This window comes from Miscanthus floridulus, chromosome 10 (assembly GCF_019320115.1).
Source record: "Miscanthus floridulus cultivar M001 chromosome 10, ASM1932011v1, whole genome shotgun sequence".
Lineage (NCBI taxonomy): Eukaryota > Viridiplantae > Streptophyta > Magnoliopsida > Poales > Poaceae > Miscanthus > Miscanthus floridulus.
This window is the reverse complement of record NC_089589.1, coordinates 14,806,710-14,878,798: the sequence shown is the minus strand read 5'-3', so window position 1 is coordinate 14,878,798 and position 72,089 is coordinate 14,806,710. Positions and strand designations below refer to the sequence as shown.

Below are 72,089 nucleotides of genomic sequence, written 5' to 3'. Positions count from 1 at the left end.
GCCATGTAGAGTGATTCAAGTTTGACCAAATTTCTAGTGAATATAAGATTCATATTTATGGCTCTATATTAATTTATTATGAAAATATATTTCATAATTAATCTAATGGTATTTATTTGATATCATAAATCTTGATACTTTTTTTTATAATTGGTCAAATTTAATAAGATACTAAAACGTGACACTAGAATTCACCGTTGTCCAACGTGAAACATTTTTCTTTTATTTTAGGTTAAAAAAAGGATCTGTCTATATGAAACTTGAGTGATTTGACCTTTTTTTATCACTCAAGCAATTTGATGATACAGATCACACAAATGTAAGACAAATAAAAAACTGTGTGATTCATGGCCTTTGCTCACACGAGTAATTGAAAGGGCCAAATCACACAAAAAACAAAACAAACAAAATTCGAGTGAAACAGAGATTCATATCACACGAATTCTGGATTCCCTTATAAACCTTGCTACATGCACGATTTAAAAAAAAAACTAGAATGGAAATGAGACCAATACAGTAAGCAAAAAATCAAATAAACAAAAGCCAAAAAATTCTATTCATTGCAAAAAACAAAAACTGTTTGAGACCATTTCAAGAAGCAAACAGATCTAATAAAAAAATTCCAAAAAAAGGCAAATGAACAAAAAGACAAAAAATTCTACGCATTGCAAAAACCAAAAACTGTTTGAGACCATTTCAAGAAGCAAACAGATCTAATCAATTTATTCCAAAAAGAAAAGCAAATAAACAAAAACCCAAAAATTTCTTTGCATTGAAAAAAACAAAAATTGTTTGACACCATTGCAAATAATAAAAAAAATCTATGCATTGAAACAAACAAAAAAGGTTCTTAGAATATTTCATGAAGCAAACAAAAAAAAAAGATACCCAAAAATTTTCTATGCATTGCAAAACACAAAAAAAAATTGAAACTATTTCAGGAACCAAACATATCAAATCAAAAACAAAAAAGGCTGTTAGAACATTTCATGAAGCAAACAGACCAAAAAAACAAATACCCAAAAATTTTCTATGCATTGCCAAAGACAAAAAAATTATAAAACCATTTCAGGAACCAAACATACCAACACAAAAAAATGCAAAAAAAAAACAAAATCTACTATCATGATAATTAACTTGGTACTACTTACTGCCCCCAATCAAAGAAAAAAAACCAAAATTTGCAATATACATAGCTAAACCAAAATAATTATGACGTCATTATTTTAAAGAATCAACTTAGTAATAGACAAGTAATGATTTTTTAACACTTAGTACTACTTACAAAAATAGTACATATAAATTACACATGAACAACGGTAAATGAAGTTGAACTACACTATAACTAGGATAGCTATAGCTATAACCAGCGAACAATTATTTAGAGCTATAGCAGTAGCTGAAGAAAAATGATGCAGCAAGCTAAACATTACAAAGCCTAGAGCCAGAATGAAATAAGAATGCTGAACAAACCAATAGCTTACCGGCAAGATTTGACCAAACTACAAAGTTCGCAATTGTGAAGCCATGACCAACAACAAAGGTCCAGGAGGCCAAGAATCCATCAACAAATGAGTAGGCATTTTCAAATTCAGAGCCTGAAAAGAAAGTGTGGGCATATTCAAGCCATTCAATAACCTACAAGTTTATTAACAGCAGCCATTTAGAATATAGAAAATTAGAAATAGTCAGGTAAATAAGAAATAGTTACATTAAAAATGCATACCAATTACAACTAATGAACAACTATAAGTGACGTTGAAGTCTACAGTAACTACAAAATTATGAAAAAATTCTAAAAATCAAATGATTTCTAGGAATTGGAACCTAATGGTTGGGGACAAAAATGCAGATCAGTTACATCTGATTGATTGGTTGCACTGGGACTGAATTCATTTAATCATTTAATAAAATTCAAATGGACCAACTACAGAAATGAACTAGGCAACCTAACTAAGTTACCTAGAAGCACAACATCAGATGAATTATGGCAAGTCGCATTTCATGCAAACAAAAGTATCAATGGAAAAGGACAACTGGATGAAAAATCTTACAAATAAAATAGTAAAAAATTGTCACACCCAATTTTAAGGATAAAATTGAATGCAATAACTCATGTCTGCCCAGGGATCAGTCACACACATAAGTTGACAAATTACAAAATGTATCATCACGGTGTATCTTACATCACGATTAATACCATCACATAGTCATACACATCACAGCGGAAAAAAAGGTAGCTCTCTCGTGGTAGCTCCAACACAGGGACGGTCAACTGGTTGACCATAAGCCTAAAAGTCCTCTAGATACTCCTCATATCCGTTGATATCTGTTACCCATCTAGGATTTTTATCCAAATATTGAAAATAAACAAGCGTAAGTACTTCCCGTACTTAACAAGATAACATGGGGTTATGAAAGCTCAAAAAGGACGACTCTGGTTTACTGCGGTTAACACTTTTATTAAGTCAAGATTTTATCATCAACTATCATCAAGTTATGCTTAAGCCCCAATTAATCCCACATGATCAGATATCAGAATCAATTGTATCATATTATCATTGTAGAACATCATAAATGAACAACAATAAATGACCAGTTATTCTGTGAGTTTTCCAGGCCGCTCGTGACCATGAGCACGGCTGTTATAACAGTTTGTAACACTCTGCAGAGGTTGTGCACATTCACCGTGAGTCATGATTCCCATATGCCCGGGTTAATTACTCACATATCACTGCCAAGGTGAGCGGGCGGGGTACACTATGAAGCCATTTCATAGGTTTCGTTAACAAGTTAGGGACGCTAGGTTTCCTCGGCAGGCAGATGTAGGAACCCCCCTTTTCTATGGCACAAATCCTTCGTGGCTATACACATAAGAACAACGGCAGTCCTATACCCAACATGGCAAGCCCCTTTTGCGCCATAAAGGTAACCTCTAACAAGCTAGAAAAGGTCCTATTACTGAGCTAAAGTCAGAGCCATGTGACCCTCATGGTTGCACTGTCAGTCCCAGCTTTTGCCGACAGATAAGTCCTTATGGAGGGCCGAGAGCACCATGATCAAAAGTCATTTGCTCCTTCGCCCTATAATTCAGTTGTTTAAAAGCAATCTTTTACCTTTTCTTTCCATAGAATCATTGTTCAATATGTAGATCATGTACAGTTATGTTGAGCGCTAGCAACTACCCATATGCATATAACCCGTAGGAGACAAGGAAAACAGGATATTCAACCACTAGGATGTCCTTACGGGTATCAAAATTAGACACATGCAAATGAGTAATTAATAAATGGTGAATAGGACATCAAGGTAGATCCCATGCTATACTTGCCTTGGTTAACAAACTCCTACTGATCATCAAAGAACTCTTGGTCTCCAACGTTCTCCTCACCGTCTGAACTCGACCAACACGGCAACATACACCATTACAGGAACAATCATGCAAAGCAAACAAACCTATAGTTAGAACAGTACACCAGCAGTTTAGAAAACAAGATAAAATGTTTATGAAAAGAATCTATGTCTTTCTACGATCACATAGACGCGAAGTTCATGAAAAACAGAGCTAAAATGCGAAAGTTATGAATTAAACAGGTTTCCTATAGCAATTTATATAATTAAATATAACCTCAAAATTTAAATGTTGCAAACATGTTTAACGGTGACATTAACATGTAGAGAACTTAATTACGAACCTAACACAATTTGAACGGGTCGATTCGGAGCTAAAACGATGATTTTATAAGCAAAACAATACAGTGGCATTTTTGTAAAATAGAATGAACTATTTTCGAATTTAAATAAAATCAAATCTGGAATATTTAAACCGGCCGAGGACTGCGGGTTCAATTAGGCAAAACTTGGGGGTCTCTTTAGCAAAAAGACCCGCGAAGGGGTATCGGCCATCCGTAGCCGTTGATCAAGCAATGGACGGCTCAGATTAGAGTTGGGGGGAGAGAGAGAAGGCCGGCGGCCGGAACAGTGTTGGCACGGCGGCGCTGCCATGGCCGATGGCGAGGAGGTCGCCGGCATGATCGATACGGGCCCTACAGGCCGCGGTTTGCCCATCCGAGAGCACCGGGGAAGAGGGAAGGTGAAGGTGACCTCACCCAGGCCGAGAACGCAGTCGGAGGACGCGGCCGACGCGGTGGTGGCCATGGCCGACGACGTGAAGCTCCCAGGGGCACGCGGATAGGGCCCTAGAGGCCATGATTTATGAAAGTAAAGGCACGGGGAGAAGGAGGGGGACAAGGGGGTCTCACCGCGGATGAAAACGAGGACAAAGGCGGCTCGGGGACGACGGACCGCGCGGAGGAACGGACGTCGACGGATTTCGACGTGTCTGTGCGGCTTCCGCGCGCTCGGGCGAGTTCAAGAGTGGAGCAGGGGAGGCAACAGGGAGGGCGGCGACGGGCTCGGCTCCTTTATAGAGGCCGGGGCACGGGGGAAGACGCTCCCACGACGCGAGGTGGGCGCGGCGGCGGTTCCGCCTTGACCGGGCGCGGGACGCGGGAGGTGGGCGACGGCTCTGACGAGCGGGCCCAGGCGGTCAGCGGCAGAGCAGGAGGGAGGGCGCGACGGCAACGGTTGCCTGCCCCGATTGGGCCGGCCCAAGAAGAAAACGGGAGAAGAGGAAAGGAGAAGGGGAAGGGGGCGAGCAGGCCGGCGGGGAGTTGGGCCAGCAGGCCGAAAATGAAGAAGGGAGGGGAGAGAAATTAATTTCCTTTTCTTTTTCCAAATCAAACTTCCAAATTCATTTCCAAATGATTTTTGAATCCTTTTGAGTTTAAATCAAAACCACTCAACATATTAAATACAATGCTACAGCATGAGTGCATCAACGTGTAGATATACTGACGATTGATTTTAATTTCACAAAAAAATATTATTTTTCTATATTTGAATGCACACATAATAACATAAATAAATCAAATTTAACTATTTTAAAAGAATGCAAATTTTAGGGTGTTACAAAAATAGAGGAAAATTGTTCAATGAAAAACAAATTATTGAAAAAGAAAAAAAAGGTGCAGCAGCACGCCTAATGTGCCTACCCTTTGAAGAACCGGAAAACAAGCAGCCGCCTGCCCGTCGGCAGCAGGCAGCAGTACAACGAACATCAATGCTGAGAACACTACCATTTTACAGAGATATTTCAAAGTTCATACATCTACAACGACCACAAATAATAAAAATACAGTTTACAACAACCACTATATGCCTACCCTTTGAAGAAAAAAGACAACAAGCAACCACCTGCCCCTCGGCAGCAGGCAGCAGCACAACGAACATCAATGGGCAGATAGCAGAAACTGACATGAGCAAAAGAAAAAGCACAAGACATGACTAAACAAAGGGAATGTGTGCACAGAAATGAAGCAAAAAACAAACCTCATGCGTTATTATACTAATGAAGAAACCAAAACAAAATCCTTGCCAAGCCAAGGTAACTTTTTAAACAAAGAACTAGTTACAGTAGTGATACCTATAAATTACACCTAATCAACAACAATAAGTGCAAATGAAATGTACCATAAATACAAAAATAATCAGTAGTAAAAAGATACTAAAACATAAGTTACCTACAAGCAGTAAGCCAGTATTTAGAAAATAGAGCAGTAAGACAGATCCTAGAAAAACTGGCAACTGGATTAACAAACATCTAACCTAAAATTGAAATAGTTTCAAGAGTACAAAACACACAAATGACATAAATTTTGGAGTAGAGAAGTACATCAGATTCTAAAAAGTCTCGCTTTGCAAAAACTTCGTTCAGTGTCTCACCGTATTATGAAGCTACGCTGTTCAATAGGCAGACAAGATTTTGGTATTTCTATGATTTCCTTAGACTATGCCACCATAGACAAAATCCTGAAGGGAAATGATGCAGCAAGCTAAACATTACAATGCCTAGAGCAAGAGTGGAAGAAGAATGGTGAACAAACCCACAGTTTACCAGTAAGAATTGGGCTAACTACAGAAGTCAGCAATTGGGAAGCCATTACAAAAAACAAAGCTCCAGGAGGCCAAGAATCCATCAACAAATGAGCAGGCATTTCCCAATTCAGAGCCTGAAAAGGTGGGGGCATATACAAGCCATTGAACAACCTACAAGTTTATTAACAGCAGCCATTTAAAATATATAAAACTAGAAATAAACATGAAAATAAGTAACTTATAGAAAAAAAGTTGATGGCAACATACATGCCCAAACAGTTGACACCATGGACTGATTCAATGTAGCCACCATCTCACCCAATGACTGAAAGATCTGTACAACTCAAATATCAACAAAGAAAATATCAGAAAATCAGAAAACAAAAACTTGTAGGTTGTTACAAATACCAAAAATCTTCTATGAAAGGCAAATAAAATAAAGAACTGAGAGAACTACAAAGAATAATAATAAAAAACATAGAAACAAGAAATGAACTTACATGAATCATACCAAGAAATTACACTTGATGAACACCTGTAAGTGAAGTTAAACTATACTGTAACTAGGATACCTATAACAAGGAAGCCATTATTTAGAGCTAGAACAGTAGCACATATACTCTAATATAACATAATACAAAGTAGAAATTGAAACATATGCATGGATATAGACACTGAAAAATGCCTGGCCATTGTTAAAAAATCATAGCTTAATACTATTAAAAAATCCGCACTAATGGTTCAAACTTGATATATCATAGCTTAATATAACATAATACAAAGTAGCTCCCAAGAATAAATGACACACAGTACAAACTTGATATATCATAGCTTAATACTATTAAAAAATCACAACAGCCACAAGCAGTCTCAGGCAACCACACAGGCAGCTGCCTAATGGTTCAACAGAGACCTGGAAAAACAAACATGAAACAAGCTCACAGCAGCCACGACAGGTCCACACAGGAACAAACAAAAAGACGACGGAGAAGCTAGTTATGCAAAAGCTACACCGCCACCGGCGGGATAGCAGGCACTATGCAAACGACACAAATGAAACAGGTGGCCATGCACACCAAGCTGCTGCTTGGTCAATCCAAACTTGCAAATCACACACACATTCTATCGACTCAAGCACCAGGCACTGGCCAGGCCTAAAACAACACAAGCGTAGGCACAAAAAATCAGGAGGGAATTTATTGGACACACCAACTAATAAAATCAAACTAGGGCATCTAACTACGTTACCTGAAACAACTTTAACAACTATCTAGACGATCAAGTAAATCCGCACTAAAAATTACAAAAGATGCAGCTACAACAGATACAACTACAACTTTGCCTCCTAGTACACATGCAGCTAGACCTCATCATTGCAGCAAAAAGCTAACAATTTAGCAAAATTACATCAAAGATAACTATGAATTAAACTAAATCAACAACTGTAAGTACAGTTGAACTCTACTGTAAACTACGAGCAATCACAACTGAGCATGATAGCTACGAGCTACTACAGATAAAGTATGGAAGGACCGAAAATCAATTCAGATAAACAGAGAAGACAAAACAATATTGACACCGATTATAACTCGTATATACGGAAAAATATAGCTACTGTTAAACCAATTAAATTAAATAGATCACAAAAAAACATCATCAGAGACATTGAAACTGTAGGAACCAAGCTCAATTTGGCATAAAGCGAATTGCCTACTGCGTCTTAACTAAAAATAACTAAAAATCAATTGAGATTTACAGTTAAGCAAAACCATGATAACAATGGCACACCTGAGCAAGCCTCCACTAACAAAAATTAACTAAAATACAAATACATAGAAGATAGAAAATGTTCGAAGTATGCCACAATATCGAACAGAGTTCATCAGCTACAAACACCCAAAAAACTTATCCATCATTCAAAAAGACTAACTACTACAATCACTCATGATCCATCTATATAGATTCAAAGACAACTATACAAAGAGGACATGGTTTTAGCAACCAATGACTAAACATAAACTGGATCTACGAAAATTGGAAAACAAATACTACAATCATTCAGGATCCATCTATATAAATTCAAAAACAACTACAGAAAGATCACATGGTTTTAGCAACCAATGACTAAATATAAACCAAATCTGCAAAAAAATAGAAAACAGACTGAATAAACAACTCACCGCACAAACTAATGAGCAATGCAGAAGAACTACGACTCCAACTCAGGCCTGGACTCCGCCTCCGCCTCCACCTCCGAATCAGGCACGGGCAACTCAGGATTAGCCATGGGGTCGACCTCCCTACTACACTTTGACTTCAGCCAGTGCCTCTGCCTATATGCAAATAACAGGGAAAATCGAAAAATTAAGAACAAATAACGGGGGAAAACTAATCGAACATGTCAACATCTAAATCATTAACAAAGTGCAAAAAAGTAGTCACCAATGATGGCGAAACAATGACGGCAAGCAAATCCGACGTGGGTCTTCACGGAAAAAGCGAATCGTCAAAACACCGATGAAAATCCAGTCAGAAACAAGTAGAGAACGAGGAGATCTACAACCTCAGATCAAAAACTACAACCAAAACTCACAAAAGATGACGAATCGCCGGCGAAGAGCCACTACTGGAAACCGGCACTTTACCGAGTGCCTGCGGCACTCGGCAAAGCCTGAAATACACTCGGCAAAGGCTTTGCCGAGTGCCGCACTCGGCAAAGGGCACTCGGCAAAAAATTAATCGGCAAAGAAGCCTTTGCCGAGTGCCGGAAAAGCACTCGGCAAAGATTTACACTTGGCAAAATGAAAATGCGAAAAACCCAAAAATAATAGCAAATTTTTTTTCGGGGGAGGCCTCCATTGGCCAGCGCCCGTCCGTCCAGCGCCACCGGCCATCGAAGTCGCTGCATTTTTTGCGCAAAATTCATGGCTAACGCGACTGGCGGGATTCAAACTCACGACCTCTCCCTCGTGTGTCTGCTGCTCTACCACTGCACTACACTGTCACTTGTGTCTATATTCCATTATCTATCCTCATATATTATACTAAATCGAGAGTAAATTGCTTGTTTGAGGCCCTAAACAAATTCAAATTAAAAAGTGGTCAACTACAAAGTTTCATAACTTTTCGAGATCTACAATTTTCATTTAGGAAGTTTTTCCATCCGAGGTCATTTGAAAAATTCAAATTTCAAATTTGAGAGATTCAAATGTAGTTTTGCATGATAAGATGATTTCAAATCAAAAAGTTGTCAACTACATAGTTTCATAACTTTTGGAGATCTACAATTTTCATTTAGGAAGTTTTTCCATCCGAGGTCGTTTGAAAAATTCGAATTTCAAATTTGAGAGATTCAAACGTAGTTTTGCATGATAAGATGATTTCAAATCAAAAAGTTGTCAACTACATACTTTCATAACTTTTGGAGATCTACAATTTTCATTTAGGAAGTTTTTCCATCCGAGGTCTTTTGAAAAATTCAAAATTTAAAATTTTCAAATTCAAACGTCGTTTTTGCATGACAAGATGATTTCAAATCAAAATGTTGCCAACTACAAAATTTCATAACTTATCAAGATCTACAAAGTTTATTTTGGTCATTTGTTCATCCGACATAGTAGTAGTAACATTATTCACAAATCTTATATATCTCTCTTCTACTTTAATGAAACTAATATGAGAGATATGAGACAGATGTAGATTTTATGAACAACGTTATTGTCGCTTTGTCAAATGAAGAAATGACCAAAATAAACTTTGTAGATCTTGAGAAGTTATACAACTTTATAGTTGAAAAGTTTTTCATTTGAATTCATTTAGGGCCTCAAAAATCGCTTTGAAAAAATAATTTGCCGAGGGCCAAAAAAAAATGCACACGGCAAAATGCCTCTTTGCCAAGTGCAAAAAAAAAGGCACTCCGCAAAGACGCATTTTGCCGAGTGCCAAAAAAATGGCACTCAGCAAAATACATCTTTGCCGAGTGCTAGGAAAAAGGCACTCGACAAAGACGCATTTTGCCGAGTGCCGAAAAATGGCACTCGGCAAAATACATCTTTGCCGAGTGCCGAAAAAAAACATTCGGCAAAGCCATCTTTGCCGAGTGCAAAAAAAAACACTCGGCAAAGACGTCTTTACCGAGTGCCTGATAAAATACACTCGGTAAAGCTTCCGGCACTCGGCAAAGTGCCGATTTCTAGTAGTGAGCCCCTCCGCGTAGGGCTCCGCCTCAGCCATCGCCACCGAACGAGAGAGACGAAATAGGATGGGAAAGGGGTGAACAGTTCAAAAGAGATAAATGAGTGCGTTTTCCCAAAATGAGCTGACATGTGGGCCAGGCTGAGCAAAGAGCAATAGAGCAAACGACAAAGGATAAACGCGGCGCGCGGGAGAAGAAGGGGCTAGATCGATATAGGGTCAAATCCGACGGCCAAAAAATTCGTGTGAGGCAAACCAATAAATCACACGGGCATGATATAGCTTTTCTGTAAAAAAAAACAACCTTCCAGTCTTTGGGTGGCAGGCAATCGGCATGCCCCTCGCCTTTCTCTCCGTCCATGTGGGCCCAACTGCCATCAACTATTAGCAAAACGAGAAGGACCTGAGCTGCGAGCGTGAAAAAGGCTGTTTCGGTCTTGGATTATTTGTTCAGCTTATTCTCCCTCACATAACACTATTTAAACATCCACAACCATCCGAGCTACAGTGTCCGAAGGTACCAGCCGAACGCACTGAAAAACGTCAATACCAACGTTGCTTAATACAAAAACGCACGTGCCCCATGTGCGCATTCCCGGTCTGCCCACGTTATATATATACAGGCAAGCCGCCTCACTCATCTGCCGCACAACACAAACCACCACCACACACATTTCCCCACCTTCTCCCTCTTCTTCCACGACCTAATTCGATCGATCTAGACGTAACAGAACAGAAGCGCCCGCCATCGCCATGGAAGCAGCAGCAGAAGACTCGTCGCTGCCATGGGCGGCGCAGTGCCTGGGCGCGGCCCTGTTCGCCGCCGCCATCTGCGTGGCGGCGCTGGGCGTGGTGCTGACGCTCCTCCGTCGGTGGCCCTGGTGCAGCTGCCACGTGTGCCGGGCATACCTGACGGGGTCGTGGGCGCGGGACTTCACCAACCTCGGCGACTGGTACGCGCACCTGCTCCGGGAGTCGCCCACGGGCACCGTCCACGTCCATGTCCTCGGCTGCACCGTCACCGCCAACCCGGCCAACGTCGAGTACATGCTCCGGACCAACTTCGACAACTTCCCCAAGGGGAAGGCCTTCGCGGCGGTGCTCAGGGACCTCCTCGGCCGCGGCATCTTCAACGTAGACGGCCACGCCTGGCGCCACCAGCGCAAGATGGCCAGCCTCGAGCTCGGCAGCGTCGCCGTCCGGTCCTACGCGTTCGGGATCGTCGCGCAGGAGGTGGAGACCCGCCTCGTCCCGGTCCTCGCCGCCGCCGCCGAAGCCTTCGCGGTCGTCGACTTGCAGGACGTGTTCCGCGGCTTCGCGTTCGACACCATCTGCAAGATCTCCTTCGGCCTCGACCCCGGTTGCCTGGACCGCGGGGAGATGCCCGTGTCGAGGCTCGCCGACGCGTTCGACGCCGCCACGTGGCTCTGCGCCATGCGCGGGGCCGCGGCGTCGCCGCTGCTGTGGAAGGCCAAGCGCCTGCTCAACGTCGGCTCCGAGAGGGAGCTAAGGGAGTCCATCGCGCTCGTCGACGAGCTCGCGGCCGCCATGATCCGGGAGCGCCGCAAGCTGGGCGTCGCCGGCAGCCACGACCTCCTGTCCCGCTTCATGGCCTCGGCCGGCGACGACGCGCACGAGGTCGACGACAAATACCTCCGCGACATCGTGGTCAGCTTCCTCCTGGCCTGGCGCGACACCGTGTCGTCCGCGCTCACCACGCTCTTCATGCTCCTGTCCAGCAACCCAACCGTGGCGGCCGCCATGCGCGCGGAGGCCAGCGACGAGTCGGCTCCGCTCACGTACGAGCGCCTCAAGCGCCTGCACTACACCCACGCGGTGCTGTACGAGAACATGCGGCTGTTCCCGCCGGTGCAGTTCGACTCCAAGTTCTGCGCGGGGCCCGACGTGCTCCCCGACGGCACCTACGTGGCCGGCGGCACGCGCGTGACGTACCACCCCTACGCCATGGGCCGGATGCCGCGCATCTGGGGCGCCGACCACGGCGAGTTCCGCCCCGACCGCTGGCTCACTGGCCCCGGCGGGGCGTTCGTCCCCGAGAGCCTGTACAGGTACCCCGTGTTCCAGGCGGGCCTCCGCGTCTGCCTCGGCAAGGAGCTCGCCGTCACCGAGATGAAGGCGGTCGCCGTGGCCGTGGTCAGGGCGTTCGACGTCGAGGTCGTCGGGGACAGTGGCGCCGCCGCCTGCGCGCCAAAGTTCGTGTCCGGGCTCACCGCCTCCATCAGCGGCGGGCTTCCAGTGAGGATCAGGAGAGTTGTTCGTTAGAGATTCTTGGGCTGTTTTTTTTAAGAGAGAGATGTTGTTTAGGGAACACTGTACTGTGCATAGTTGAATCAAAAGCTCCATTGAGAAGTTCTACATCCATGACCATGGTCTGTTTGATGCATGTGCCCTTGGTTCCGTTTCTGACGCTGCAACAGAAAGCAAACTGTGAAATTTACACTGTTATAACCACCGTTTGATGAGTCCACTCTCGACTGGCGTGTTAGCTACCAGTTGTTTTCATTCATCTTCACAATGTTGCATGTGAACCTTGCAGCTTGCATTGCATATACCGTTCTGCGATCCAGTTCCCTTTTTTCTTTCTGAACCTGTCTTTTTTTCCCCATGTTTCAAAAGAAACCATCATCAGCTTCATGCAGGGGTTTTTAGTCTCTTGCCAACTTGCCAAGGAGTTTCCATCAGATTCAGAGTTTCTGGCCGTCCTGAATTCCTGGTGAGAAATCAATGAAAGAGCCAGAACTGGCCCAGCAAGATGAGTTGTGTAACAAAGGAAACTATACATAAACAGTGACAAGATGGTCCCTCTGCAAATTTCATTTCCTGAATCTTCAACGTAGGATCCACTCTACAGTTTGTGTTTGCACAGAATAGAAGCAAGCAACTGCGAACCTGCATGGTGCTGACTGTGTCTATCTGTATACCGATACAGGTTTTCCTTCAGAGCGCTGACAAGCATAGACTGTGTTGATGAACTGTGCTGCTCGTGCTGGCTGTTCAAGGGAGGATTTGGGGAAAACTGTGGCCTCCTGCATTTGTCTCATCACTGAGATGCTGAATCTTGATCCAAACAAGAGAGGGAGCCCCCCTACTGACTTTATTAAAAGAAACAAAACAGGTCCAGCAAGAAGTAAATGTCTTAGAAAGGAAGAAAAAAAGATAAGCAGGATCACAACAATGCTTGTAGCCATGAATCAATCAAAAGGAAATGTCTTTTGTTCGCCGTAAGGAATGCTGAGATGCTGAATTGCTGATGAACTTTTAGCTGATGTGAAAGTGGACTCATACATCTTCTCTTTGCCATCGTCAGATTGAAGAATAGTCGTCGTAACGCTAGAATAAGAACTCAGTTGTTGCTCTACTGGATAAGCAAAAGCAAAGGCCTTAAATGTGCTGCAAAAATTGACACCAACTTCCCAAGATGAGATAGGCAACATGCTATCCTCTAGAAAGTCTCCCTTTTTCTTGCCCAGTTTTTCTCCAGGTGTCCTTTTTTCTCTGAATTGTTTTTGGAAGAGATCCTTATCCTTTTTTCTTTGAATCTTCCCAACACCTTTTCCAACTCATATTTCAGACAATACGGCTTGAAGTACAGTGGCCAGTGTCCTTTTGTCCATAGTTTTGTTAGATAATTAGGCATTTTCATGGTCAATTTAATCTAGAAATAAAACATCAGCAAATTTATGACGACATATATTTGCATGTGCAGCATGCAAGTATGACATACAGATCAATACAGTAAGTACGCAAAGTGCGGTAATCACAGAGTTAAGTTTGTACCCAGCAGAGGGTCCCATGTTGAAGGCATCGGAAGCTCCATTCACACTAGTCGACATAGTGCGTTGCTCGAAGTCGTGGACCACAGTCGATGCAGGAAGGTGTTCGCAGTGCAGTCCCACGAACGGTCACCAGGAAGAAGACGGGTTCCGCGATCGATCACCAGAAAGAAGACAGGTTCGCAGTGCAGTCCCACGAACGGTCACCAGGAAGAAGACCGGTTCCGCGATCGATCACCAGAAAGAAGATAGGTTCCTCGAGCGATCACCAGGAAGAAGATGTCGGACGAGCAGTCGCAGAATCGCTCCCCAAAAATCTAATCGCCGCACACCTCGTGCAAGGTTCGCAGGCAGACGAGGGTTTCGGAGGCACCTGCTCTCCCGCTGCTCCATGCGCACAGAGGTACGGGACGGGAAAAGCCAAAGGGCGGCTGAGATGTGGTCTCTCGGAAGCGAAGCGGAAGTATTAGACTGACGGAGGACTTCTCTCGCTCGCCGCCTGCCTCGCCAAGCCACAGCCACGGCCCACGGTCCGGCCCGGCCGGCGGCGCGCGCGCGTGGCACTCTTGTGTCCTTTTCTCAGCTTCTCAATTAACATGGATAATTCCCAGCAAAAATAAGTTGAGTCGATGTTCAGTCAAAATCTCGTATAGTATTAAACCATACAACGCTTAATGTTACGGATCATAGAGTTTTATTTGATTTATTAAATATTATATGGACCAAGCTCATAATATATCCAACAATCCCCACCAAATTCTAGGGTTTGTAATAAAGTAGTCTTAGAACCACATTTATTTTATATACCAGTGTTTCGATGAAGACTGTTAAGTTGAACATCCATCTAGATTAATAGTTTCACTCAGTCACAACTGAACAATGAACTAAGCCTTGAATTGACAGTTTTGTATGAGGTGAATGTCACTAAAGTCCTTTGCTGATAATAGGCTGCAAAAGGCACCCCCTATATTTGAAGCATATAAGTCATACTTTAGTGCCTTTCATGAGTATTTAGAGATCACCCAAATCCCATAGATTATGACCAGCAATCTGACTCATATAGGTGTGTTCCTCAAAAGATGTTCTGTAGAACAACATCTTTGCTTTAGCAAGCCACTTGGAACATATTAAGGTAAAAACCAACCTGCCTTACAGAAAGAAAAGATATGCATCAGAAATGAGTCTTACTAAAGATCTTTCCTCATAATTTACTACTAGCTTGTTTCACTATCCTACTTCATGGGATCTCCGATCATATAGACCAGGTTACCACTGTAGTAAATTTCATGTGGGTCTCAAACCCATCTCTCTCGATGCACTATCTATCACATTGCGTGACAGACCCTTAGTGAATTGATCTGCTAGATTGTTAGACGTGTGAACATAGTCCAACGATATTACTCCGGAGTTTCTCAATTTTCTGACAGATTTTAGTCGTCTCTTAACATGCCTTGTGGACTTCATGTTGTCCTTAGAACTGTTAACCTTCGTAAGTTAAGTCGACAAGTTCATGTCGTCTCTTAACATGCCTTGACAGATTATAGTCTGGTTATCGCAGTTCATAGAAATAGCCGGTATGGGTTTTTCAACAACCGGTAAATCCATAAGAAGATCACGAAGCCACTCGGCCTCAGAGCCAGCAGTGTCTAATGTTGTGAGTTCTGCTTCCATTGTAGACTTTGTTAAGATAGTCTACTTGCAAGACTTTTAGGAAACAGCACCACCTCCAAGCGAAAACACATATCCACTTGTGGCATAAAGCCCATCAGCATCAGAGATCCAGTTGGCATCACAATAGCCTTCCAGCACCTTCGGGTGTCTGGTATAACGAATACCATAGCTCATAGTGCCTTTTAGATAGCGCATCACTCTCTCAAGAGCACGTCAGTGATCATCTCTCGGGTTTGACAAAAACCGGCTCAGCTTGCACACAGCAAATGAGATGTCAGGCCATGTTGCACTAGCAAGATACATGAGCTAACCAATGATCTGGGAATATCTCAATTGATCCCTTGCTATTCTCTGATTTTTTTCTCAATAGCACACTAGGGTCATAAGGTGTAGGAGTAGGTTCACAGTCAGTAAACCCAAAGCGACTCAATACCATTTCCACATAGTGGGATTGTAACAGAGTTATCCCACCATCACCTTCTCTCAGAAGCTTAATATTAAGAATAACATTAGCCTCTCCCAAATCTTTCATTTCAAAATTACTAGATAAAAATTCCTTCACCTCCTCAATCACTTTGAGGCTGGATCCAAAGATTAGTATGTCATCAACATATAAGCACAAAATAACTCCTTCACCCCCACCATACCGATAGTACACACATTTGTCAGCTTCATTCACAACAAAGCCAGCAGATGTTAGAGTTCTGTCGAACTTCTCATGCCACTGCTTAGGAGATTGTTTTAGGACATATAATGACTTTAATAATTTACACACCTTGCCTACTTGACCATTTGCTACAAACCCATCCAGATGATCCATATAGATCTCCTCCTCTAACTCTCTGTTTAGGAAAGTTGTCTTAACATCCATTTGATGAACGATAAGCCCATAAGAGGCTGCCAGGGTAAGCAAAACTCGAATTGTAGTCAATCGGGCAACCGGTGAATAAGTATCAAAGAAATCCTCACCTTCCTTTCGAGTATAACCCTTGGCCACCAGTCTTGCCTTGTACCTCTCGATAGTACCATCAGGCCGAAGCTTTTTCTTGAACACCCATTTGCACCCTATAGGCTTGCACCCATAAGGACGATCAACTATTTTCCAAGTTCCATTAGACATAATAGAATCCATCTTACTCCGTAGTGCTTCCTTCCATAAGTCAGCATCAGGAGAGGAATATGCCTCTTCAATGGTCATTGGTGTGTCATCCACAAGGTACATAATATAGTCATCACCAAAAGACTTTACAGTCCTCTGTCTCTCTCTTTTTCTAGAGACTATAGTGTCATCCTCCTCAGGATTTTGCATATAGGGTTCCTCAATTTGTTCTATCGGAGTAAATATTTTATACTCATGGGGAATTATAAATTCATGACTAGTCGTGCTAGGTGCATTTTTTCATGGGAAATTCATTCTCAAAAAAATGTAGCGTCTCTAGATTCTATGATTGTATCAACAACCATCTCAGGAACACTAGAATTTATAATTAAAAATCTATAACCCACGCTGTGAATAGCATAACCAAGAAAAACACAATCAACAGTCTTTGGTCCAAGCTTTCACTTTTTGTTTATTGGCACATTCACCTTTGTCAAACAAACCTAAGTTCGCAAGTAAGAGAGATTTAATCTCTTCTTCTCCTAATCCTCGAATGGTGTAATTTCTTTATTCTTTGTGGGCACCCTATTCAGGACATGACATGCTGTCAATATAGCGTCACCCCACCATTCCTTAGATAGTCCCGCAGTCTCTAACATGGCATTGACCAAATCAGTTAGAGTGCGGTTTTTTCTCTCTGCAATCCCATTGGACTGTGGTGAGTATGGTGGCGTCCTCTCATGAATAATTCCATGCACCATGTAAAACTCAGAAAATTTATTTGAGAAATATTCTCCCCTGCGATCGGACCGCAAACGTTTGATTTTCTTCTCAAGTTGATTTTTTACATCAACTTTATATACTTTAAAATAATGCAACGCTTCATCTTTAGTTTTCAATAAATACACGTAGCAAAATTTAGTACAATCATCTATAAATTTCATGAAGTATCGTTTACCGCCTTTAGTCAATTCACCATTCATTTCGCATAAATCAGAATGGACAAGTTCTAATGGTGCCAAGTTCCTCGCCTCAGCAGCCTTGTGAGGCTTGCTCGGTTGCTTCGATTGCACACACACCTGGCACTTAGAATCTTTGACTAAGTTAAATTTTGGGATTAAATTCAGATTTGCAAGCCGCGTGAGACAACCAAAATTAATATGACAAAGTCGTGAATGCCATATATTTGACTCATCCGAAACATTAACATTGTTCACTACTTTATTACACACATCATCAAGCAAAGATAAGCGGAACAAGCCTCCGTAATCATAACCTTTCAAGAAATGTTCTATGTCTCGACACAAACACACTTATTGGACTCAAGCACAATTTTAAAGCCATCGTGATACATTTGAGAACCGTTAACAAGATTCTTCTTGATGAAGAGGACATACCGCACGTTCTTTAATAACACCGTCTTTTTTGTAGTAAACTTCAGAACGACCGTACCAACACCAAGAACACGCGCATGCGAACCATTTCCCATCAGCAAGGCTCCAGTCCCGCCGGCCTGATAGGAAGTAAACAAAGAAACATCAGCACACACATGAATATTAGCACCGCTATCCATCCACCATTTAGGTGAAAGACAAACAGAAATAACAAAAGGTAAAGAATTACCATACCCAGATGTTCCTCCTCCAGTCTCGCTAATCACCACGTTTGCTGATTTCTTTTCTTGCTTATATTTGCGGTCTAGGCACGCACTTGCCCCAATGCTCATCACTCCCGCAAACAAAGCAACCTCCACCTTTCTTGTTGTTTTTCTTCTTAAATTGAGCAGTTTGCTTAGGCTTTGTATTGTTGTTCTCTTACATGTTCTTCTTCTTTTTATTACGGGATGCAAATAAGTTTTTCTTCTGCACCATATTGGCAGCGGAAGACTCAACTCCTTTTCCACGGTTGTCTTTTGCTCCCGCCCTCTCCTCAACATCAAGAGATCCAATAAGCTCAGCCACGCTAAACTCTTATCTCTTATGTTTTAGAGAAGTAGCAAAATCTCTCTAAGAAGGTGGCAGCTTGGCGATTATACCGCCGGCCACAAACTTGTCGGGCAACAAACATGGAAAATGTTCTAGTTCCTTTGCTAGCGTCTATATCTCATGAGCCTGTTTCACTATAGAACGGTTTTCAACTATTTTGTAATCATACAGCTGCTCCATAAGGTACAACTCACTACCAGCTTCAGAAACTTCAAACTTTGCCTCAAGAGCATCCCATAGTTCTTTGCATGATGTGCAAGATATGTAGTTTTTCTCATACTTACTATAAAGTGCACTAATCACGGCGCCTCAAAACAGGTTATCGGCAGCCAATAACTTTTGCTCCTCCTCAAGAGTAAATTGTTCAGGCTTCCCCTATGTTGCGTGATAGCAGTTCATAGCAGTCAACCACAACACCATCTTGGCATGCCATATCATGAAATTCTTGCCATCAAAATTATTCGGCTTCAAAGCAGTAGCAAAACCACTGATAGAAAATTGCCTAACATTAGGTTTTTGGATTATTAGATAATTAGGCATTTTCATGGTCAATTTAATACAGAAATAAAATATCAGCAGGTTTGTGACGATATATATGTGCATGTGTATATCACTAACAAACGCTACAACATGCAAGTATGACATACAGATCAATACAGTAAGTACACAAAGTACGGTAATCATAGAGTTAAGTTTGTACCCAGCAGAGGGTCCCACGCCGAGGGCATCGGAGGCTCGATTCGCACTAGTTGACATAGTGCGTTGCTCGAAGTCGTGGGCCACAGTCGATGCAGGAAGGTGTTCACAGTGCAGTCCCACGAACGGTCAGCAGGAAGAAGACAGGTTCCGCGATCGATCACCAGAAAGAAGACAAGTTCCTCGAGCGATCACCAGGAAGAAGACGTCAGACGAGCAGTCACGGAATCGCTCCCCAAAAACCTAATCGCCACACACCCCGTGCAAGGTTTGCAGGAGGACGAGGGTTTCGGAGGCACATGCTCTCCCGTTGCTCCGTGCGCGTAGAGGTACGGGATGGGGAAAGCCAAAGGGCGGCTAAGATGTGGTCTCTCATAAACGAAGCGGAAGTATTGGACTGACGGAGGACTTCTGATTTATGCCTGCGGCGGGGAGGGAGAAAGCCAGCGGAGGAACCCAGGAGACGAAGACACAAAGAGACTGTAACAGGCGCAATCAACTCGCCTCCACCATAAAGGAGAGAAACTCCCGTAATTATGTGGAATAAGTGGCAAAAACTGGCCACGCCCGCTGCCACGGCCACGGCCCGGCCGGCGACGGCGGCGCGCGTGTGTGGCACTCTTGTGTCCTTTTCTCAACTTCTCGATTAAGATGGATAATTTTCAACCAAATAAGCTGAATCGACGTTCAGTCAAAATCCCGTATGGTATTAAATCATACAACGCTTAATGTTACGGACCATAGAATTTTATTTGATTTATTAAATATTATACGGGCCAAGCCCATAATATATCAACAAGTTTAACAGCCAGCTCACTGTCATCTGCGTCATTGACAACCAAACATCTGAATAAATCTGATACCTCATCAATTATTGATTGCGTACTTGCTTCCGACACAATTAGTCACTGATGGGATTTGGGAAACTCCAGCGATGCATCATGTCCATGAAAAAAAAATATTAGCTTACCAGATCATCCTAGTCGGTGCCGAGTGGACAGTGTCTTTTTTTTAGGGCAAGTTGACAGCTTCATCTGCAACGTGCGCAATGAAATCATCATCATAGACCGAAATCCGCAAGGAAACAACCAGTTGTTACAAAAGGTGTCCAATGAAAGCGACACACATAGGTCATGGCATGTGTAATTTCTATAGGATTACGTTGGTTAGTTGCTGAACCTTCTTAGCATTTGTGTCCAGTCATGTCGTTTGAGGAAAAAGATGAGATGGTAGCTCATGCATCCTTCACTGATGAAGTTGGAGGATATGTGGTTTTGGCATGCTGGCTACTTGTCCACAACTCTTAGAGGCAATGTAGCCATCTTGTAAATGTTTTGGATGGTTACAGAGTTGAAGCAAAGCTGGGTCTTCCCAATCCTATCCATCACCTGTTTTTGCAGTTTCTCTCACTCCCACATGCCTCCTTTTATCCTAATCGAGTAGAATGGGCCTTGTTTTCAGACGTGAGCAGTAAAATGTGCCTTGTCACCATTAGCATTGTTGTAAGTAGAACTACCATTTGCTTATCCACACGTGTGCTGACTGCAAAGCACTCCCGCCTCCTTCCAAATTGTAAGACGCTTTAGGTTTTCTGGAAACATAGCTTTTGCTATATATGCAATTACATATACACTATGTCTAGGTACATAGTAAAAGTAATATACGTTGAAAAACCAAAACGTCTTATAATTTAAAACGGAGGGAGCACTATATAATTTGCAGCAACCCAGCAACTTTTTTCTCTCAGTCTCTTTTCCCGTGGCGCTCTTCTCGGTGCGCCGATAGACTTCTTCTTTAGACCTTCCTCTGAACCAGACAATTACAATTTACAAGATAGCAGCTGCCTCGTTTAACTTCCGGCAATGACTAAACAAACAATCCAAGTTATGGATGTCCTTCTGCCACGCACACTGTACAAGTCAGTGGAATTGGAACAAGTGTTTTTTTAAAGTTCTTGGAACATGTGTTGACTTGGACACCGATTCCCTTGCGTCATGTTGTTTAGACCAAGTTGGACAGATTTGGTATGCATTTGCCTTTAATTTCTTCCTTTTTATAATAGATTCATTAATTCGGTCTCTATATCCACAAAGGATATATACAACCAAAAGGTATAAGAGCACTTAGACTCACACCTCAAAAAAAAAAAAGGCAAGCACACAACCAAAATAAATGAATAAACTACGACTAGGCACATCCCGACATCCTCTCCTGAAATGGCCAATTCGGCGAGTGGAGTCGTCAAGTTGCCGCCGCTCCTAGTGCACTATCACTGCAAACCTCCATTGCTGTCATCTTCATCCACTTCAAGTGAGGTGGCACCACATGTCGCCGGTTAGTCCACCTTCATTCGTCGTCGTTGAAAGGATCAAGATGCCCAATAGGGGGGGTGAATTGGACTAATTCTAAATTTCTTTGCAATAATTAAACCCTACGGTTAGCCCACTTCACCCCTTCTGCCTAGAAAGTGTTTCTAATGTTCTACCGCACAAAAAGTCTAGCAACCTAAGTTTCAATCCTACTCTAGCATGGCAATTCTATTAATGTAAAGACAAGAATTGAATTGCTCAAAGTAAAGAGAGAAGGAGGAACGCGACGATGTTTTGCCGAGGTATCCGAGAGTCGCCACTCTCCACTGGTCCTCGTTGGAGCACCCACGCAAGGGTGTAGCTCCCCCTTGATCCGCACAAGGATCAAATGCTCTCTACAGGTTGATTCTGTGACACTCCGTCGCGGTGAATCACCCACAACCGCTCACAACTTGAGTTGGGTCATCCACAAGCTCCGCCGGATGATCACCAAGCTCCCGATCACCACCAAGCCGTCTAGGTGATGGCGATCACCAAGAGTAACAAGCACGAACTCTCACTTGACCACGACAAGCCTAATGAGAAGGGTGGATGCACACTTTGCTACTCTTGCTTTCACTAATGAGGTCTCTCACTTGGATTCTCAAATTTCAATCACCTCACTAGGACCTTGCTCTTCTTGGCACTCTCAAGGGTGTTTCTCAGCTGTTGGAATGAGCAAAAGTGATCCCTTGAGTAAATAGAGGAAGTATTTATAACCCCTCATTCAAAATGAACCGTTATGTGCCTCTGCGGGGTGACTGGACGCTCCGGTCAGTTCACCCGCCTCTGTGTAGTTTAAGTTGTGACCGAACACAGGCCAGCGTCCGGCCAACATTGACCAGACACGTCCGGTCACGAAAACTGCCATCTAGAACCTTATTGATGTTGACCGGACTCTGGCATCCAGCGTCCGGTCACTTTGCTGCTCAGCATCCGGTCAGTAGCCGGAACCTGACCAGCGTCCGGTCAACACTGACCGGACGCGTTCGATCAGGATTCTTCCTCTCTGGAACCTTACTGGAGTTGACCAGACTTTGGCACCCAGCGTCCGGTCACTCACCTCTCAGCGTCCTGTCGCATCTAGACGACTTCACCTTGATCAAATGAACTGACCGGACTCTGTGCTAGCGTCCGGTCAACATTTGACCCTCTATTCACTTCCAACTCGCAATCATTTGTGAATAAAGTTTACTCCAATTGATCTAAGGGCTTTTTAGGAGCTATCTAGTGCTAGATTTGACAAGTGTGCACCACACCTAACCCACTAGACTCACCTAGGTCAAGCTACCCGTCCATACCCCCCTTAATAGTACGGCCAAAGAAAAAACAAAGTCCTAAACTACTCTAAGTGTATCTTCAACTCCAAACGACACTTAGAACTAGTCCATCCTTAACCTTGTCGTCCATCCTTTGAAAACCGAAATGATTTCCATCGTAGGGGCATGACAACCATGATTGCCCAATCAATTGCCATTACCATGACCTAACTTAATTGCATCTACAAAACATACGTTAGTCACAGTAATCACGTATTGTCATCAATCATCGAAACCCAACTAGGGGCCTAGATGCTTTCAGTCGTCCAGTCAGAAATAGCTGATCAGACGTGAGCCGATAGGATCCGCTTCCACTTTGCCAGATCCAAGGCCTCCATCACCCATAGGGCAGCCGCCGTCATTAATTAGGACCATGACCGTCGCTTCTGCCGGAGTCTGTGTCGCTGCTGCCGAGGATATCCTCGTATCCCTTCCTAATATTAACTTACGGTGAGTTTCTTTGTTTTATCCGGGTTTTTTTCATTTTCCTTTTTGAAATTAAACTTGTTTTTATCAGAATCTAGATCAACCAATGGGTCTAACTGAATAAACCATAAACTGCAGCCTTAAACAGTTTACTATCCAATCTCATCTATCCCTAAGTTAATTAAGTTTTTTTTCGAAAGGTGGCAAAAGCTTTGCCGGATTTTTATTAGACGGAGAAAAAGAAAAAAAATTATGGTATTACAACTCAAGCCGTGCTCTCCACCTTGACCCTTGGGTCATCCACTCTACCCTGTAAACCGCTTGAGAGAAGCCCCCATGAGAGTGAAAAAAAGAGAGGTGAGAAAAAGACCCCTATCTGTTATGGTTGACCTGCACGGGGGGTCTTATTACCACCAGGTATTGCTCCACGTCTTCCTTGCATAAGAAAGCTACTTCCTTTTGTTGTAGGCTCTTGTTATGAAAGGTTCTTCTATTCCTTTCTTTCCATATATTCCACCAAAAATAAATCATGACGCCATCAAATGTTCTTCTCTGGCTTTTGTCAATCCTAGCCTGGCATCTGCGCCTGTAGTTGTGTTTGGATCCGTTGATTCCGATGTTATCGATTACCGACAAACCAAACCACAATCTTAGGAAGGCCCAGGCTTGTTTAGTGAAGCCACAGTCCTTGCACAAGTGTGTTGGGGTTTCAAGTTCATTACCGCAGAGTTTACAAATCGGATCATTCGGCCAATGCCGTTTTATCAAATTGTTTGTCGTTAGGATCTTCTTATGAAGTAATGTCCATGCAAAGAACCTGCACTTGGCTTTAGCCTTTGCTCTCCATACGGGCGTGAGTTTCAGCTTGCTGAAGGTCCCTTGGAATTGGATTCGGTAGGCGCTTTTTGTTGTATATTCCCCATCTACTGTCCATCGCCAAACTATACTATCCTCCCTGCTTTCATCTAGCTGCACCTGCTGTACAGTATTCCAAAGCAACACATACACATGTAGTTCAGTCGGTGAAAGCACCGAGCTGATATGATCTATCCACTTATTATCCTACAGGGCTTTCTGCACCGTAATATTTTTCCTTTTAGCTTCTTTGTAGAGCGTAGGGGGCCATTGTTGACGGGAGTTAACAACCAACTTAAATCGTCAATTAAACATGCATAAGGGCATAAATATAATCACCAATAAAGGTTTAGGGGTTTAAAATAATAAATTCCAAAAGTTTTGGTGAATCTGTGTTTCCAGCAGGGTTTAATCAGAAAACCGCCAAAGAGGACCTAATCGTCAAAGGAAAATACGGAGTTCCGCTGCGGTACCTATGTGGGAAGACTCTAAAAGGGTCCAGAAGCCATGTCACCAAAGCAGAGGGCCACTCCCTGACAGGTGGGGCCGCCTGGTCCCACCTGTTAGCCAGCTTCGTATGGCGGTCTCCCACCGCCTTTGAGGATGCATCTAGTCCGTTGTTTAAGTCGGTTTGATCCAAGAGCTCATGTTGGACCCTTAGGGCTATGTAATCTAGCCCCTGCCTCCCCTAGGAATCATAAGTGTCGGTGTTTTTGGACCACCGACGAGTAAATTTGTATTTGCGGGTCTGGCTCGGATGGTGTGCTCAGAGGACACAAGGGTTTATACTGGTTCGGGCGGAACGTCCCTACATCCAGTTTGCTGCTGCTTCTATTAACGACACTTGGTTTGCAGTAGGGGTTATAAACAGGTGAGAGAGGGAAAGGATCCCAAGTCTCTGGTGAAAGGAATGAGCAGGTGCTGAAAGCTTGATCGCTGCTCAGCCATGTGCTCGTGTCGTGCTCTTGTGTTTTTATCTCGTGGTTCGGTCTTGTGCCGATCTGGATCCCCTTTTTTATGGTGTGCCCTGCTTCCCCTTTTATAGGTGAAGGGAGAGCACGGGGTACAACGGAGGAAAAGGAGAAGAACCAGAGAGAGAAGAAGGCTTCTAGGATCGCTAGGTCCTTCTTCCTCTTCATGTGGGTCCCGCCGACCCTGTAGACGTCAACCGACATGGCTCCATGTCGCATCGTCTGCTGGTCATGGCATTCCTTTCCGTCTCGGTGGACGTCGTGGTGAACTGATGCACCTATCAGCGTTTGTACGAGGGTTAGTCAGAACAGCACCGGCACGCCCGACGCTGTTCTTGATGTGAAACCTCATGTATGGCCTATCATGGCCATGGGTTACATCAAGGCGTGCTAGGCTCTTCCCTGATGTTAGAGTTTTGACCTAGGCCCATACACTTAGACCTAGAGTGGTTGACGGTGGTATGGATCCTTGTTGGACAAGACAGAAACCGCGCCCTTGGGGTCGGGAGAGACGGAGCCCTCACCCAAGGGGTCGGGCGAGGCGGAGTCTACAGCTTTGGGTGAGACCCCCGCGGCCTTGGGGTCGGGCGAGACAGAGCCCGCACCCAAGGGGTCGGGCGAGGCAGAAACTGCGTCCTTGTGGTTGGGCGAGACGGAGCCCGCACCCAAGGGGCCGGGCGAGACGAAATCCACGGCTTTAGGTGAGACCCCCGCGGCCTTAGGGTCGGGGCGAGGCAAAAACCACATCCTTGGGGTCGAGCGAGACGGGGCCCGTGGCCTTGGGTAAGACCCCCACGGCCTTGGGGTCAGGCGAGATGGAGCCCACACCCACGGGGTCAGGTGATGCGGAAACCGCGTCCTTGGGGTCAGGCGAGATGGAGCCCACACCCAAGGGGTTGGGCGAGGCGGAGCCCGCGGCCTTGGGTGAGACCCCCGTGGCCTTGGGGTTGGACGAGTCCTTTTAATATGTCTTGCTTCATCCGGGGAAGTCTGTGTGGGTGCTAACCTCCTTGCTTTGGGTATCCATAATATCGATACCCGACAATAAGTCATCAAGTCATTTGAAGACAAAAACCCTAATCTCCTCAGAGCTCCTCCTCCATAGCATAGCTAGTTAGGATAGATCTAGAGGGAGGCAAGCAAGACTTCGCTTGGATTCCCAATCTTGTCAAGAGTGTGGTTCGGTATAAACTTTGTACCCCTCTCTCTTTTGTTTCTCTATTATTTTTATATGCTAGTTATAATTGTTATGACAATCTCAATATTCATCTTATTCATGTTCTTCATTATGATGTTCGTTGTCTACTTTGATTATATGCCTAGTATAGCTAGTTTATCATTATGTTTATGCATAAGTTCGTATAGCGCTCACTCCAAGGTACCATGGGTGGGTGGTCGACATTGTGTAAGCGTGGTGCTTATACGTTATTTACCTATGGATACACCCTATATTCTGGGTCATGTGGTAGATCGCGGATGTGACACTCCCGTAGAGTCCTTTGTAGTCCACTCCCCGAATATAGGCGCACGTAGGGTCCGATTACGAAGGTAGAATGAGCTCTGCCCTTAATCTTCCTTAGTAATATCCCTTCTGTGTAGATATGATGATGATCTTAGCCATGATTACTAGGTGTAATTGTACTAATTAATGTATGATTTGACTTGTAATTAAGAATGACTTAGGAATTATTCCTCTAATATTCTACCAGATCATACTAATGCCATAGAAAGGAGTGCTCTGAGTGACTTATCATTATTATTACTTATCATATATTTATATCTTATCTTATGACTTATCCCTGTTGTGAGTAGAGTATTTGTTATGGTTTACTTCTCTTTCAATAATATAAGTTATCAATACATGTCCATGCTAGACCTTCCCGGTGGTAAAAATATAAATAACGATACCTGGAATACTCTCGGGTAAAATGCTATAATGGTATATTATCTGTGCGCTTGCAGATACTTTACATTCATATATATATATATATATATATATATATATATATATATATATATATATATATATATATATATATATATATATATATATATATATATATATATATAGATCTGCTTAGTGTTATTCTAGTAGTGATACTATGTAGTACCAACACATACCTCTGGTGTCATCACTAGGAATGACAACCTAGTAAAGTCAGGAGATATAGGTTTATAATAGGTGGCTAAGTACTTCAACCAAGTGACACATTAATAAATACCAATAAGCATTTCTGGGCTATTGTTAGGGGTTAGGATTTAAACTTCATTCTTAGTAGCAACGCTAAGAAATGTCAACAATAGTGTTATTCTAGTAGTGATACTATGTAGTACCAACACATACCTCTGGTGTCATCACTAGGAATGACAACCTAGTAAAGTCAGGAGATATAGGTTTATAATAGGTGGCTAAGTACTTCAACCAAGTGACACATTAATAAATACCAATAAGCATTTCTGGGCTATTGTTAGGGGTTAGGATTTAAACTTCATTCTTAGTAGCAACGCTAAGAAATGTCAACAATCATTTTTGGCCCCGTTGCCAGGGAAGTCTCGCTCTAGGAGGAGACGTCGATCATCCTGAAACCAAAAGAATCAATCTCCAAAGAATGAATGGGAGGAAGATAGGGAACCTAAAGGAGTTGTAAAGGATGAACCCGCTCCGTCAAAGTCAAGTTCACAGACCAAGCATGTGTGGAAGGAGAAGATAACATCGTCACCAGAGTCACAAGAGGCGCAATCATCAGAGTCTCCATCGCCGGGACCAGTTGACACAACCGAAAAGTAAAGGACTCTTCTCCAACCAAGTCCTGTCCGGAGGACTTAAAAATCCGAACCCTGGCCGTGAGGTAACATCGGTAGTTATCCATATTTACTTTTTAGTATTGCATGAATTATTTTTCACTTAAGCATATTTACTTTTCTGCATTAGCATTGTATTTAGAAAAGAAAAATAAAAAGTTTCATTATTGCATTACATCATAAAGTCTAAAGCCCCATGTGAAAATTTTCTCGGTGTAAGAAAGCCCAAGGGAATATTCACTGTGGTGGCATAAAAATAAAAAAAATTAGACATGCATACATATTTCTTTCTACATTATATAAATAAGAAAATCCAAACATATTAAATAGACATCCTGCTAGAACTTTGTCAATTAGAAAATCTGTCTAAACCTCCAAGGATAATAAATCTCTGAATGACTGACTGCTAATCCCTTATCCTAATCTGTGCCACGAGTTTTGGTGTTCTTGTTGGAGTATTTTGCAGGATGATAAGAAGTAAAACCATCCATCTGAAGTACATTTTTCCCGAACCGCTGCTCCACCCGCTACACGGGGAAAATAACTTATGAAAGGATGAGAGAGATTGTAAGAAAGATCACGACAACATCCAGCTTGGGGAAGGAGCATCCCCCATGTATCTAGCTAAGTATTTCTTTTCCTTTTCGGTTTTATTATCTTTGAGTTTCATATATATTTGTTAAAGTCATAAAAAGATGCATAACAAACTAAAACAAAATAAAAATTTATGTTAGCTATATAAATAGTAAGGTGTGATCTTAAAAATAAAAAAAAATAAAATAAAAGAGTGTGTCTAGTTTTTAGGAGATAAATAAAATGAGCTCTAAGGATAATCTCTTGCTATGAAAATAATGACTAGTTGCTCTGTCGTAATTCTTTTCAAGTACCTAGTTTTCAGCTTTGAATTCTCCCGAGTTTTGGATATGACTATTTTGATATAAGAATTTACTCTAAACTTGAAACTCATGGATAGCATATGCTTGATCTAAGTTGAGGTAATTGACTGATAAGATATGAGAAGGTCTGAGCTGCTGTTTATCTTATTCCTAATGATACTTAAGTTCTAGAGATTTATCTTTTAAAAAAACAAAAATCTTACATGATGAGATCCTGTATGACAAAGCTTGAATTCCTACCAGAGCCATATATGATATTTAGAATAAAAAACTTCCACTCATATATGCTGCTTGTTTTGCATTGAGTTTAGTCAAGCTTTATTGACCCTTATGAGCGGTTTGTCATGCTCTTAAAATCAAGATCACGTACACACCACCCACATATGCACTACTGCTACACTGGAGGTAGGCGCAACAATATGATTTTCATCTAGATCCACCTAAAAATATTTTAGTCCTACACTGGGAGTAAACACCAAAAATATTCTTCATAGGATATCCATTAAATAAATGTTCCAAGTTCTTGTTGTTATCTCTCAAAAGTTTTTGTTGTAGAAAAGAAGCATGGGGCTATGCAAAAGTTATTTATAAAAAAGAAAGAAAAAAAACGAGATGAGAGAAAAATGGACAAGTGTTCGAATTATTAAAACAATGGGTACTCCGATGCCCGCCTGAGAAAAAGAGATGAATAAGATAGCCCATGTTTTCTTGTAAAAGTCTTTCAAGTTTCAAAAGAGAGATGTTTTCTAGGAGTATAGTAGAATTAGATTAGCCACCATACATACCCACCATACATCCATACACATGCACATCTTGATTTTGATTGCATGACTCAACTCTCTTTGGATCCGAGGTTTGACTTTATAATATATGTATTGCAAGTATGCTCTTTTATACTTTCTCCACTCCTATGAGCTCCACATAAGCCTTAGTGTAGGAAAGGAAAGGCATAACACTGCTATTGCCTTGGTAAGGATCAATAAATACCACATATATTGAGAGACTTGAGAGAATCATATAATAAAGGGCTCAGAGTTTTACTTTGAAAACCTGTAAAAACTCCAGAATAAGGGTTGAGCAAAGAACTTGAGACATAGTGCTTGACTTGATTGTTCTATTTTTCAATTGCTCAAGACCCAAGTGAAGGCTATAAGCCCCATGGTTAAAGGTAATATGGGTAAGTTTGAAAGCCAGATCGGTTTATTCTAATCCGGATGAGGATTCTTGTTTGAACGCATATGTACTTTTGAGGAGTTGCTTCAATGTTTTCAAAATCCTTAAACTCTAGATCCATTTACTAAGTTTAGTTTTGCTAAGGGACTAGCAAAAGGTAATCTTGGTGGAGTTGTTGATGGTAGTTAACAACCAACTTAAACCGTCAATTAAACATGTGTAAGGGCATAAATATAATCACCAATGAAGATTTAGGGGTTTAAACTAATAAATTCTACAAGTTTTGGTGAATCTGTATTTCCAGCAGGTTTAATCAGAAAACTGCCAAGGAGAACCTAATCGTTAAAGGAAAATATGGAGTTCTGTCGCGGTACCTATGTGGGAAGACTCTAGAAGGGTCCAGAAGCCACGTCACCAAAGCGGAGGGCCACCCCCTGACAGGTCGGGCCGCCTGGCTGTAGGTGGGGCCGCCCAGCCCCCTGGTCCCACCTATCAGCTAGCTTCATATGGCGGTCTCCCGCCGCCTTTGAGGATGCATCTAAGTCGTTGTTTAAGTTGGTTTGATCTAAGGGCTCACGTTGGACCCTCAGGGCTATATAATCTAGCCCCTGCCTTCCTCAGAAATCATAAGTCATCAAGTCATTTGAAGACAGAAACCCTAATCTCCTTAGAGCTCCTCCTCCTCCATAGCATAGCTAGTTAGGATAGATCTAGAGGGAGGCAAGCAGGACTTTGCTTGGATTCCCAATCATGTCAAGAGTGTGGTTCGATATAAACTTTGTACCCCTCTCTCTTTTGTTTCTCCATTATTTTTATATGCTAGTTACAATTGTTATGACAATCTCAATATTCATCTTATTCATGTTCTTCATTATGATATTCATCGTCTACTTGATTATATGCTTAGTATAGCTAGTTTATCATTATATTTATGCATAAGTTCGTATAGCGCTCACTCCAAGGTACCATGGGTGGGTGGTCGACATTGTGTAAGTGTGGTGCTTATACGTTGTTTACCTGCGAATACACCCTATATTCTGGGTCATGTGGTAGATAGCGAATGTGACATTCCTATTGAGTCCTTTGTAGTCCACTCCCCGAATATAGGCGCATGTTGGGTCCGATTACGAAGGTAGAACGAGCTTTGCCCTCAATTTTCCTTAGTAATATCCCTTCTGTGTAGATATGATGATGATCTTAGCCACGATTACTAGGTGTAATTGCACTAATCAATGTATGCTTTGACTTGTAATTAAGAATGACTTAGGAATTATTCCTCTAATATTCTACCTGATCATGCTAATGTCATAAAAAGGAGTGCTCTGAGTGACTTATCATTATCATTACTTATCATATATTTATATCTTATCTTATGACTTATCCCTGTTGTGAGTAGAGTATTTGTTATCGTTTACTTCTCCTTCAATAATATAAGTTATCAATATGTGTCCATGCTAGATCTTCCCAGTGGTAAAAATATAAATAACGATACCTGAAATACTCTCGGGTAAAATGCTACAATGGTATATTATCTGTGCGCTTGCGGATACTTTATATATATATATTATATATATATATATATATATATATATATATATATATATATATATATATATATATATATATTCTCTCTAGTCACATAATTAATAAAGATCTGCTTAGTGTTATTCTAGTAGTGATATTGTGTAGTACCAACACATATCTCTGGCGTCATCACTAGGGATGACAACCTAGTAAAGTCAGGAGATATAGGTTTATAATAAGTGGCTAAGTACTTCAACCAAGTGACACGTTAATAAATACCAGTAAGCATTTATGAGTTGTTGCTTGGGGTTAAGATTTAAACTCATTCTTAGTAGCAACGCTAAAAAATGTCAACAACTATGTTTTTTAGTGTTTGTCCATGTGCCCAGGAAGACCACCAGAACCTGTCGAATTTCCCATCTCCAATCGTTATTAGGGTGGATGCCGCAAAAAGTTTCCGATCACGTCTATCACAAGGCAGTTCCAGTTTGTTCCAAGCTCTTTCCTTTTGTTGCCATTGGAACCATAGCAAACGTAATCTCAAAGCACGCGTGAAACGTTCAAGGTCTAAGATCCCCAAACCCCCTTTTACTTTGGGAAGACATGTGGTTGGCCAATTGATAATGGAGTGCCCTCCATATACTTTGTCTGGCGTTTCTCCCCTCTAGAGAAAACTCCTTCACAGCCGATCAATCCTTTTAATCAACCATTTTTGTTCCCGGAAAACAGTCAAATGATAGATTGGTTGGGCTGACAACACAGTTTTTACAAGGGTCTACCTTCCTGCAGCGGATAGCCACCTTCCCTTCCACCCTAGTAGTCTTACTCCGATTTTGTCTATTAATGGTTGGACTTCTACTTTGCGCAGCTTTCTAGTATGGAGAGGAAGGCCGAAGTATTTCTCGGGGAACTTGGAAATCTTTCCAGTGAAGTTATGTAGCAGTTGGGTGACGGCACCGTCCTCCATTCAAATTGGGAAGATTTCCATCTTGGATATGTTGATTTTGAGGCATGAGCAGTCGCCAAAGAAGGCTAGGATCTTGTGTAGGTGTTCGAGCTCTAGGCTGCTCAGGTCCGCGAAGATTGCTGCATTGTCCGCGTATAGGGAGCAGCTTAGGTTGGCCGCCTTTGATAAGATCGGTTTCAAGATGCCTTTGTTTACAGCTATTTCAATGATGCGTTGTAGTGGATCAATGGCGAGAATGAATAAGAGAGGTGATAGGGGGTCACCCTGACGTAACACCCCTGGCTTGCCTAATCTCATTTGACGGTTGGCCGTTGATCAAAACCCTGGAGGTTGACATTCCCAACATAGCCGAGATCCAGTCCCTCCACTTTGTACTGAATCCCAAATTCTCTAGAACCTCCAACAGAAAATTCCATCCTATTGAGTCAAAAGCTTTCGAGATGTCGAGTTTTATGAAGAGCGCCGGTCTCTTTTTCTTATGCAATAGTTGGATCACCCGTTGTGCATAGATAAAGTTGTCATGTATGCACCTCTTTTTGATGAATGCATTTTGTGCATTTGAAACGAGAGTGTTCATGTGTGGCACTAATCTGTTTGCTAGGATTTTTGTGACACTGTTGATGAGGCTTACAGGTCTATACTCGGATAAGGAAGATGCTTCTGTTGTTTTAGGTAGGAGGACAATATTGGCTGCATTGAGCAATCCCAACTTGGATGTTCTGTGGTTATAGAAGCTCATGATCGCTTCAATCAAATCATGCTTGATGATCGACCAGCAGCATTTATAGAAGAGTCCGATGAAACCATCAGGGCTAGGTGCCTTCTCAGATGGCATCTCCTTAATCACAGCCTCAATTTCTTGTTCAGTGAGTGGAGTGTCTAGATCATCCAGATCATGGTGATTGTAGCCTAGCTCATTCCAATTTAAGTTAATTCAGTTGTATACATATAGCAGTCACTACCGGAGACCGGCTCTTTGCCGAGTGCCAGGTGGTTCGCCGAGTGTTATTTTTCGGGCACTCGGCAAAGACGCCTTTGCCGAGTGTTTTTTTGACACTCGGCAAAGAGGCTATTTGCCGAGTGTTTTTTTTAACACTCGGCAAAGAGTCTCTTTGCCGAGTGTTTTTTTTTTGACACTCGGCAAAGAGCTTCTTTGCCGAGTGTTATTTTTTTTACACTCGGCAAAGAAAATTTCAAAGCACATTTTGAAGCAGTAAATTAATTCAAATGAAAAAGTTTTCAACTATAAAGTTGTATAACTCATCAAGATGTACAATGTTTGTTTTGGTCTTTTCTTCATACGACAAAGTGAAAATAAATTTGTTCACAAATCTAACATATCTCTCTTGTAGTTTATGAAACTACAAGAGAGATATATAAGATTTGTGAACAATGTTAGAACGACCATGTCGGATGAACAGATGACCAAACAACCAAAATAAACTTTGTAGATCTTGAAAAGTTATGAAACTTTGTAATTGGCAACTTTTTGATTTGAAAACATCTTGTCATGCAAAACTGCGTTTGAATTTCAAAATTTTAAAATTCGAACTTTTCAAACGACCTCGGATGAAAAAATAACCAAAATAAACTCTGTAGATCTCGAAAAGTTATGAAACATTATAGTTGACAACTTTTTGATTTGAAAACATCTTGTCATGCAAAACTGTGTTTGAATTTCAAAATTTTAAAATTCAAATTTTGTAAACGACCTCGAATGGAAAAACTTCCTAAACTAAAAGTGTAGATCTCGAAAAGTTATGAAACTTTGTAGTTTACAACTTTTTGATTTGAAAACATCTTGTCATGCAAAACTGTGTTTGAATTTTAAAATTTTAAAATTCAAATTTTGTAAACGACCTCGGATGGAAAAACTTCCTAAACTAAAAGTGTAGATCTCGAAAAGTTATGAAACTTTGTAGTTTATAACTTTTTTATTTGAATTCGTTTAGGGCCTCAAACATGCAATTTACACTCGGTTTAGTATAATATATTGGGAACTAAAACGGAATCCAGACACAAGTGAGAGTGTGGTGTAGTGGTAGAGGAGGTACGTGCACAGCGGGAGGTCTCGGGTTCGAATCGCGTCGGCCGCGTAGCCATGAAATTCACGCGAAAAATATCATAGATGGGTGGGCGCTGGCCCCGGTCTCGGGTTCGAATCGCGTCGGCCGCGTAGCCATGAAATTCACGCGAAAAATATCGTAGATGGGTGGGCGCTGGCCGGTGGGGGCCTCCATCGATAAAAAAAATTTGGGTAAAAATTCCTATTTTTCGGGTTTTTTTCGGTTTCAACTTTGCCGAGTGTCAGGCACTCCGAGTGCCCAATAAAAGACACTCGGCAAAGTTGGCTTTGCCGTCACTTTTTTTTGCGAGTGCTGTTCGCCGAGTGTTACACTCGGCGACCCATTTGCCGAGTGTTTTATGTCTTTTGCCGAGTGTTTCGGGCACTCAGCAAACTCAAGGAGTCCGGTAGTGAGTGTAATCCTGGACGAGAGATGCTATATGGAAATCCATCATAATCATCAATGAAGACAAGCTAACCATTGTCACGACGGCAAAACTAACGCCATGCCTACTGTAATCAGATATTAAAATTAAGTATTTTTATAAGTCATGGCAAATCATAAAAAAAAGGAAACCGTGAGGCTTGATATTTAAGTCTATCAAGACATGAATACGATGGAAATTAAAGTTACGGTATATTTACGAGTAAATATTTATATACGTTACAACAGAAGAAGAAAAAAAACTACCATGTTTGTATTCTAATTCGAAACAAACTTAATAGAACATGCTCGTATTATTGACAATATTAACTTGTATTATGAACGTCATGGTTACTGTAAAATAAACTATAGTTTTTAAAATGTATAGAAAAAATAAATCATAAATAGATATCTAATATTTCTGTTTCTATTTCTCATGAATATTGATTTTTTTTCGTTGCAACGTACCAACGTCTTTAAGGCGAAGAACAGCTTCTAGGGTATTACTGCCGGGGCCACCAGGGGAGTCGGCACTCGGCAGGACGATGACAAGAAAGAATCGAGGAGATGATGTAGGAGTAGTACTTTATAAATTACGCATTAGCGGCTAATCTGGGGCGGCCTCCTCCCCTGGCCTGGTCGCGGAAAGACAGGAAACGTGCGGAAATCTTGGCGCTGAACGGCGGCCACGTACGGCGTGTGGCAGCCTGGGATCGAGGGGACGGAAAGAGCAACCGGTGCTGCGACCGCGCTGGTAGCCTGGTAGAGGTAGTCGGCGGCGAAAAGGACATGCGGCGGAAAAGATCTGCGTCGCCCGTCCAAATCAGCTGGTGGACACTGCTGGCTCACTGGACAGCAGCACAGCACACTTCTACTTCAACACCGGAAAGCTAGCAGTAGCAGTCTAGGCTGTAGCAAGAGTGCGACGGGCTTCTCCGCCGACTACGGTAGATCGACGGATCTGCGTGCAGCGTTTCTGAGCCTCACTATCCATCCATCCCTTAAAAAATTAAAGTAGGCGTCAGCATCGATCGAGATCAGCTGCCACCGCAGCTTAATTGTTCAAAACGTCAGTGTGTTTCGCACGGAAATAAGATGATGCCCTTGGCTTGCATTGCATCACTGCTGACTGCTTGCGCCAGGTCCCCATTTCTGTGTTGCAAAACCAACACACGCAGTCACGCACGTCGTCAACGTTGGCAACATGTGCTGCTGCAGCAAATTAAGCTGACTCGTGCGTGCTGTGTGTTGGTTTTGCTGACGCTAACCATGAGCGCGGAGTGCTACGAGACCCAAGGGGGTGACACAGCAGTAAGTAGCTCGGTTGTCTTGAGAAGACTCACGTAGTACGCAACAACGGATGTCATGGGAACCGAGTGATTCACGCACAATCGGTTAATCTAGCTGAGTGCATGCGAGGCAAGACAACGATGGAAAAAGTTGGTGGGGGCGCGTCTCGATCTGTGATGACGATGACGAACTAACGATGAAGACGTGTGGACGGGATGACCAGAAGTAATGCGAGGTGGCCAGGGCCGATCGAAGGCGTCCGCGTCGATCTCCGGCCGATTCTCCATGCCTTTCACCGCCGACGTAACGTACGGTGCGGCGAGCTCGATCCGCCTTTGTCGTCGCCTCCTCCTCTTGACTGTGTCAATAATCCGATCCGAGCGACAGCAGTGGTACCGTGCTACGCCTCACTGTTCGACAACAGCGCTTTCTACGACAGAGACGGTGCATGCTACAAACAACACTAGTGTGGGCGCGTGGCCATTTCTGTTCCACACGTCCACGAGGTTCGACCGACCGACCGACGACGTACGCTGCGGCAAGCACAGCAGGAAGTCGCAAAAAAAAAAAAAAAAAAAGTTAGTTGCCGTGGAGGAGACGGTGTGCTTCCTTTTTCTTTAATTTCCTTTTTTTTTATTTTACCGTTCTACAAATCATGATTTAAAAAAGACCGTTGATGTGCTTGCATTCGAATCCTGCCCACAAAAATAGCATGAGACGTTCTTAAAATATTTTTCTACAAAGGTTATGATGCCATACCAGAAAATGGAATATCTTTGGCAGCCAACAATTTTTTAAGAGGCGAAGTTGAACTTCCAAAGATATGTCATTACCTTGGACGTCCTATGAAACCTGTGAGGAAATAAATGCATATTTCTTGAGTGCTAACTCAAACTGTTAAAGTAATTTTTTATATTTCTTTGAGTGCTAGTCCAAACCGCCAAGGTAATTCTTTCGAGTGTTGTTACAAACCACCAAGGCAATTCCAATGTTCTTGGGTGTTATTCGAAACGGTAATGCTCTCTACCGAGCATCCGCCTGGTCAGACGTGCGCCTTCACTAGGCCTACAGATCAGGTCTAACCGACCCATTATAAAAAAAACTGGACATTTCCACCGGGACGGAACCGCCTCGTGCCGCGCGCCCCTGCGCCTCACGCCTTACGCCAGACCCGCCTCGTGCCACGCACCCCAACCGTGCCTCGCACCGCGCGTGCCTCGTGCCTCGCGCTGCGCTCCCCCGCGCCTGCGTCAACGAGCCTTCATTGGACGGCAGCAAGTAGATGAGCACATGTGTGCAACCGTATATTTTATGCGTTTCAGATGTATGTTGCATATGTTTCATCTGGATGTTGCAAAAATAGATTTGGTGTTGCATATGTTGCAATGGCTATGCACGTGTGTTGCAAGTGTATGTTTCAAATGTTTTAGCTGTTTCAAACGTATGTTGCAAGTGTTTCATCTTGATGTTGCATATATTGCAATGGCCATACATGTATATTGCAAGTGTGTTCTCCACATGTTTCAGCTGTTTTATCTGTATGTTCACTACTACAGAAATGAGATCTAGTCCCGGTTGGGAACTAGCTCTACTCCCGATTTTCCAACCGGGACTAGCAATCCGAGACTAAACACTACTAGAGAACAGACTTTAGAACGATGTCCCAATTTGGCATTAGCCTCGGCATTTTTTGCCCCCGGGACTAGAAGGCCTTTAGTCCCGGTTGGTGTCTCCAACCGAGACTAAAGGTCCCTGCCCAACGGCTAAACCGGGACTAAAAGTCCTCCAACCTTTAGTCCCGGTTGGTAATACCAACCCAAACTAGACCCTTTAGTCCCGGTTGGTAACACCAACCGGGACTAAAGGTCTCTGGATGGGTTAGTTTAAAAGGAAAGCATCCCATCTATTGTTAGATGTGTTGTGTAGGTGGGGTGGTAAGCTACGCGCGAGGCAGTGCATGAGGTCTTGGGTTCGAATCTCACAGGGCGCAGCGGTGGGAGGCATTATTTTTTTTTAAAAAAACAGGGAGGATCTTTAGTCCCGGTTGTGGCAAACCGGGACTAAAGAACAGCACCTTTAGCCCCGGATTGCTAGTCCCGGTTGGGAAACCGGGAGTAAAGCTAGTTCCCGACCGGGACTAAAGGTCATTTCTGTAGTAGTGAAAGGTGTTGTTCTTTAGTCCCGGTTTACGTAGTCCCGGTTTGTCACAGCCGGGACTAAAGATCCTCCTAGCTTTAAAAAAAATAATGCCTCACACCGCTATGCCCTATGAGATTCGAACCCAAGACCTCATGCACTGCCTCGCGCGTAGCTTACCACCCCACCTACACAACACTTCTAACAATGGATGGAATGCTTTTCTTTTTGAACTAACCCATCGGGGGACCTTTAGTCCCGGTTGGTGTTACCAACCGGGACTAAAGGGTCCTTTAGTCCGGGTTGGTGTTACCAACCGGGACTAAAGGGTCTACCTTTAGTCTGGGTTGGTATTACCAACCGGGACTAAAGGTTGGAGGACTTTTAGTCCCGGTTGGTGGCTCCAACTAGGAGTAAAGGTCCACCTTTAGTCCCGGTTGTTGTCTCCAACCGGGACTAAAGGTCCCCTGCCACTGTGCCGAGCGCAGTAGCCGTTGGGCAGGGACCTTTAGTCCCGGTTGGAGACACCAACCGGGACTAAAGGCCTCTCTAGTCCCGGGGGCAAAAAATGCCAAGGCTAATGTCAAATTGGAACATCGTTCTAAAGTCTGTTCTCTAGTAGTGGTTGCATTGGATATACATGTATGTTTTAAACGTATGTTCGAAATGTTTCACCTATTTCAAACGTATGTTGCAAGTGTTTTATCTGGATGTTGCATATATTGTAGTGGTTATACACATATGTTGCAAACGTATGTTTCAATTGTTTCACCTGGTTTCAGTATGTTACAGCGCTCCCTGCGCGCTCTGACTCATAGGCATGCACGCGCTGCACACACCCATCCAGCGCTGCATATCTCTGTCATACAGACCAGCTCCAATAGTCGGAGATGCAACCGCAACATGCGGTTAGTGCCCCAAATGGTCAAGCACTCCCTAGTCAAAGTGTATGTGCACATGCAGAGCGCCAAAGCGGGCCAGCACCCAACGGACGCAGAACCAGACGCCCTTGCAGCACCAGGCTTAGTGCCCCACGGTAGTGGAGCATGCAGCTAGGGTCAACACGGGTATGCCCGATGTGCTCCCACCCTCTCTCTCTCTCTTGCAGCTGGGCCGGCCCCACACCACATGCTCTGCTGTGTAGGCGCAGCAGCAGCACGCGCGAACCCCGTAGCAGTAGTAGCAAGCGCCGGGCACGACGCACGTGGGCAGGCGTAGCAGCAACACGTGTGGACCCAACAACAGCAGTAGCAAGCACAGGGCGCGAAGCGCACGGGCAGGCTCAGCAAGCCAGTAGGCGCAGCAGCACGCATGGCCCTGTTCGAAACCGCCAAGGTAATTCCATATTCCTTGAGTGTCATTGCAATCTGCCAAAGTAATTCTTCATTTTCTTTAGGTGTTACCACACAACCAAGAAAATTGTTGTAGCCATCAAGAAAAGAATATCCATTTTCTAGTCATTCATCTTAACCACCAATATATATGGACTCATCATTGCATTATTGTTAGTTAATTAGACATTGCATCTTATAGATACAAATGCTCCCTTGACATGTTTGTGAAATGAAATAAGGTTTTTTTTCTTGGTACATTAATCCAATAGAATATACAATTTTGAATTCTTATGCATTATGGCACTTAGCTTGAGATGTCTAGTTAGTTTTAAAGCTAGCATGCAACATACTAATATTGGATGAAGGCAAAGTTTAAATTGAAGTTGTAGAGCACAAAGAGATATACTCCCTCCGTCTGCAAAATGATATAATTATTCACACTTTTCGATGAGTCAAACAATTTAGAGTTTAACCAAAGTGATATAGAAAAGTATAAATATTTATGATACAAAATAAGTATAATTAAATTAATTATGAAATATATTTTTTAATTAAACTTGTTAGTTTGACTGACACCAATCCTATAGTTGTATCTTTTTTTATGGAGAAAGTACAACTTTGTCTAGGAGGTTCACAAAATGAATTGTTGGAATGCAGTTGGTCACACTTCAAGTGAGTTCAAATAAATCACAAAACCTCAAATCACCGAATTTAATTATCCGGCCGCACGCACAATTTGATTAAGGGGTTGATGCTCTCTAACCAAATAATAAAGGCGCTGATAGATGCTGGTGTGATGACCATATGTTGAGTTGGTTCCTTGTTTAGCGCCCACCCACGTCGTTTTCAACTTGTCACAGAGTACTTGTCGACTTAACTTCACTTGACCATGTGCGTAATAATAATAAATATTTTATTTGTATATAAACTGCCCAAGTCGACAGAGCCTTTTGCGTGGGCCAGACGACCAAGACACTGGAGGACCGGACGGCATGGCCGCATGCGTTTCGATCTAGCGCTGTGCACCAGCTCACCACACGAGTCATTTTCGCAAGGTCGCGCTCATCCCAAGGCCACCCCAACGGGTGCAGTGCACCGGCCGCCACGCCGACTATAGGAGTAGTAGGCCAAAGCGGTTTCCAGTGCCCATCCTCCTCTGTTCCATCCGTTCCTCCCTGAAAAAGATCGGAAAGGCAGGTACGGTGTCTACGTAATCTCTCTTCCTCTCCCTGAAAAAAAGAAACGGCAGGCCTCGCGTCCGCATGTCCGGTCCTCGACCTGTGTTCGGACGTAGCTCCAATTTCTGTACTCGTATCGTATCAGACGCCCCGCACTCGCATCAAATCCCGCTCCAGCGAATCGCTTCTGGCCGTCCGTGACCCATCCCACGCCAACAACCGCGTCCGATCAAACCGCGACTCGATCCTATCTGGTCTACGCCACGGCGTCAAGCCCGCCGCGCTCCTTACCTCGCCATGCCGTACTCCTCCCCCTCCGTGCTCCTCCCCTCGCCGCAGCGCCATCCCCACCGCGCCCCCGTCCTCCACCGCACTAGCTCTATCTCGGTCGTGCCCCTTACCCCGTCCGACCGTCGCAACATATGCAGTATACTCTCTTGAAAAATACATGTATAGTGATTGCAACATATGAAACACATAAAACATGCGTCTGAAACAGCTGAAACATTCATATCATACATTTGCAACATACGTATGAAACAGATGAAACTTGTGAAACACACTTAAAACATACATGTGTAGCCATTGCAACATATGCAACATCAAATCCTTTTGCAACATCAAGATGATACACATGAAACATACTTATGAATCACATGAAGCATACGGTTGCAAAAAAGGCTCGTCGACGCGGAGCTTGACATCGGCGCAGAGTTCGATGCCATGGAGTGAAGCGGAGGTCGCCGGTGTGAAGCCCATCAGCGGCATGGGCCTCGGCGGTGGCCGCAGCAGGCGGATGGGTGCGCAGCCACGGCGAGCAGTGCTAGTCTGGGCAGGAGGCGCTGGTGCAGGGGCAGGTGGGTCGATCCTGTCTGGAAGGATGGACGCCCTGATGTATCATTATCGAAAAAGAAATAGCTTTACTATAGCACCAAATCAAATAGTTTTAAGTCTAACTAAATAAATTTATACAAAGATGTCGATATTTATAATACCCAACTAATGTCATTAGATTTATCATAGAATGTATTATTATAATACACTTATTTAATTCATAAGTATTCATAACTTTTTTATCCAAATTTAGTCAAACTAGTGGGCATGTACGTGTGGTACGCACATGTTTATTAAATAGGTTTATTTCGTGATAGATGCAGTAAAATGTTTAAATAAAAGTACTAAAAAGAAAAGGAAAATATTTACCATGTGTGGTAGTTTCACACATCTATTATTGAAGATAACTAACTAAACTTTAAATGCAACTTACTTTTGAGAGGCAGATACAACCAACGGTAGTTTCTTCTGGGAGAATATTTATTTTTTAATCCTTCTTTATTCAATATTTCAATAATAATTTCTCTTAAGAAATTTACGGATCTGACCCTTTTGGTCACGCCAGTGCCGTTAGCGCGGCCAAATAACATTGTCACGCCATAAGCATTGGCGCGACAACATCTGCCACGTTAGATACGTCAGTCCCGCTGGCGTGACAGTATTATTCTGTCGCGCCAATGGGAGTGGCGTGACAAGATCGAAACTTTGAAAAATCATAACTCTTTGATACGACGTCAGATGAAGACGAAATTTGCATGAAAATTGTAGCTCTCTATGAGATCTATAACTTTCTCGTTTTGAGTTTTTTTATTTGAGAACGTTAAGATGCTCAAAAATTAATATAAAATTTCAGGAGCATAATAACCGATTACTGGTGCTTGTCACATTAGAAAAATAATATATTTTTTGTATGTTGTCAAATGAAAATACTTTTTAAACGAAAGTTGTAGATCTTAGTTTTCGGTTTTTACATTTGAGGCCGTTAAGATGCACAAAAAAATAATATAAAATTTCAGCAACATGATTAATAATCGCGTCCTTGCGTTTGTCGCGTTAGAAAAGTAATATCGTTTTTATACGGTGTCAAATCAAATGAAGATACAATTTTTATCAAAGTTGTAGCGTCACTTTTCTTTATTTTCGTTACGCGTGTCCTGTAAATTAAGGAATTAGACGAGGATGATGAGCATCTGCAGTGGCCCAAGGAGCTAGGAAACATACATGGGATTACTGCAAGCGCATGGCGTGGCGATTGAACAGCACCAACAACCAGGCAACCACGTACTACCACCCCGCCAGTACGTCTATCGACGACCGATGATGTGACTATGTGATCGATCGGCCGGGCCTGTCCTGCTGCCGGCAAAGGGTCGGGCCGGCCATAGCCACATTGTCAGATGGAGATCGAAGCCGATTTGACGCGAACGGAGCTGCCCCGGCCGGCGACGTGGGCGGCGCGAGACCACCGGCGGCCTCCTGCACGGTCGCACGCACCGCCTATCCGCCATGATGCTGCAGGCGTCTGTCTGTGTCATAGAGTAGAACGAATCGGATCACTCGGCCAACGAGCCGGCCGGTGCTGTAGCCGTTGTACTTTACGGGATGTGCAGTGGGAGGCACGCGCACCTTGGAATCGGATCAACGGCTTGTTGGCCTTCCTCTCAAACCTTTTAGTAGAAGGAAGTCTTCAAAGTTGGGGTTACCTTTTGATTTATCTTACAATATATATTCCCGATTGATATAATATATAAAGCCAGCAACATCTTAAAATTCTCGTTAAATAAGAATCTATTAATGTTATTTTGCTACATTAAATAACTACTCCCTCCGTCCTGAAATATGACAAACGATTTTTATATAAAGTAAGGAACCTGCCAAAAGACCACATTGCCGCTCACTAATTAGGATTAAGGGAGTAGTTCGGTTGTTATTTTCCTTAATTGTTGGATGGTTTTTGGTTGATGCCAAGTTTAAAAGGAATCTCAATATTTTCTTCTAAAAAGACAGAGGCGAGAGAGGGCTCAAGATCCAGAATACCTTGTACTATTTTGGTACAAACTTTGAACTCTGGATCTCTTATATTTCAGGACCGAAGAATAATATACTTACTATTAGTTAAAAGTTGTAATATTTACCCTTTTTAAGTGATGAAGTGAAAAGATGCCTTACATAAAGGAAACAAAAACATTTCAGTTACACACATCACTCGTGACATCAGCTTCAAAGACATTGTCTAGTGTCTATGGTGACTTTATCGATTTTAAAATCTATTAACCTAATATTTGGACAATCTTAAGAATGCAATGTGTGCGTGAATACGCATGCACACATTTGCGGAAAAAAATATCTAAGTACATGGCCTTAGAGGCTCAAACCAACCCTCTCTTTACCTTACTGTTTTTAATTAAACAAAGCTGCTATACATACGGTGGTTTCATGAGACAGAGTCCCTGCCTCCTGGGTGGCACAGCATACTACTCCGCCCCAAAAACATGCAATTGCGTTCCACGTAGAGTTATTCATGTTTAACCAAATTTCTACTGAATAATATTCACATTTATGTCTCTAAATTAATTTATTATGAAAATACATTTTGTAATTAATCTAATGGTATTTATTTATATCATAAATATTGATACTTTTTTATCTACTCCCCCCGTCCCAAAATAACTATACTTTTGGTACCAGTGAAGATAACAATGTTAGTAAAAAATTACAAATATACCCCTATAAAGATACAATCACTGCACCTTGAGAAGAGAGAAAGTAGAAAAGGACAAATGAAGTTAGATTGTCTTATATGTAAATTTGCATTTATTTTGAGAAAAAATTTAAACGATAGAAGTGCACTTATTATGAGACGGAGGGAGTATATAATTGGTTAAACATAAAGTAATAAAACATGATATTGTACTAAAATTGTACTCTTTCTATGACGGAGGAAGTACGGTGGAATGCACCATAGTCCAACGTGAAGCATTTTTCTTTTATTTTAGGTAAAAAAAAACTCTCTCTTGGGTGGCAGGCAATCGGCATGCCCCTCGCCTTTCTCTCCGGCCATGTGGGCCCAACTGCCATCAACTGTTAGCACAACGAGGAGGACCTGAACTGTGACGGCGCACAAAAAAAAAGGCAAAAAGGTCAAGACCAACGTTGCTTTAATCCAAAAACGCACGTGTCCCTAAAAAACCGCACGTGTCCCATGTGCGTATTCCCGGTCTGCTGCCCACGTTATATATAGCCAAGCCGCCTCAGTTTTCTGCCGCACAACACAAACCACCCATCGGCATACACATTTCCCGACCCAACCTTCTTCCCTGTTCCACACCGCAACAGAACAGAAGCGCCCGCCGTCGCCATGGAAACAGCAGCAGCAGACTCGTCGCTGCCATGGGCGGCGCAGTGCTTGGGCGCGGCCCTGTTCGCCGCCGCCCTCTGCGTGGCGGCGCTGGGCGTGGCGCTGACGCTCCTCCGGCGGTGGCCCTGGTGCAGCTGCCACGTGTGCCGGGCCTACCTCACGGGGTCGTGGGCGCGGGACTTCACCAACCTCGGCGACTGGTACGCGCACCTGCTCCGGGACTCGCCCACGGGCACCGTCCACGTCCACGTCCTCGGCTGCACCGTCACCGCCAACCCGGCCAACGTCGAGTACATGCTCCGGACCAACTTCGACAACTTCCCCAAGGGGAAGGCCTTCGCGGCGGTGCTCGGGGACCTCCTCGGCCGCGGCATCTTCAACGTAGACGGCCACGCCTGGCGCCACCAGCGCAAGATGGCCAGCCTCGAGCTCGGCAGCGTCGCCGTCCGGTCCTACGCGTTCGGGATCGTCGCGCAGGAGGTGGAGACCCGCCTCGTCCCGGTCCTCGCCGCCGCCGCCGACGCCGGCGCGGTCGTCGACTTGCAGGACGTGTTCCGCCGCTTCGCGTTCGACACCATCTGCAAGATCTCCTTCGGCCTCGACCCCGGGTGCCTGGACCGCGGGGAGATGCCCGTGTCCAGGCTCGCCGACGCGTTCGACGCCGCCACGCGGCTCTGCGCCATGCGCGGCGCCGCGGCGTCGCCGCTGCTGTGGAAAGCCAAGCGCCTGCTCAACGTCGGGTCCGAGAGGGAGCTCAGGGAGGCCATCGCTCTCGTCGACGAGCTCGCGGCCGCCATGATCCGGGAGCGCCGGAAGCTGGGCGTCGCCGGCAGCCACGACCTTCCTCTCCCGCTTCATGGCCTCGTCCGGCGACGACGCGCACGACGTCGACGACAAGTACCTCCGCGACATCGTGGTCAGCTTCCTCCTGGCCGGGCGCGACACCGTGTCGTCCGCGCTCACCACGCTCTTCATGCTCCTGTCGAAGAACCCGGCCGTGGCTGCCGCCATGCGCGCGGAGGCCGGCGGCGGCGACGGCGACGGCGACGGGTCCACCACGCCGCCGCTCACCTACGAGCACCTGAAGCGCCTGCACTACACCCACGCGGTGCTGTACGAGAACATGCGGCTGTTCCCGCCGGTGCAGTTCGACTCCAAGTTCTGCGCGGGCCCCGACGTGCTCCCCGACGGCACCTACGTGGCCGGCGGCACGCGCGTGACGTACCACCCCTACGCCATGGGCAGGATGCCGCGCATCTGGGGCGCCGACCACGGCGCGTTCCGCCCCGACCGCTGGCTCACCGGGCCCGGCGGGACGTTCGTCCCCGTGAGCCTGTACAGGTACCCGGTGTTCCAGGCGGGCCTCCGCGTCTGCCTCGGCAAGGAGCTCGCCGTCACCGAGATGAAAGCCGTTGCGGTGGCCGTGGTGAGGGCGTTCGACGTCGAGGTGGTTGGGGACAGTGGCGCTGCTGCCTGCGCGCCCAAGTTCGTGTCGGGGCTCACCGCCTCCATCAGCGGCGGCCTTCCTGTGAGGATCAGGAGAGTTGTTCGTTAAAAAAGAGAGAGAGACTAGATAGAGTTGTTTAGGGAACAATGTACTGTGCATAGACTAATTAGAAGAAGAGGGAATGAAATAGCAAGTTGAATCTTTCGTGTCGGGGCACGTACAACGCTGTTTAACGAGCCGTCTGTATGGCAGAACATTTGCAAAGAGCCCCTTCACGCGCAACAGCCGAGGCAGGGTTGTCCTCTCACGAGTCGACGGCTCCGCCCCGTGCTCCGAGAAATCGAGCTGCATGCGTCCGTGTGCATGCTACGTCCGTGAAAACCTTATTAGCTTCTTCCCTTATCTGAAGAATGTGCAAATCGGTTCAACCTTATAAAATCCATTTAAAACTTCGAAATCAAATCCAAAAATCATGATTCAAGTTTATTTAGGTTCCTTTTGATCAGATTATATTCTAGAAGTGATAAAACATATGTTACACCTTGAATATTTGTTATATATTTTGTTTTTGTAACCTTTAGTATATTTTTATAGAAAATTGTTTGTTATTCGTATCAGTGTGAATTTTTATATAAATATATTAATATACAATTTATAATGATGCTTTGTCTATAATATTTATGTTTGATCATGGTGCCCGAATTACTAGTCTAAAAAATATTATAATCATATTTAACTTAATTATGCTTGATTTGTTTTGTATCAACTAACAACAAACTGGTGTATTAAACAACTTATAGACAGTGAAATAGATAACCCATTGTATGAGTTGTCTATTTAGCTATCTATGCGTGGATTTCAAAAACTTACAGACAACCTGGTATCTGTGGGTTGTTCATGCCCTAAAGAAACCATCATAAGCTGCATGGAGGGGTTTTTAGTCACTTGCCAAGGAGTTTCCATCAGATTCAGAGTTTCTGGCTGTCCTGAATTCCTTGTGAGAAATCAATGAAAGAGCTAGAATCGGTCCAACAAGATGAGTTGTGTAACAAAGGAAACTATACACAAACAGTAACAAGATGGTCCCTCTGCAAATTTCATTGCCTGAATCTTCAACGTAACCTGTGTCTTAACTTGAATTCTGATATCCTACAGACAGAGGCAGTCAGTGGTGGGGGGCTTTCGTAACCCTAGCCTTGGAGCCTGCCCAGCCGCCACCGCTGCCGGCGCTGGGCGCCGCCCCGGCACCGGCGCCCTTCCCCTCCCCGCCACCCTCCCCTCCCCTATGTGCCTCCCCCTCCCTTCCTCCTCGCCCGCACGGGAGTCGCGTGCAGGGGAGCCTGGCTCCCCGCCCAACTCCTCTGCATACGGCGACCTCTCCACCGCCGGCGGAGCCCTCCTCCTCCCCAGCCCCCGGCCCGCCACCATCGGCAATGGAGGGGCCCGCGCCACCCTCAGTGACGCCAGGAGCGCCGGTCCCCCACCCACCTCGTACACAGGCGCAGGGCTGGTTGGATGGGCGTGCATTTGGGCCCGCGCAGCCCACCATCGCAACGCCGCCTCCTGGTGCGCCGTGGCTGCTGGACCCCGCTTCCTCCTGCCGCTCTGGGAGCTCTAACTGCGTCAGCACCGTCCAAGATCCGCTGGCCATGGGAGCTGGGTCACCGGCAGCCAAGGGCCCACCCTTTTCACCCCCTTCGACACCGCTGGAAGCTGCTGCTGTCGTGGCCATCAACGCCGCGGCCGGCAAACGCGCTGTGGCCGCTGGGCCAGGTGCGGGCACCTTGGCCGTTTGCGGGGAGGCCGCGCCGCCGCCAACGTCTCCTGAGGAAGCCGCCGCCCAGCCCGAGTCGTCGCTGATGGAGGACGGGTCGCTGGTCCTCATCGAGGACGTCTTGGATGACGAGGACGCCTCGGTGCCCAGCTTGCCGCAGCGGCCTACTCCGGCATCGAGGCTCGACATCTTCCTCGTCCACCCCTCCACGCCTAGCCCGTCGTCCTCTCTGTCCCCCTCGCCTCCTCCTTTCACCCTAGGGACGGCTCGATGGGGCGTTCTAAGGCTCGTTGGTGGGTGGATGAGGACCTTGACGACTCTGACATGGAGAGGTCGCCAGTCAGCTCCCCAACCTCCTACCTCGTCGTAGTCTGCTAGGGGTCATAGCTTCGGACGTCGCCTTTGCTGGAGCGTGCTAAGCTGGCCTCATCGTCGGACGCTCTCACGGTAACGCTGCTGCTAAGTGAGGCAAGCGCCCCATGGCTGAGGGAGCCCGGCCAGCCAACGTCGCAGGAGGCATGCACAACAGTGCTACTGGTGCTGGTGCTGTGCACGGGCGGCGCAACCGCAGGACTCGTCGACCAGGGCCGCGCCCCAGCTGGTGCACGGCCTGCCTGCTTGGCCCATGGATGGCCGCATCCTCGCCCGGCAATGCCTCGGACGTCGCGGACGGGGCTCCGCCCGCCAGCGCATCTCTACTCTGGACGTCGACGGCTGGCGTGAGGTGTTGTCGTAGGGGTCGTTATGCAGTGCCGGAGGGGCTCGCCCCGCCCGCTATCTGGTGGATCTGCACGAAAAGTGCTTCAACTATCTCTCCACTGCCCATAGGGTGGAAACTTGCAAGCTGCCCCCACGCTGCCTCCGATGCAAGGGGTTCCGACACCTCACGTGGACTGTAAGCAGTGGCGGAAGGTGCCTCCTTTTAGGTACAGCACAGTTGATGCCCAAAAGGAGGACAACGACGCCCTGTCCAAGAGCGTACCTTGGGCCACCGGCCGCGTACCCAGGACGGCACGTCGAGCGCGGCTAGAGCTATGCTGGGTGCGGCTGTAGCTATGTAGGTGCGACTACGCGTGGCGGCGATGGGCGCAGACGACAGAGACATCGGAGACATCGGCGCCGACAGAAGGGGGATGACACCGCTGCGGCAACGAGTGTCGCCACCGACAGTCACGGCTGGTCGACTGGGGCAGCCCAAGCGACACCGGACTTCACCTCGGTCGCCACTATTGCTCAGGCATGGCACGGTGGGCCGACCAACGCGACAGGCATCGTTGAGCCTGACCCGTTGACGCTCATGCGGTACCTAGGCGCCATGCATGATCTTGACATCTCGGAGGACCCAATGGTTGAGGAGTTCGCAGCCTCGCTCGTCGGCAGTCCGATTGACGTGTGGCCTTCCCTTGAGCACCTCCTATCAACTTCGACGACCCCCAGCTTCCGGCTGTGGCCCCGATAGTGGTAGCCCCCCAGCTGGAGGATGGGGACCCAGCGGTGGTCTCCTGTGAGCTACGAACACCACCGTCGCACCCCATTCAGTGGGCGGTGGACTCGTCGATGACACACACACTCAACCTCACGGTGGATGGCCCTCCTAGATCACCACCGGGGGTTATCCACCAGGCTGTGGACAACGACGACTCTGTGAAATGACGCCTCGACAACTTTTTTAGCAATGTCACACGTAAGAGGGACTCTCCGCTGATTCTCGAGCCTCCCAAGTTGCCTCCTGCTAAGCTGGTACTGCCGTAGCGGAGTAGGCAGTTGGCGGCTCAGAGCCTCTCCCGTGCCAGCTTCCAAGCGTGGTGAGGTGTTGATCATGCAGCATATGGGCTACACCAAGGGTCCATCTGTGCCATCCGCTTCAGAGTTGGAGACCTTTGACAGGCTCTTTGACGGCAACCTAATGTGGTAGAACCACCTGAAATAACGTACTTACGGAGGCGCTTGTCTTCCACTAAACACTAAGCATCCCGAGAGGGAGCTACATCGGATGGATTCCGTCGAGCACACCCCAAGGGAGAGCTCGAATAATCCACATTTTCCCTCAGGATCCAATAATGATAACGAGTTTACATTACTTAGTCCATTTCATACATCCAGAGTTCTTAGAAATATATTATAACAGTACCAAATTCAGAGTGCGAAAATTTAACAGCGGAATGAAAAAAAACATCTATCAATAATATACAAGGATCCGTCTATGCCCACCAGAAGAATCCTTCACACAATGGCTACTCCTCAAGTAGTACCTGCAACAGGGGTAAATAAACCCTGAGTACACAATGTACTCGCAAGATTTATCCGGCTAGTGGGAATAATTTCCCGACTCCAAGAAATATGATAAGCTTTATGGTTTGCTGGGTTCCTTTTTGCAGAAAGCAATACTAATAGTGAATCCTTATGTATGTTAATTATTAGCATTCGTGATTAGTTCATTATCTAACTATTCTATATAAGCACTTGTCCTACTTTTAAGCAAGGGTTGAGCAAACAGTTCCATTTCACCGCCTTTCCTCTATCAGTTCTTACTACGGTGCTAGAGTGTAGACAAGCCGTACCGGATCGCCTGGCGATTTGCGAATAAATGTGCCTAGCTGGGTACCCCAAAACACACGCCCCGCTTATACCCCAGGCACAAGTAGGACCAACCCGCCACTCTCCTGCATGGGGTCCAGGACCCCATCCAAACTTGGACTCCAAGCCCCCACTCCTGAATCCCGAACTCAGTGCGGTGCTTAGACCTCCACCAGCCCCACCTCCAATCAGTCGGTCTAGAAAGAGCCGGAACCCACGACAAGAGAGCAACAAGCCTTCCCTGTGCCCATACATAAGTATGTGCTCAGAATAATAAGTCTGTGGCTTACCTAGAATCCAATGCAATGGCTGGTCCTTAACCGACACAGACAGGGAAAAAGTGTAACCAAGCTATGCCCCGTTGGCTGCAGGACACAACTTCTTACACCCACCAATACCCAAACCATATCCTAGCCTGGTCTCTATTTTTCCTTTCTACCATTTTATCATGAGTGATCTTAATAATCACCTATTGTGAGTAACGGCAGGTTACTCACGCTACCAAAATCCTAATCATAGCAGCTACTCGACCTATACTAGTAGGACTCATAGGTAGGTATATCTATGCATGTAGTTTCCATAAAATACCCGTAACGTAAATGCACATCATATATATATTTAGTGACCATTCAAAATAAGGGTTATGCACGGGGGCTTGCCTTGGGAAGACGAGGTGTCAACAAAGTCAGCAACTGATGGCTCTAGGGCTCTCTCCTGTACGAGAATCTTCTCCTCGTACTCCTCAATGATCTCCTCATACTCCTGTTCACCCGCAGGCACGAACTCTACCAACTCGTTATCTACATGCATGAAATGATGATGCAACACTTAGTAATACGGCAATAGCAACTCTTAAAATAAAATACGTCTATCAAGCTACTGAGCTAGCTCTACTGACTAAGATGCTAAGTTACCTATTATTTCACTAATAGGTATGAAACATTACATGCATTATCTTAGCATCTAAAGGCATCCCTATTCTTAATATCGATTTACTCTATATATGATAAAACAAGGGGTAGTAGCTACTCTATTTATCAACCTACTCTAGGGCTACAAAAATTACAGTGAGCACATAATAATCTAATGAACCTACTGTAAAAATTTCATGGCTAAAGCTATCACCAATTTGCCACAAAAATTTCTACAGATATTAAGCTAAATACTACTAAGCTTTCCTAAATGAATTAATGAATCTATCATTATCATATATAACTGTAAACGAACTACACCAACAGATAGATAACATTTTTGTGAACCTAACCAATTTTGTTTCACTATTTTTAGATACCTACAAAATTTACTATAATTTTTCAAAGATCAGCTCAAAACTAATTTGAATAAACCTTTACTAATTCCCTGGAAAAAGAAAAAACCAAAATCCACCTGCGCGGCCCATCATGGCTCAGCCCACGCCCACGCAGCGCGCGCGCACGCGCGACCCACCGGCGCGGCCCAACCGCACGGCAACAGGCCACGACGGGCAGGCCCGCGCGCGCCGACACAATTGCGAAAACGCCCTCGTGCTAATACCAAATCAGTCTGCAGTCACAGCACTATTCCTATAGTCTGGACTTAAGCACTCTAGCCCTCTGAACATTCTATCTTCACAACAGCCAAACCCTCGGGCACCCGTGCGCACACCGGCGCGGCGGCGCTGGCACAGGGCGGTCACGCCGGCCAACCTGGACCCGCTCTGACCAAGCTAGCGAGCTGAACAGCACCTATAACCCTAGAGCCTACCCTAGCCAAAGTTACTGGGGCAGCGTAACTCGTGGCAACGGTGGCCACGGCGCGCGGCCACACGCGATGGCGGCACGACCACGCCGGCCATCCTAAGCCACCGCAATGAGGGATAGCTAACCCTAAAGCACCACTAGCGTACCCTGGTGGCTGTTGTGGTGAAGGTTTGGCTGGGGACGGACCGGGTGTGCCCGGCCACGCGCGTAGAGCAAGCTCCGCGATGGTGGCGGTGGCGCGACCGTGTCAGCGGCGCTGGGAAGGCAGTGGCGGCGAAAGTAGGGTGCGCACGGGATGTAGGGGATCAAGGCAGAACTCGTGGTGGAGGTGAATTGGCGAGAGGTGGTGCGGTGGGTAGCTGTCCTCGGCCGTGGCCGGTTCCGGCCTTAATGGCACGGCAGAGGGGGAAACGGCCAATTGAGGCTCGGCCGGGCTCAATTGAAGGCCGGAGGTGACTGGGCGGTAGCAGGGCTCCAACACCAGCGCCAGGTGCGAGTAATTGCTTAGATAGTGACCATGCGCTCCGAATTTGACTCGGGCGCAGCTCAGTCCTGCCTGCCGTCCTAGGCGGCCACAGCAGTGCGCGCGAGAATGCAGGGACGAGACAGCACGACGCGTCGAGAAGCCATTTAACAAGCAAGGACAAGGCGAGGGAATGGCAACTCCACGTGCGGCGTAGTGCGAGGCCAGCGGCGGCTTGGCCCGACATGCCGCACGCAGGAGCTCCGCGCCACCACCACAGGGCACTGCTGACCCAAGCGGGGACAGGCGCGCGTGCGAACGACAGCGGCCTCGATCCCATACTGACGCGGCGCCCACAGAGCAGAGAGACCGACGCCGTCGGCACCCATGCGCGAGACAATGTGCGCGTAGCGGCGCAACGGCGACGGCAGCTGGTCGAGCAGAGCCGAGCAAACGCGAGCGGCCCCACGGCACCCGCAGCGACGCCAGCGGAAGTGACACGGCGAGGCAGGCGGCTAGGCGGCAGCGGACCGACCAGGACATCGGGCCCGCCGAGCACGGCGTGCGCGTGTGGCGTGCGTCAGGCGGCCGACGCTACGGCGCCGAGTGCCGAGGCACGGTGACTGTGCCCGGACGCTGAAATCGGTCGGGAACGTTGTGCGCACGATTTTTAAAGCGTTCGAAAAACCCTACAACATTGATCTAATCACCAAACCACCTATGCAATTCTTAAGAGGGCATAATAAGCTACTAAAACAAGCCATGAAACCACACCACTACTTAATCCAATTCTCCTACAAAAATTATCTAACATGGCTTTGTCAAACCACTTTCCAGACTTACGAAATCGGCTAAGTCTTGATCGGGTTCGCGTCAACTTCGATTTCCAAGCTATTAGGTATGCTAGCTAATGAATTCATTTTTCGACCGCAGGTATTTCATCGTCACCTACATGGTTCATACTTCCAACTCTACTAAAGTTCCGAATATACGTTCTATAGTGTTTTCGCTTAATAAAAATTGGTTTAAAACCCTAAATGATATAACTTGATATTGAAATGTAACTTTCTTTTCACGTTTCCGATGATCATTTCGAATTACGGAAATTGATTTACCCTCTATATTACATGCATTAACACATAACCATGATGCTCATGACATGTTTTAGCAAAAGATTTACTGACTGTGTCCGAAGCCGAGGCGCTGAACGAGCTCTTCCCGGCCGTTGGAAAGGCACCGTCCAGGCAGCCGCGAAGACGCACCTCTTAGGTCACAAAGCTACGTCGATATTAGTTGTTTCCTTTTATGTAATATTGAAACATGAGGTCTTTTGCTAGGATGGTCTAGCTTTGGCTGTGTTAGGTCGACCTCCTTCGGCGCTCGATACAAGTGCATTGTATGTTTGTTTAAACTCTTCTTCTTAACACAATGATGCGCAAATCTTTTGCGTATTCCAGAAAAAAGAATCTCCAACGTAGGATCCACTCTACAGTTCTATTTGCACACACTGGCAGCAACTGCCAACCTGCAATGACTGGTGCTGACTGTGTCTATCTGTATACCGATACAGGTTTTCATTCAGAGCGCTGACAAGCATAGACTGTGTTGATGAACTGTGCTGCTCGTGCTGGCTGTTCAATGGAGGATTTGGGGAAAACTGTGGCCTCCTGCATTTGTCTCATCAGTGAGATGCTGAATCTTGATCCAAACAAGAGAGGGAGCCCCCCGTACTGACTTTAATTAAAAGAAACAAAACAGGTCCAGCAAGAAGTAAATGTCTTTTCAACTGACTTTATTAGAAAGGAAGAAAAAAAGATAAGCAGGATCACAACAATGCTTGTAGCCATGAATCAATCAAAAGGAAATGTCTTTTGCTCGCCCTAAGGAATGCTGAGATGCTGAATTGCTGATGAACTTTTAGCTGATGTGAAAGTGGACTCATACATCTTCTCTTTGCCATCGTAAGATTGAAGAATAGTCGTCGTAACGCTAGAATAAGAACTCAGTTGTTGCTCTACTGGATAAGCAAAAGCAAAGGCCTTAAATGTGCTGCAAAAATTGACACCAACTTCCCAAGATGAGATAGGCAACATGCTATCCTCTAGAAAGTCTCCCTTTTTCTTGCCCAGTTTTTCTCCAGGTGTCCTTTTTTCTCTGAATTGTTTTTGGAAGAGATCCTTATCCTTTTTCCTTTGAATCTTCCCAACACCTTTTCCAACTCATATTTCAGACAATACGGCTTGAAGTACAGTGGCCGGTGTCCTTTTGTCCATAGTTTAACAGCCAGCTCACTGTCATCTGCGTCATTGACAACCAAACATCTGAATAAATCTGATACCTTATCAATTATTGATTGCGTACTTGCTTCCGACACAATTAGTCACTGATGGGATTTGGGAAACTCAAGCGATGCATCATGTCCATGAAAAAAAATATTAGCTTACCAGATCATCCTAGTCGGTGCCGAGTGGACAGCGTCTTTTTTTTTTTTTTTTGAGGGCAAGTTGACAGCTTCATCTGCAACGTGCGCAATGAAATCACCATCATAGACCGAAATCCGCAAGGAAACAACCAGTTGTTACAAAAGGTGTCCAATGAAAGCGACACACATGGCCATGGCATGTGTAATTTCTATAGGATTACGTTGGTTAGTTGCTGAACCTTCTTACCATTTGTGTCCAGTCATGTCATTTGAGGAAAAAGATGAGATGGTAGCTCATGCATCCTTCACTGATGAAGTTGGAGGATATGTGGTTTTGGCATGTTGGCTACTTGTCCACAACTCTCAGAGGCAATGTAGCCATCTTGTAAATGTTTGGATGGTTACAAAGTTGAAGCAAGCTGGGTCTTCTCTTCCTAATCCTATCCATCGCCTGTTCCTGCAGTGTCTCTCACTCCCACATGCCTCCTTTTATCCTAATCGAGTAGAATGGGCGTTGTTTTCAGACGTGAGCAGCAAAATGTGCCTTGTCACCATTAGCATTGTTGTAAGTAGAACTACCATTTGCTTATCCATACGTGTACTGACTGCAAAGCACTCCCGCCTCCTTCCAAATTATAAGACGCTTTAGGTTTTCTGGATACATAGCTTTTGTTATGCACTTACATATACACTATGTCTAAGTACATAGTAAAAATAATATACCTAGAAAAGCCAAAACGTCTTATAATTGGGAACGAAAGGAGTACTATATATTTGCAGCAAGCCAGCAACTTTTTCTATCTCAATCTCTTTTCCTGCGGCGCTCTTCTCGGTGCACCGATAGACTTCTTCTTTAGATCTTCCTCTGAACCAGACAATTATAATTTACAAGATAGCAGCTGCCTCGTTTAACTGACGGCGCCTTTAATTCTTCCTGACTTAAGGCCACTATAACACTGGTTGATCTGTTATCAGGCTGTTAATTACTCTTTCCATTCTTAAAATGTAGGTGACAGACAAAAGTTTGAAATTTTATTTAAGATAAAAACTAAAACTACCTGCATTTTGGAATAGAGGGAGTGCAAGATAAGAAGTTTGAATTTGCATTTTATCACTACCTATTTAGTCACAGTAGGTATTAGTTACATAATTCCTTTGTTTCATTGCAATAAGAACTCAGTTGTTACTCTACTGGATAAGCAAATTAAAAGAAAAGACCTTAAACGTGCTGCAAAAATTGACACCAAGTTCCCAAGATGACATAGGCAATATGCTATCCTCTAGAAAGTCTCCCCTTTCTCATGCCCAGTTTTTCTCGAGGTGTCCTTTTTTTTCTCTGAATTGTTTTTTGGAACAGATTATTATCCTTTTTCTTTGAATCTTCCCAACACTTCTCCAACTCATATTTTAGACAATACGGCTTGAAAAGTTGAAATACAGTGGCCGGCGTCCTTTTGTTCATAGTTTAACAGCCAGCTCACTGTCATCTGCGTCATTGACAACCAAACATCTGAATAAATCTGATTCCTCAATTATTGATTGCGTACTTGCTTCCGACACAATTAGTCACTGATGGGATTTGGGAAACTCAACTGATGCACCATGTCCACGAAAAAAAAATAGCTTACCAGATCATCCTAGTCGGTGCCGAGTGGACAGCAGTCATTTTTTTTTTCTTTTCTTTTAGGGCAAGTGGACAGCTTCATCTGCAACGTGCGCAATGAAATCACCATCATATTGCCAGAATGGAAGGAAACTGGAGGAAGGAAACAACCAGTTGTTACAAAAGGTGTCCACTGAAAGCGACACAAATGGCCATGGCATGTGAAGTTTCTTACATTGGTTAGTTGCTGAACCTTCTTACCATTTGTGTCCAGTCATTTGAGGGAAAAGACAGATGGTAGCTCTTATATCCTTCAGTGATGAAGTTGGAGGATCTGTGGTTTTCGCATGTTGGTTACTTGTCCACAACTCTCTGGGGCAATGTAGCAATCTTCTACAAGTTTGAATGGTTACAAAGTTGATGCAAGCCCAGTAAGAATTGTTTCGCTCTTCCTATCCATCGCCCTTTGCTGCAGCTGCAGTCTTTCTCACTCACACAGTCACACATGACTCCTTTTATGCCTAACCGAATAGAATGGGTGCTGTTATCAGACGTGGCCTGCAAAATGTGCTTTGTCCTTTTCTTAACAAAAAAGAACTAAAAAACTGCTTTATCACCTTTAGCGTTGTGTTAGTACTACCATTTATTTGTTTATCCACACGTGTGCTGGCTGCTGCAAAGTAGGAGTATATACATACATAAAGGCACCAATAATTCTCTGCTCTCAGGCTCAGCTCACTGCCGTCCAAATGAGCATGCTGCGGCACTATGAATTCCTTCCTTTTTCTCCTGCATATATGCCAAGCACAAGAACAAAAACTAGCCGTCGGAGTGCTCTAGCAGCAAAGCATCCAGGACCACTTTCTTGAATTTTCTTCTTGCTGGCGTGAGATTTGTATATCTGCAGCAAGCCAGCAACTTGGCCATCCTAGCCACAATATTTTCTTTCATGTAACTTGCTCCACAGATGAATTGCAGAGTCAGTTAACAACGTGCTACAGTCAAGAATGTTAGATGACAACTGGTACAGTAAAGGGCAAAGTTAGAGTACAGAACTATAAGTTATATTAAGGCCCCGTTTCGTACAGCTCTACGCTTTACTGGTGGAGTAGGAGGTTTTTTCGGCTTCACGGAACAACTTAATTGGTGGAGCTGAAATTGTTTTAAAAAAGTTTGGTAAAACAAGTTTTTATAGTAAATCTTGGAGAGGGAGCTAGGAAAAACTACTATTTTCAACTCCATCCAGCGTCCACCCATGTAGGTTTTAGGGAGCTCCAAACAACTCCTAAAACTGCTGGAGAAGCAACGCCAAACAAAACCTAAGAAGAAAAGTTGTGGCCTCTCTTTTTTCTCACTTTTTCTGGCGCTCTTCTCGGTGTGCTGATAGACTTCTTAATTAAACCTTCCTCTGAACCAGACTATTAAAATTACAGGATAGCAGCTGCCTTGTTAACTGCTAGCAAAGACTAAAACAATCCAAATTGTGGATGTCATTCTGCCAGGCACGCTGCTACAAGTCATTGGAATTGGAACATGTGTTGCGATCTTTTATATGCGCTAGACTAGGACACGCAATTCCCTTGCGTCATGTTGTTTAGACCAAGTTGGACAGATTTTATATGCCTTTCTTCCTGAATTAAGGCCACTATAACACTGGTCAATCTGTTGTCATTGTGTTAATTAACTCTCTCCGTTCTAAAATGTACTAGGTGATTGACAGAAATTTGAAATTTGATTTAGGATAAAATTAAAACAACCTGCATTTCGGAATAGAGGAACTGCAAGATAATAGGATTGAATTTATACTTTATCACTAATTATATATCCAGACTGGGTATCAGTTACTTAATTCCTTTGTTTCAGTAGAATATAGTGTTTTTTAATCTTTTTCTCAAGTCAAATTTGTTTAACTTTGCGAATGGGCTTCTAGCTGCATTCCTCATGTCTTAGGTTCAACTCCTCATAGCAGCGAATTTCGGGCTAGAATTGGAATATAGTGGGGAGCTCTGCTGCATAGTCTTCCTTTCAAAAAGAAATTCTTTAAATTTGATAAATTTAAAAACTTGTGCATCGAATACTAAATAAATGCAATATCAATGTATACTTCATGATTGATTTAATAAAACTAATATGATATTACAGATTATGAAAAAAATTATATAAATTTAGGAAGCAGAGAAATTTAACTTAGGAGTAAGTAGTCAAGCATCTAGCTAGAGCATAAATGGTGACTTAGTCCACTATATATCCTGCATTGTCTGCCCGTCTCGTTTTCTTTTAATTAACGTTTTCAATTAGGACACGAAACTACTCGTCACAACTAATTAGGAATCGCAAACTTACAACACTGTTAAGTTTGCATATAAAAAACATAGCAAAGTGGAAAATATACTTCAAATAAATAATTTGGTGTAATTTCAGTCTAAGATAAGAGTTTCAAATTACATTGACAAGCTAGCAAGTTTGATTAGAACAGAAATTCTCTTTTGTGGATATTTATTTAGAACAGAGTATAACGCCTGCAAGAAAGTAAACATGTTGTGATTACTACCAGCCTTCTCGGATGTGCTTGAGCACACAGGGTATACATGTTTTGTTTTTTTGTGCCGGTAGAATTTTACAGCCGTCTGATTTGATTTATATATAATCCAGACATCCTAAATTATAGACGGGCCTGCTTGGGCCAAGTCCAACTGGGCTTTCCATGCGTTGGGCTACTTGTGTGAAGAAATACAGCTAATATGGGCTACTTATGTTTGTGGGTTGGGCCAGGGACGGACCTACAGGGTATGCAGGGTGGGCCACCGCATACCCTGGGGTCCGCCAGTCATAGAGATAAGTAGAAATTTTCAATATAAAAAAATAAAAAAAGAAAATTTTCACCAAATTACATAAGAAATTTTTTTGCTGTGCATACCCAGAGGTAAAAACCTAGGTCCGTCACTGGGTTGGGCCTCATTTTCAGTTAATGACAATTTTCAAAGGTAGTCTTTTTAAGATGCACATGTTCTGAAAATCCTTTCACATAGATGGTTGTTTGTGGTCGATAAACAAACCATCGGGCTCTCAAAACACAAGGCATTTTGGGAGACCATAACACTTTTTAACCGCCTCTATAAATTAAATAAACACTTCTCCTATATTTCAGGTGCCTGAATTTTAACACAATTTCAGGCAACACTCTTATACTACCGATTAGTACAAGTAAATTATCACTTTTGTGATTTGTTATTTATCTTTGTTCATAACATATCCATTTTTTTGTCCTTATCTGACTATAGAAATAATTGTAAATTGTTAAATTGTCTTTGTGCTAATACATATCAAATTTTATCATGTTTGGGATTTGTCTAATGGGTTTTTTGTTCTCATAATAAAAAATTACAGATTGTGTCTACAGAAATTGTAATGAACCAAAGCTGCAATTTTAGTACAAAATATATGCAAACCGTCGCGTGAAAGGAAACTAAAATTCATGCATCTAAAATTTAGCAAATCCGTTAAGGAGATTTACAAATACGTATTGTATATGAATATGAAGTAGCACTCTACCAAATATTATGCTACTTGTTGCCTACTCCACTATGTTAATATGTCATTTATAGAACATTTATATCTGAAAAATAAAACATTTAACAAGGGTGCAAGAAAATACTTGTCACAAATATAGTTGGTCTATATAATCAAATATGAATACATCTACCAATAATGGCCACACTTTATTACTGTGTGAATTTCATAGGATTACATTGATTATTGCTTAAACAACTCCGACATCATCATATATATATAGTTTATCCAACTCTCGTGCTTTCGTCGGCGTATAAATAAGTAAGTAGAAGCACACTTTGCTTGGTTACTTCTTGCACACCACGCCTTGGCCACTCATGCCACTGGCACAGGTGATGCCAGCGAGCTCTGCCTCTGACACCATAGCAACGGCGCCATCGTCGTCACGGCGACCACCACCAGGCGCAAAACGCGCGACGGCGCAGTCGGCGGCGAAGAGGCTGGACGTGGTGAAGTTGCCCTCCCCTCCCATGGTGGGCATGGAGGCCCTGACATCGAACCGGTTCACGTAGTCGGGGCGGTACGTCTGGCCGACCACGCCGTGCACGTCGCCGGTGAGCGCGTCGAACTTGAAGGCCAGGTCAAGGTGCGCGAGGCAGTCGTCCGCCGTGACGCCGTACCGGTGCACCCTCGACTCCTCCTCGGTGATGGGCACGGCGTTGGCCCTGATGCTGAACCTGCCGTCGAGCGCGACGAGCACGCCGTTGGCGGCCCTGGTGCGGGTGACCGACAGCGCCGGCACGGCGCCGGAGGTCCACGTGCCGTCGGCCCCCTCCGGGAGGCGCACGGGCTCGCCGTCCAGGGTGAGCTCCATGCGGTCGACGTCGTCCTCCCACGCGGCGGTCTTCCGGGCGCCGACGTAGAGCTGGTGGCCGTCGAAGAGCACGGCGATGGCCTGGATCCACGTGAAGTCCCGCGACATGCCGTCGGCGCCGCGCTTGCCGATGAAGTGCGCGTTGATGTGGAGGTCGCGGTCGGAGAGTAGGCAGAAGTCGGCGTCCCGGCGGCCGTGGAAGTAGAAGGCGTTGCCGTCGCCGCCGATGAAGCGCGGGTCGCCGCACGCCCCCGGCACGCTGCACACTGCATGCGATGCGATACCAATGCGCCAGCCGGCCGGCAAGTTGTTAGTACTTGAGAGACATGACCATCAACCTTGAGGAAACCAAGACGAAGCGACGGCGCTCACCGCAGACGGGTTTGCAGGAGCTGCAGTCGGCGTAGCATGACTGGGAACACTCGGCGGGGCACTCCATCGGCTTGCCGGTGCAGTAAGGGTAGAGCTTACGGTGGTGGCACTTCACCTTCATGGGCTTGGGCTTCTCCTTGTCGTGCTCCTTTTCCTTGTACGGCTTGGGCCCCTGCGCCTTGGGTGGCCTGTCGTCGGAAGGCTTTGCGGTGGCCGCGACGGCGAGCAGGAGGATGGCCGCGATGGCCAGCGGAAGCAGTGCTCCCAGCCTGGCCATTTGCTTGGAGACGATTGTGCGCTAGCTGTTGCGGCGGCTTCTCCGGTGACCGGTGATCGAGTGCAGTGATGCTGTGTGATGATGCGCTGAGATGAGATGGTGTGGATCCATGCAAGATTCCGAGGTGATTTATAGGCGGCTGATGATCCATCTTGGTGAGCACTCCATATGTAGGACTAGGCCGGAGTACATTTGAAGATGCATGGTATATGCCAAAGGTTGCTTGCAACCGCCAGAAATGTGTGGCTTTTCGTGGCCTACGTTCATGCGTATATCCAACTCATTTAGAGTGTCAGATGATTACATGTACGTCGTTGTGCAGGGCCTTTCCTTTTCCATTGCTTCGTTGCAGGTTTTCAGGGCCAGGCTGCTAGGGCTGTTTAGATGCTAACTTTCGTTAGTGTACGTTATTTGGTGCAAGATAAGTTTGAAAAACACTTGATTTAATTTGAAGACTGCAAAAGCGTGTTTATAAATTGAAGCGTAATAAGCAGGACGGCCGCGTGCATATGCCCATTCCTTCAAGAAGAGATCGATCGATGCTAGACATGTGCTTGACAGTCTGCTCAATGAAGCAAATTAACCCTAATTACGCTGCTTATATGCTAGCTAGACGTGTCGCCTGTTCCTGATTACGTGTACGCTGACACGTATACTTAGCAGTCTCATTATTGTCCTATATATATTCATCTGGATTGAGGACGAATTAAAGTACATGCTTTCATTTGAGGAAAAGATGAAGGGAGATGGAGTGGTACGGCATAGTGGAATCTTATCCTCGTCTTGACACATCAAATTGTACCTTGATTCGAAAATAAGGAATGAAAACGTACATTCACGTTTGATTCTACTACTCCAGGAGTCCAGCCGTCCATAAACATTTTAGGTGCTGTTTGGTTCATTCACTAGTAACACAAATGTAAGCGAATTGATCATAGATCAGTTGGTTGGTTTCCTTGTGGTGGACCCTGCCCACCCGGATTTAAATCCCCGACTTTGCGCGGGTGCTCACATTTTCTTGGTCAGGATTTAACAGCGCTATGCTTTCAGTGGTATGTGACGTCCCTATCAACAGCGAGGTGCCTATGGTAGCTTCGTAAATCTCAATATCTGATGGCTTAGTATTTCGGAGGTGCTCATAGGGGTAGGGTTTGCGTACGTATGTTCATAAGGGTGAGTGTGCGTACGTGGTGTTGTGGGCGTGTACATTATTCCGTGTAATCCTCACAAAAGTAACGCAGATGTAAATGAAATTAATTGAAATTGCATTTGCGCTACCAACAGCTTTTGCTATCCCAGAAAGCTTTTGTTGGCTTACATACATGGGATGCTACATTAGTTCAAAAATGCCAATCCAAATAAACCAAGTTTCAACAGGCTAATTGTTATGTCTTTTCAGGTGAATTTTGGGCCGCTAGATCTACAAAAGATTAGTGCTCCGGTTGGGCTACTCAACATAGCATCGTGGGCTACCACTACAGTGATTTATTTATTGGGCCTTATCTCCTGCCTAGCGGCTTGAATCTTTTCCGAGGCCTTCTCCTTTCGGTCATTCTCCTTTCTTTCTTCGTCTGCTTTTCTCTAGCCTACTAGTTGTTTTTTTCTATTTCATTTTTTTGTTTCAATTATTGTGGACCAGATTTTTTTCTAATATTTTAAATTTTCGTCATCTATAACTAAAAATATTGTTAATTTAATATTCTCTTCATTTGAATGTTCTTATACTTTTATTTCTTTAGAATAAGATTTTCACGAACAAAACCTCTAGTCATCCCAACCGTCACTGGAGCTATTGCCAGATTCACCTCTTATTTATGCACGAAACCAAAATAATGAACATCAAACTAAAGAGTATTAGAAGATGCCCCGCGTATTGCTGCGGTGATTGTGAAGAATCTAGAATAAAATTGATTAGAGATGATATATGTGAATAGCCCTGCAATTAAGAGGTTCGAAGTTAGCGGGATGACAAGGCTATTAGTGGGGGATGATGTGGATGATTTGCATGTTGAGATAGACTTGTAGTGAGGATTAGTTTTATAAGAGATATGGATATTGTTGGAAACCTATATATTGTTACTATACACCAAGTTCATTTCCTTTTTGATAAACATGTTATAAAAAAATAGTTGTCTTTGGCATGCTCCCTTTTGGTAGAAATGTAATGGTGCCACACTTTTTTGAGCTTCCAGCATAGGAATTAAACATAACATGTTTGATTTGGAGCTTTATAGACAATTAGAAGAAAACACCTGCAGAACAATCCAAAGGACTCGTATACTATCTATTGGTTTGCCAAGTCTTTCACAAATGAGTCGTACAAGTGAAGCAAATACAACAATATACATGTGAAGGGGAGAGACAGCGGAAGACATCCAGATGGACCATGTACCTCGTGACTTTTGGTGTCAAAAGATGATACATTTATCTCAACTGAAAACTAATTTGGCACTATATTTAGAGATTATCTCAAACAAACTACAGACCTAAGAGCTTCACATGACAATTAGCACAAACAACCAGATAAGCAAATAAAGGGAAGCTCACAGAGTCATGGTCACACTAAGATATTGGCTTGTGAAATGTAAAAACTAAAACTAAGGACACACACACTAGCATGGAGAACAAACCTAGTTGTCACTCAAAGTTCTTTCACCCAAACAAGAGCAAAGCACAAAGCTAAAACATGAATGGAAAAGATGGATAAGACACAACCAGATTTCCCCCCTTGGTAAGTAGTTGCCACTACCCCTAATCCACGTTGGAGCATCGAAGAGTCACCAAGACTTGGTTACATTCCCTTGAGTCACTAAGATTCATGTCTCCACTAGGGAATACCCCTTCTCCACTTCGAATCAGCGGGTTTCAAACTGAGCATGACTCTAGGAGCCTCCCCACAAAGTAGCTCCACAGAAAAGGTCACCTAGTCCTCTATTGAGCGCTTAGGTGCTAGCAAACACCAAGAGTAATAAGTATTCAACCTTCACTTGATATCAATCATGACTCGAATGCCCTCAAACCCTTCCCAAGGCACACTCTCCACCATGTGACCCTGACTCGAATGCCCTCGAACCCTTCCCAAGGTCTTTCTATATGTGTAGGTTGTATTCAAGGGTTGAAGAGAGCTTCAAATGAGCCAGGGAACACACACATATATAGGGTGGGAAGGGAATGCTGGCCGTTGGGGAAAAAAAATCTGCAGACACCGAAGTCTGATCTTTTTCTTTATGGTCCAATCCCAAGTCTTTATTTGTCTAGTCTGATCTTTTTTTCTTTATTTATATAATCAGCAACTCTCCCTCGATTCATTTAGGAAAAGTGCATAAGAGTGATATCCATACTTTCCGTTATCACCAAAGATGGATTTAATAACAAATAGTATCAAACGAAATGGAAGAGATTAGTAATTACTCTTATCAACAAAGATGGATTCAATTTAATAACAAGTAGTATCAAAGGCCTGATGATGCCGGTGCGCGTGCTTGTCACCGTACCACGCATACTAGTATACTACACATTGGCATTTCGTGCGGCTGCGACGTACATGCGCTGGACTGGACCCTGCAAACTCCGTTACATAACAATGCAAGGAGGAGAAGCACGTACTATGCCTACGCTACTGATGAACTGAACAGCTGAAGCAGCTAGCGGTGATGATGCAGAAGGCGCCGAAAGGACATAATTTTTTATTTTTTAGCCTTTTTTTTTAAAAATCACAAATATACCTTCGGATGTATGATTTTAAAATCTGAACCCTTACACTACAGGAACTGCTGGCTTCCCCGAGTGCCAGCTGCACTCGGGGAAGGCCCAGTTGCACTCGGGGAAGCCTTCCCCGAGTGCAACACTCGGGGAAGAGCCTCCGGCTAATCCTCTCACGGGAAAGGCGTCTTCCCCGAGTGCCGAAAATCGTGCACTCGGGGAAGGCTTTGCCGAGTGCCGTGCTGGCACTCGGGGAAGATTTCACGCCGTTGGCCGACGGCCGATGCCGTTTTCTTTTTCTTTTTTTTTATTTTCTTCCCCGAGTGCAACACTCGGGGAAGATTTTTTATTTTTTTTTAATACTCTTTGCCGAGTGCCGCAGCTCAGACACTCGGCAAAGAAATTTTGTTTTTTTTAAAAAAAAACTCTTCCCCGAGTGCTTGGGCTGTGGCACTCGGCAAGTGCCACAGCCCAGGCACTCGGGGAAGCCTGTTTTCTTATTTTTTTTAAAAAAAGATGTCTATTATGGCATATTATTGATTGTAGTAACAGTACATGCTCTGCAGGTCACACCAATGGGTATTATTGCACTGAAGTGCTATAATACCAAAATGAACACAATATACAATACAAAATCGTTTCTTAGTACAGCCACAATTTTTGGATCTAAGATAACTTGAAAAAGATTACAATAGCAGAAGAGCAAGGTACCCAAACTATAAAATTACTCAATGGGCCAATTATGATAAATTCACAATATGCATTGCATAACATGTTCACGTTGCCAGACTTAGGAAATTTAGTGCAATTTTGAAAGAAAATGGTCACAGGTACATATACAAATCATTGTAAATGGTCACTAGTACATACATCTATGTAGCCCTATGTGCAGCAGGTACCAAGAGATAGCATAAAGGATTTTCCTAATACATGAAAATTCAGAAATATAAAAGAAAAATACAATTGTCTCCAAGCAGGCCAAGTACTTAATTTTCTAAAGCATTAGTTTGGCCTCAAATCTTCACTGAGTGAAGCCACGCCAATACTCAACCATGTCCAGTTCCCAACTAGCAAGCCAGAACTTGATGTTCTTTCCTTTTTAAAAAAAATACTACTTTACAAGTTAGAGCAGCCCACACTGTATGTGTGACAGCAGTTACATGTTCATATACAAAAACTTGTTCCAATGCATAGTAATTTATTTAATCCAAACAAGTCCTATTGCTCTGGAAAAACTACGTAAAAAACTGATTAACTTCTTGAGACCATACTACACTTCATGTTAGTTAACTGACATTCCATGTTATCTGAATGATGCTATATGTGAAACAAGCATACACATATAATTTATACTATGTTAACTGTATCTATCACATGTCAAAATGGGTCTAACATTTTGCAGGACAAGCTTTGCATAAAGTGGGAAAACTTCACAGGCAAAAGATAAAGGCAAGCTGTAAAAGAAGATAAATAGATTGCAGTACATACTCCAGAAAGTTAGAATTAAAATTAACCTGTCATTTTTATTGAAACCAAATCGATCAACACTGCACTGGCTCTCTACTGCCTTGTGTACAATGATACTTCAAAGTGGGGGTTCAGAGGACCAGAAGAAGTGGAATCTTGAAGAGATAGGTACACGCCTTCTGTTTGTGTGCAAGAGAAACATACCTATTGAAGTGGCATGGAAGAAGGCTGGAGCCACACAGGCACCTAGGATGTGTAAACAAATGTCAATCAATCTGAAATCAATAGGGGAAATGGTTGTTGAAACATTAAGTTTGGACCTACCTACTATTAGAAAAATACTTGTTTAAAAAACACTCAAATTATAGCATGGAAAAGTCACAGTTTTGCAGATAAATGTAGAGCATGATGACTGTTAGCCGTGTCAATTTATGGCATGGTGAATGTACCTGTCATCCACGGTAGATGAGCCAATTCATGTTCTTTGCATCACAGTAACATCTCCAAGTCAAAGCTCGCAAAAACCTGTGTACTGAAGCAGTAAGTATATATTGCAATAAAGAGCGCTAACAAATTTACCTAACCAACCAATATCTTAAATCTCAAATAACAAGCATCCATCAGACACAATCATAAGAGGGTACAATTAAGGATTTAGCTGCTGCAAAGAGCAAAAACAAATTTTGAATGCATTTACCATACTATATATGCCATCTCACTCGAAGAACAACAATTATTGATGCCTTTACCATACTATTTATGTCATACATATCACTTGAAGAACAACAGTTACTTTGGCAAAGAAGGAAACAATTGTTATCAGAAAAGTCAATAAGCTATGATGCCTTATTCATTATCATAATCAAGCATTGTATATTTGAAAAGGACAAATGAATGTTGTAACCCGATCAATCTGAATAATAATAGTAGAATTTAACCGGCACGTGAACACGCATATGAATAACCAGAAGCTATGGGTTACTCAATTTTCTGAGTGGTACTGATTATTGCAGGAATCCTCATCAATGCGAGGTACAATCAAATAAACAATTATCTCAAATAAAACCTCACTAGCAATGCTATTTTTGCTGAATCCGATGGACCGTTTACCAGATCTCTGCTAATGCAAGAACGATAACATTGGGCAGTATGCTGCAAGTAGAAGAGAGAGGAGGCGCACCAGCCTAGCACCTGCGGACGGACCGACGGACAGTGGTGTGGCTGATGGAGGCACACGGGAGGACAACGCCGCGGGGCTGCTGGAGGCGAACTGGGGGGCGGACGGCGTCGGGGCTCGCCGGAGTTGGAGTCAGGGCGGACGGCTCGAGGATGTGGCTCGCCGCGACAGATCGGGGCTGGAGCTGTGGCGGCGGTTGGAGGCGCACGGCGTCGGGGCTAGGGCTCCGCCGGGGCGAGGGAGCCGTCCAGAGAGCACGACCTGCACGGCGCACGCGGCCAGGGAGCTCGACCTGCACGCCGCGACTGTTAGGCCACCCTAGCAGGCCTTCATCGCCTCTTCCGTCGCGCGCTCGTAGCGTCGTCGTGCTGCTTGCGGGGAGGCGTGGCCGCGGAGGAGGGGAGGCGCGACCGCAGAGGAGGGGAGGCGCGGAGGCCGCGGCGTGCGGGCCGGCGGCGCTCCGGCAGGGGGGGATGCGGCGGCGGCGGCGGGTCGGGGGATGCAGGGCCGAGGCTGCGTGGGGGCGGGGGCGCGTGGGGCCGGGGGCATGCCGGCGGCGGGGGGCCAGCGGCGGCGGGTTGGGTGGCGGCGGCGAGCCTCCTGGCGGCGCGGGTGTAGGCGCGGGGAGGCAGCAGGAGCGCGCGTGGTGTGGGGCGCGGGTGGGGGTGGTGGCCGGTTAGGTTTAGGATAAGGCCACGGCGGGCCGGCTGGTGGGCTTTTTTTTAGTCTTCCCCGAGTGCCCGCACTCGGCAAAGGGCCCCTTCCCCGAGTGCCTTCCCTGGCCCTTGGGGAAGAAATTTTTATTTTTTGTTTTTTTTTTGCCTCATTTTTTTTGTGAGGCCTTCCCACATTATTTAAAACTCCTTGTTCAAATTTGGGACAATTTTGACTTTTTTTTGGTATATTTCGTTATTTTTTTCGTTTCGTTGAATTTTTTTGCATACTTCAAATTTGAACTGCAGGTGCATGAAATAATAGAATTTCTTGATTGAAAAAATAATATTCATGATATTTAGTGTATGTTGAGGCCGTGTCCAGGAACTCACATGAAATTTCGAGCATCTTGTTGATGTAACATGACGAGGTACTTGCGGGAAAAGTGTTTTTAAATTATATAAAATCCGAACGAAGTCCGAAAATCACGAAACTTGTCTGGGCGTCGTGTTATCGCATATAGAGATTATGATAAAAAATTAAGGTTTCGAGCAAGTTGCGACGTCGGATGCCTAAAACCCAGACATCTCCGCATGTGATCACTTGTATAGGCATGCGGAGATGTCTGGGTTTTAGGCATCCGACGTCGTAACTTGCTCGAAACCTTCTCGATTTTTTATCATAGCCTCTACATGCGATAACACGACGCCCAGATAAGTTTTGTGATTTTCGGACTTCGTTCGGATTTTATATAATTTAAAAACAATTTTCCCGCAAGTTATTCGTCATGTTACGTCAACAAGATGCTCGACATTTCATGCGAGTTCCGGGATAAGGCCTCAACATACACCAAATATCCTTAATATAATTTTTTGAATCACAAAATTCCATTATTTCATGCACCTGTAGTTCAAATTTGAAGTATGCAAAAAAATTCAACGAAACAAAAAAAACTAACGAAATATAACAAAAAAAGTCAAAATTGTCCCAAATTTGAACAGGGAGTTTTAAATAATGTGGGAAGGCCTCGCAAAAAATGTGGCAAAAAAACAAAAATTCTTCTCTGAGTGCCTTCCCTGGCACTCGGGGAAGGCAGCCTCTTCCCCGAGTGCCCTGTTCTGGCACTCGGGAAAGGGCCTCTTCCCCGAGTGCCAGGGAAGACACTCAAGGAAGAATTTTTTTTAAGTTTTAACGGTGTGGGCGGGGTGTACCGTCAAGTAACATGTTTCTTTGCCGAGTGCCGATCTTCCCCGAGTGTTGCACTTGGGGAAGAGGGCCTTTGCCGAGTGCTTCTCTTTACCGAGTGACAGGATCTCTGCGGCACTCAGGAAAGCCTCTCTTCCCCGAGTGCAATTCTTCCCCGAGTGCAACACTCGGGAAAGATTTTCTTTCCCGAGTGCCTGATTTTTGGCACTCGGGGAAGCTAGTGACACTCGGGGAATTTTGCCTCTCCCGTAGTGTTAGCTTGGCGCCATTGTTGCTGGTGCCGAGCTTACACGTCTCGGCGCCATCGTTGCTGGCACCGAGGTCTTGGGCTCGACGTAGACGTGGCGGTGACTTGGCAGGCAGCTCGACGCCGTAGATCTTGGCGCCAAGCTCGGCGCCATAGATCTTGGCGCCAAGCTTGGCACCGTAGATCTTGACGCCGAGCTTGGCGCCGTGGTTATTGACGCCAAGCCTGTCTTACGTATGGGTCCTCCCTTCCTTTCTCTCTTCCTCTCTCTCTCGCGCGCCCCGAACAAGCGCACCGCCGCCGCCGCCCGCGACCTCGCCCGCCCCCGGGCGCCCACGCCTGCGGCGGCCACCGCACCCCCGCCATGCCGCCCACACCCGCCGTGCCCACGCCGTGCTTGGAGCCTACCCACAAAAATTGCTACAATAATTCTCCTAACAATATTAAATATTTTCAAATGATTTAATAGCTCCTGGTATCAACATGTATATATATGAACTAAGTACACTAACAGATAGAGCACAATTTTAGGAACTTAAAAAATTTGTTTTATAATTTTTGGACACATACATAATTTTATATGATCTACTAAAGATCAGCTCAAAAATTATATTAGAAACTATTTCTAATTCCTTATGAAATAGAAAACGAATTCTCCCACGCGGCCCACACGCACGGCCCACGCGACGCAGCGCGCGCGAGCACGCGGTGGCCCACGGTGCGGCCCACACAGTGCTAGCCCACGCGGAGAAGGCCTGCGATGGGAAACCCCGGCGCGCTGATGTTTTTGCAAAATAGACCTTGCACTTCTCCCGAATTACAACTAAGTACTAACACTATTTCCCCTCTCTCATAACTTCTCACTTAACCCCCTAGCCTTTCCCTAATTCACCCGCGCGCACCCCCGATGACTCAGTGCACGGCGACGCAGCAAGCGGCGGCACTAAGTGCCTACGCAGGCCACCTGGGACCTGCGCGGGCCCACCTAACGGGTCGATCACCATCTCTGACCCGAGCGGCTACGCTAAGAGGCGGTATAAGGTGACACGACTGGTGGGGACGGCTGCAGCGGTGCGCGGCCATCCACAACGGTGGCGCCACTGTTCCGGTGGGCTGGGGTAGCATAGGCCTAATTGATTAGCACGTGAGTGTTAGGAGGCTACCATGGACTAGGCCGAGGTGACAATTGGGGCGGAAGATGATGAAGGAACGCTGGCCACGTGTGGCCAAGCCGTGCGGCGGCACGGTCGCGTCAGCGATGAAGGGGAGGCGGTAGGGGTTCGACTAAGGTGCGCAAGGTGG

The 72,089-nt window shown here is 44.8% G+C and overlaps 3 protein-coding genes and 1 pseudogene across 3 annotated transcripts; 2 read left to right on the top strand and 2 right to left on the bottom strand.

Annotated features, from left to right (window-relative positions):
* Positions 1-10,791: 10,791 nt before the first annotated feature.
* LOC136487717 (cytochrome P450 94C1-like) lies at positions 10,792-12,548 on the top strand. The gene has a single exon (XM_066484819.1). It carries the CDS (start codon positions 10,885-10,887, stop codon positions 12,412-12,414), a length of 1,530 nt encoding a protein of 509 aa, XP_066340916.1. The 5' UTR covers positions 10,792-10,884; the 3' UTR covers positions 12,415-12,548.
* Positions 12,549-45,206: 32,658 nt separating this feature from the next.
* Positions 45,207-46,840, top strand: LOC136487716 (cytochrome P450 94C1-like; annotated as a pseudogene).
* Positions 46,841-47,888: 1,048 nt separating this feature from the next.
* LOC136488054 (uncharacterized) lies at positions 47,889-48,686 on the bottom strand. Its single transcript, XM_066485104.1, has one exon. It carries the CDS (start codon positions 48,684-48,686, stop codon positions 47,889-47,891), a length of 798 nt encoding a protein of 265 aa, XP_066341201.1.
* Positions 48,687-61,157: 12,471 nt separating this feature from the next.
* On the bottom strand, positions 61,158-62,334 carry LOC136489999 (uncharacterized). Its single transcript, XM_066486509.1, has 2 exons — positions 62,058-62,334; positions 61,158-61,951 (listed from the first exon to the last, which is right to left on the bottom strand). The coding sequence occupies exons 1-2, from the start codon at positions 62,332-62,334 to the stop codon at positions 61,158-61,160; spliced, it is 1,071 nt and encodes a 356-aa protein (XP_066342606.1).
* Between the last annotated feature and the right edge of the window lie 9,755 nt (positions 62,335-72,089).

Coding starts and splice junctions, on each gene's coding strand:
- LOC136487717 (XM_066484819.1), top strand. CDS start 10,885: ATGGAAGCAGCAGCAGAAGACTCGTCGCTGCCATGGGCGGCGCAGTGC.
- LOC136488054 (XM_066485104.1), bottom strand. CDS start 48,686: ATGTCGAGCCTCGATGCCGGAGTAGGCCGCTGCGGCAAGCTGGGCACC.
- LOC136489999 (XM_066486509.1), bottom strand. CDS start 62,334: ATGGCCAGGCTGGGAGCACTGCTTCCGCTGGCCATCGCGGCCATCCTC. Junction 61,952..62,057: donor CTCCTGCAAACCCGTCTGCG/GTGAGCGCCGTC, acceptor CATCGCATGCAG/TGTGCAGCGTGCCGGGGGCG.